This window comes from Lytechinus pictus, chromosome 14, assembly GCF_037042905.1.
Source record: "Lytechinus pictus isolate F3 Inbred chromosome 14, Lp3.0, whole genome shotgun sequence".
NCBI classification, from domain to species: domain Eukaryota; kingdom Metazoa; phylum Echinodermata; class Echinoidea; order Temnopleuroida; family Toxopneustidae; genus Lytechinus; species Lytechinus pictus.
Window position 1 is genome coordinate 27,870,617 of NC_087258.1, and position 72,089 is coordinate 27,942,705.

The 72,089-nt window shown below is 35.1% G+C and overlaps 1 protein-coding gene across 1 annotated transcript; it reads right to left on the minus strand.

Moving 5' to 3' along the window:
• Nucleotides 1–27,188: 27,188 nt before the first annotated feature.
• LOC129276820 (ephrin type-B receptor 2-like) lies at nt 27,189–28,967 on the minus strand. Its single transcript, XM_064109192.1, has 2 exons — nt 28,899–28,967; nt 27,189–27,900 (listed from the first exon to the last, which is right to left on the minus strand). The coding sequence occupies exons 1-2, from the start codon at nt 28,965–28,967 to the stop codon at nt 27,214–27,216; spliced, it is 756 nt and encodes a 251-aa protein (XP_063965262.1). The 3' UTR covers nt 27,189–27,213.
• Nucleotides 28,968–72,089: the final 43,122 nt, after the last annotated feature.

Sequence of the window (72,089 nt, forward strand, 5' to 3'; positions counted from 1 at the left end):
TTTCTTTAATGCTTTGCGCTTGACCGAAGATTGTGCTAACCTCCTCACAAACTCTCTTTCTCTCTCTATCTGTCTCTTATTATCTCTATCTCTTTCACTCCAAACCCTTCCTTTTTGCCCACTGCTCTCTGCTTTCACCCTCTCTATCATGTAGACTGCTATTCATCAATCTCTCTCTTTTCTTCCATCTATCCTATGCAACTTACTTCCCCTCCCACTCCACTGTTATTCATTCACTCATTCCTTCCCTATACTCTCCCTCCGGTCCCATTCTGCCCCCCCCCCCCATTGCTCCTTCCCTGTATCCTCCCTCCGATACCACTCCCCCTCCCCCTCCCCACCAGTCCGTCCCCCACCCTTGCGTCTTCTCTCTACTCACCGCTCTTCCCTTTTCTCTCCCATCTCTCCCTCCCACCCTCATTCCCCCAACCCAACCAGGTCTCACCTAGTCTGCAGGCACAGACCCTGAGGCTGATTGGAACTTTGATCAATAAGTGTGCCTCCACGCAAAGACTAGCACATACAAAACTTGCTGTTCCAATACAGAGCGAGAGAGCCTTCAGTACACAAGGCATGAGTAGGCTGCACATTCAGACCCTTAACTCGAGTGAAGGGTTTGCCCAGCAGACTAGGTCTCACCCACATTCAATTCATCCATTCATTCATTCATGTCACTGATCTCTTCATGATTTCTCCATCTATCCACATACCAACGCTCCCTAGCAACCAACACAGATCACAACCAACATCAAAGGTTACCAAGAGAAAGTCATACCGTCCATGCATCACTTTGGTAAACATAACATTTGAATGAACTTGAAACATAGAGCTTTACCACTACAAGTTACAATAAGAGCCTCTGGTAGTATTTCATTAAAAATTGAAAGTCACACATGTACATACATCTTGGGGAAGGATATATGCCAAAGGGAACAGTTCTTCCATTGCATTGGTGAACATAACATTTGTATGAACTTGAAACATCTTATTAAGATGTTGATTGAATAGAGTGCTATTGAGGAGTAAGAAATGAAGAAATATAGGTTCAAATCTGAAAAATATAATATACACAGACTTACACAGCTATAAGTAAGGCATTAAAGAAAGTAAATGATTATTTCTAATACTAAATACTTTTCAATTATAATTCCGATAAAATCCAACTGGGTAGATATGAACTTCACCTGGGTTGAGTGCAGCAAAATACAAGAAAATTTGAAAAATGATTTAGCACCATTTAGTATTAGCTAAATGAATAATACGTCCCGTCTAGTACGGGCATATAAAAAGCTCTTTTGCCGCAGAAAACAAGCTTTAAAGACTAAAATGTCGATAATTCCCATTACCAATTGAATGATACATATTTCTTGGGCTATTAACAGACCAACCTTCAGACCAAATCAGTGTTCCTTACAGATGAAAAAGAATATTTGGTGCCTGGTAAAATCATAATCTTAAATTGAAAGGGTCAGTTATCAACCCCCTCTATTGAAAAAGACTTAATTCAAAACGGATATCGTCTCTGAAGGGGACTTTTATATATCCCTATTGCGAGTGTATTGTGAGTGCGAAAAACAGACTTGGCTCTCATCATACACATGCATTCCTATGAAATATTTCCCTCCATGGAATATTTTCCTCATAAAGACCCTCACTTTTAACCTTGCCTTTGAAGAGGAGCTTCTTTCATGAGGATCTTCCTTATTCATAGCTATAACTCAAAAAAGCTCTTCATGTAAATTCCTCCATTAATTCCCCATCTCTGAAAGGAACAGTAATATGATTACGATAAAATGCCAGTCCCCGGCTCTCTTCTTGAGTTGGAAGAATTAATGAAAGGAGAGATTCAAGAAGAGTGTGTTTATTGTGTGATGATATGAATGATTTCTCATGTGTGTGTCACCTTGGATACTACAGGTTATTGAGATGCAATAAGTGCATTTTTATGCATGTATACTTGTGTTTGGTGTGTTGATATTCCATATTGGTAGAATGGTAGTGGCAGACCTATGTAGTTCTTACTCCATGATGTCAAGAAGATGCTTTTTTGTAGATCTCAATGACATAATATGCAGGGTAATATGATACACATACTATGCAGGGATATACTTAAAAGCTGGAAAAATTCTAGCAGATAGGCCTACAGTGTTGCGGCAAAGCTCAGACATTTCTGGTTTGGTTGTAGGCCCTAATCAGTTGGGTTTTTTTTCAGTGTTGTTTCCTCTGTTATTTTATTAATTTCTCGACATGAAAATAGGCCTAAATCTTTAAAATAACAATCAAATGTACTTTTAAAATCCTCAAATCGAAACTTGAAAGTTAAACACCATGACCATGCTCAACCAGAAAGTTGCATCACAACACTTAAAAAACAATCCTGTATGCAGGCATGTACATGAAAATAAATACATAGCAACTGATTCTAGTACATAGCTCACTGTAGATAAACCAACATGATATGCTCATGAGGGGGTCAGAATCATAATGTAACATATCCGGAATGTACATAGAACTAATTCTATTCCAACTCAATCCCTTCCAGGTCTTCATGTTGACTCAAAGAAATTGAGTCTACATGCGATATTATGATTGCTAGACTCAAAATCAGTCACCAAGATATCGCACCCACATAACCATACGGTATGGAAACATAGAGTTCAGAAAAGACTGGTCACAAAGGCTAGGAGTGTAGCATGAATGTTGCTATAGACAAAGAGAAGGTGTTCGGATGGTGACGATAGATGTATTTGGTTTCATTCGCGCTCTACAAACAAGGAAAATATTTTCGTACCCCTAGTCCTTACCAACACCTATTTGCTTCAGTGCAGACACAACAGGTCGACCATGTGCAAATATTAATGTTAACACAAGTTGACTACAGATCAAATTACACTCATGTGTATTGAATAAATGAAGAATAGAAGTCCCAATCAACTTTCAAATAACAAATTGTTAAATTAATTGAAAATAGGAAATTATATAAAAAAATACAATGACATTGCCCAAGTGCTAATGCATTTAACTAAAAATTGTGCATGGTTTTGTAAAACAGGCAACTCAGTTTTTATTTAGAATGGATTGCTATCTTTGTTATTATGCATATTTTCTAGAAAGCCATAGGGCCAAAGGCCTGTTGTCTGTTTGATCACAGACAAAAAATTATTTTTTAAATATCTGTAGTTTTATTGATAAAATGAAAGCAAATAAAGAAAATTCACAAATATATTCATGATCAACATTTGAAGCAAAAATACAACTGACCCAATATAACATCTTGTTAAATGTTGACATGGTTATTCACTCATAGTACCGACTATGCTCGTGCAACTGCTAAAATGATTGCCATTAAAATGAACAGAACAATATATCAATATACAGCACTATCCATTTCTCATTTTCTGAATATGTTTTTAATCTCATACTGCCTTCGCTCTGACGATGCCTTTGATGATCAATGAACATGGGAACTATTAATAGCGATTCCATTCAGATCGATCGTACCTCTGTAATAATTCACAGCAAGTCGGTTGACATCAAACCATGTAGGTGAGGTTGGTATGAAATATACCGACCAACACTCGATCAATACATCACTGAGGAAGAACACTGGTAACTGCCAGAGGTTTTACCTCGGTCACAACAGGGTAAGGGGAGGGAAGCATTTCAAACCAAGAAACAAATATGATTCTGATATTACTATGTCCATCAACAAGCAATGAAAGGAAGTCCATGAACTTGGTATTTTGGTCTGACATGTGTAAATTAAACCAGGGATAAATATTAATTTTGTTTTGGTCATGGATTTCTCTGAGGGGCTGGTGATAAACAAGTCAGGGGGAGTGAGAGCTGAAAAGAGAATATTGAGATTTCATCAGGAAGATATGAGAGTAATACGGCATAGAAAATAAATTTAAATTGCTATAATCACCCTTGTCCATTTTATGAATAGAACTTTGATAACTAGTATTCTCTGCAGAAACATTTTCGGACACGATTCATGACATGCCTACACACTTTTTAATAATAGACTTTAATTTTTAATAACAACTCATGCTTATCACATAAAGATAGACATACACAGACAAACTCAACTGTTTTGTTATTTAAAAGCAAATATGTTCCTCGTATTCAGAAAAGCATCTAGATCCAAACCATACAGACGTATTGATTTGTGGTAAAATTCATGCCCAATTTCCCGTCCAGTGAAAAATGCTAAAACAAATAAAATGATACCATGGTAAAGGGATTCAAATGATTAGAATGTAATATCATACTACTATACCCTGCTCCCACGTCAGTGGTTAGGTATCAACACACCAAATCATATGCAATTCATTACTGCATAAAACTATGGGGTGGGAGGATTGTACTACATCACAAGGAGGAAACAGAGAGTGTTGAGAGTGGGAGGAGGAACAAGATAGGAGAAGAAGAAAAGATGGGGAGGGAATGAACTACATAGGCTCACACTACATCTCAGGAGGAAAAAGAGAAAAGAGAAGAAAGAAGAAAAGAGATGGAATCTGAAAGAGCAAGAGTAAAAAACAGAAAAGTACAGAGAGAAGGAGAGCGATTTCTCTGGTTAATGTAGCTTGAAATATGTTGTATTCACTTAGGGAATGTCTCATGAGAAATACATGTAAGGACAGTCTTGGACAGGCAACAAGCCAAGATGACATTGTGTTCAGACTGAATTTGGGCTCCTCTATCTTGCTGCTTATAACAAGGCTCTTGTACATCTCATGAATGGGAGAGGTGCTTGACCCTCACAAACTGTTGAAAAGTTAAAAAGGGAAAATTAGTTTGGGGGACATAATTTAGTGAATTCCCCTTCCCATTTTGGAAATGGACAAGATAAAGAGAATAATCATTAAAAAGGGAAAACAACAAAATCTCAACATAATGGAGCTAGGCCTACTTTGATTTACAACTTAATTAATAAAACTTGGAGAGACTATTATTTGCTTTTTTAATAAAGGGGATTTCGGGGGTGTGTATTACCAGTCTCATCAGCACAATTATTTAAGAAATTTGATATAGGATTTGATTGAGTTAATAGCTCATAACATTATTTTGGCAATGAAAGAATGATTTTCAGGTTTGATAATCCATCTCCTTGAAAAATAAACACAGATATTGATACTAAAACATTGCAGCACACCCAAAAGCAATGAATTAACATTTTGAATCCCATTTTTTGCCTTTGCAGTTTAATCCACCTAAACATTCTCCAGTGATGCATTCTGAAGTAAATCTTGGGGGCATATTCCTGAAAAGGTCACCTCTATGTAAACAATGTGTGAAGAAAATTGCTTTTCTCCAAGGCAAAGGCTAGACTCTTTCACAGGTCCCTGATAGACAATCACGCCTAGACAATGCAAGCACCATGTACTAGTAATGGAATGATTCCTTCAAAACTCCTGGTCTTGCAGTCTACATCCTGAACACTTGAAGGAGAAAGTGACTTTATGAGAGAAGGAGATATCAACTTCAAGAAACCAGTTTGATTCAGAACATGAAACCAACAATAGTCTCAATATAAGACTTAGTTCCTTATATGGCAAATATACAACCTAGATTACATAAACGATCAATGATCCCCCTTTAATCAGGAAAATTATAATACAGAGGAACATATATGATTAAATTATGTTTATCATACATTTATCAGCTTTTTAATTAATATTATTTTACACTATTTCCTCTTAAAAGGAACAAAATACTCAGGCGAGCTGCTGAATCACTTATCAGATATGCTTTATATAGAAGAGAGAAATTTTACAACCAAAATCTTTCCATGCTATTCTCTAGTGATTTCTAGTTATAGAAACTAAATTTATGTTTCTGTGCCACAAATCTGATTAAGAATGCTATCTTACAAGAGTAATATAGAATCATAAATTAACCTGACCTATATACACGACTGACTACTATGTCCTAAAGGAATCATGAAATCTACAATCTTATTGTAATGAAAACAGGACATTCATCATCATATATCAATATCAATCTTCCAAAAGTAAAATCTTCTTTGGTGAATGAACCATTATGACAAAATTCCTTTAAATTATTTCTGGCTACTTAAAAAGTAACTGTGTCTCCGTGTCATCATGAATATTCTGATCTAATTCTGTGAAGTTGATAGTTTAGGTAACCCAATTGCATAATGAACTCAGTTCCTGAAAGATTTTCATGTAAGAGCTGGAACATCTTTTTTTTATTCAATACTCATCATTGATTATATCCTTTACAAAATTATTAGGTTTCAGTTTGATCAAATTTGGTAGATAGCCTACATATTCTAGTGCTTAAAAGGCAAATAAAAATGTCAATATTTGATAAAAACATGAATCTGAGGCCAAGAAATAAATAAATACATGAAAAAGGGATACATGACTAACTAATTAAAGAATTTATTCCTTGAATCACAAAAGTGCAACAGTTGCCCCGCTAAAGCCAAGGTAAAAAAGTTACAATTTGCACTTAGAGATGTCTGAGTAAGTAGGTGACAAGTATAATTATTATAACCATTAATAAGGAGTCAGTTACATAAGAAATCTGTTTATATTATAGAAAGTCTCTTGGTATCGACTACAGAAACATACTTTTTCATTATTTTTGATATTTCATTTTTAACCTGAATTGGAAGTGAGGGCTGAACCCAGACTACTTTATCAAATCTCTTTATGAATAAACATTCCCCGCTCTGATAATGTCTCAAATATAGATTGAAACAGGGTGAAAAAATACTACAAACTTGTTTTCTAAACCATAACCTTGGCATCACAGGTTCAATTAACCATTAGCCCAGACGGGCACCCATCCCCTACTGTTCTTAGATATTAAAACCCAATTGGCCATGTCTGTATTATCATAACCGTGGTCTAGAGCCAGTCTGGAGCGGAGTAAGGGGGTAGCACCCTGATGTGGACAACACCTTGTGATGATAAGCTCAGGTTTCTTAAGGTGTTAAGTTTAAGAAGAATACACTATAAAACCTATGGTGTTAATTACACCAGTGAGCTAGTGTTGGGGCTGTGCCTTCAGGTGTTAACATTACACTTTAGAGATATAATGCCAAATAGTGTCACTATAACAAAGGGTTCTAACACCACTGGATGCTGAACTAACACCATCAACGTAACACTGGTGTAAAATGCTTGGTGCAATCCTCTCAGAATACTGACTAGTGTAAATACACCGAGTTTACTATGTAAAGCCTTATCTTATCTTGCACTTATTTGAAAGACAGGATTCAATATGAACCATGCGCTTCATGTTGCCGACAGGGTCTACGTACTGCAGCATTTATTTTCACAAATAAGCATACTCACTACAGGCCTATGTAGGATATTAATAATAGTTTGTTGTTTGTGTTCTGCCTTCTGAGCTTGTCAATGAAGAGAGAATGCTTTCAAACAGAGTCCCATGAACAGTTGCGATTGATTCGATCAATCTCAACAATGGCAAACCAGCAGCTCCAATATCTAGAATGCATATTCAAAGAGTTTTCTGCAAATGATACATTCACAGACTCATCCTCTTTGTTTTCAAAAGGGTGTTATGTACATTTGGGCGATTCCATACGTGTCGTACGGGACATTTCGTCAACAATTTCTAGTCTCTTAGCTGATTGCTTGAGCAATGAAAAATTATTTTTAGTCAATAATAAAGTTATAGCGGGTAGTCATGTGAAAAACTGATTATCAACACAAAATATTTGATTATGGCTGAATTAAGGGCGAATATGTTGTGTGTTGTACGGGACTCAGAAATGTCCCGTACGACACGCAACATTTTCACCTCTTATTCACTCATGGACAGCATATTTTTGTTGGTTGTCATTTTTTTACATGTCTACCCAGTAGTACTCTATTATTACCACAAAACAAATTGAAGTTCTTCATTTGTTTGGACAATAGGTTGAAAAATGTTTCGAAAATAGCTGATTTTTCTAGCATGGAATCGCCCATTTCCTATTCTGAATACTCATGATATTGGTAGACTTCCAAAGATGGGATTGATCTGATGAATTGCATCTCTTTGTAAGATAGGGCCCCATGTCTTCATGATCTCTTTTCAACCAGACCAGGTAAGGCCAGCTCTATAACAGAGTTTATTTTCACAAATGTGCAACCAACATGTATGTTATTCATGTTGAAGCGTTATCAAAGGTCATGACCTCCCATGATGAGTGCCTTGCCATATGGCGGCGGACCATACAACACCCATTGTGATTGTTATCCCAACTTGGTGCTACCTCTGAAAATCATTTTTGCTGTTATCCCAATCAACTGATCAAACTGTGTAAAGATAGGACGCAGTCATGAGAAGTTTGGATTTCATTGAATATCTATTATCTATGTAAACATCAGTAAATTTATAAGTAGGCATATCATAAAAGTACACAAACAAACGCATTTATTCACCGTTAGAAAGTATGAAGGAAGAAATGAAATATATTATTTCTACCATCCCCTTTTCTATTCTCGCTCATAATCACAACTTTTCTTTATCTTCAACATCCCTACTCATCCTTCTTCCTCCTGTTTTCCTTCCTCTTTCCTTCCCTTCATCCCTTATAGATACCATTCTATCTTCTCCTTCTCCATCTTCTTCTTTTCTTCTTGTTTCCTCTTCTGTTTTAGTTTCTTTTCTCTTGTCTTTTTTTCTCAAGTTTTTCTTCCTCTTCCATCTCTTCTTTTCTCATCATTTTATTTTTCATCTCTCTCCTCTTCTCTTCTGCTCCAAGACATCCATATCGACCCTTTCCTTGCACTTTTATCCACCACATTGTTTAGAATTCACATGACATACTCAAGGAATACATTAGTGCAACCAACAGCTTAGAAGCGCAGAGCTGCTGTTTGACTCTCCCTTAACACAATTGAACATTTCACAAACCCATGAATTTTGATGGGATCGTGTTGGAATCGGCAAAAAAAGCAAACACCATTCCGCTGCATTTTTCCATCATCGAAGGATGAAAATGGATGTCGTAAAAAAGAATTGAATTGTACCGTTACGCGTGAAACACTGTGAAGGTGGTGTTATTTTGCTGTTGGAATATTCATGCTATACAATTTGATGACATGGATGCTCAGATCTCCTCAATCATCTCTATTGTATTGATACAGGTACAATAGGTGTGACAGCTATTTGAATTCAAATCATATTAGATGAAACACCTTACAAATGGAGATAGTTATGAATGAAATTGAAATAAATTCATATTTTTTAAGGATCAGTATACAGAGGTGCAATTCATTTCTCAAATGAAGCCAGTTATTTGATATTCAAGCAATCAATTTGCTGTTTACAATAATATGATCAAAGTGAATCTATTTATATTATCCGATTGAAGGTAAATGTATAAACCAATTGGTCATTGGTATATCATGTATAGTCTTGCAAATTATACTCTTTCTATTATAATCAACTGCGTTTCTTTAAATTGCAGGGGCTCAAATGCAGCTTGGCTGTTGATAATCAAGGGCTACCACATAGTTAATTTACTTGATGAAATTAATTTCAAATTAATTTTCTTTAAGAAAAAAAAAACATTCAAGATATTTCATGGCATTCCAGAAATGTAAAATTAATCAGAATATTTCAAAGCCATTGAGTAAAAATTTTGTCCATTTATTCTATAACATTGGGATTATGGATGGTCAGTGATTAAATATAACGATAAATATAATATACCCCTCCCATCTAACTCCTCAACATCTCTTAAGAAGAATATTCAATAAAAAGAGGGCATGCAGGGTAGAGGATATTATAGACTGCTGGAGCCATACAAATGACATTTTATTCTCTCAAATCGCTGACTCAACGCTCTCTCTAGAGTAAAGTATTGCTTTTCTCTACTCTAAACCTATTCAGGAGATATTATCCAAATATTACAGAAAGGACATCCAAGATAAAGGGGGCTATCGAGACAGACTTACGAGGGAATAGAACCCATGCATATTCAGAGACGCGTCGTCGTCGCCAGCATGGAACACCATGTCATCATCAGAGATGGGTAAAAGAACCTGACCGAGGCAAACCACCATAAATTGCCCGTGCATTCTATAAAGGAATACTAAAGGATGCACACAGAATTCATAATAGAGGTTGAAAACAGACCTCTCTATGTATGAAAAAGATGTCAACAAGTTATTTTGAAAATAAAATATGGGCAAAGGGAGATTACTTGGAAAGGAAAGCAAATTCTAATGATAAAAAATAATATACGTATTGTTACACTGATAGACCCATATTCTTTTAACAAACTTTATTTTTTTCCATCATGAATACTGGTCAATATTAAATCATTCCCCATGGAAGAATTAATCACCTCGTAAAGTATCATATCAAATCCACAAAATTTATTTCAAATTCAGTAAAATGAGGAAAGCAAAAAATTATTCCATGTGCATATAAATTTGCCTTGGGCAAGTCAGAGTAATCCTTATGAGACATAACCCGAATACCCATATACGGGACTGAAGAGATGACTCACTATGAATTATTACATTCCAATATGATTTATATCTTTCAAACAAAAGAGAGAAAGGGCTGAGAAAAGATACAATTAAACCTTGCAAATCAGGAATAATATACAGGCATGTGTGAGAAAAAATTAGAAGTAGAATTAATCAATATCCAGAATTCAATGACTAAATAATGAATTTAAAAGCAACATCTGTTTGAGCAGTATACAGTATATTTGTTTTACTATTGTTGCTATTAACAGTAGCTTTATATTATGAACATATATTATACCCCACTCCCCTCCCATAAACACACTCAAGTAAAACTGGACTCCAAGCAGTAAATAAAATAACACATTAATCTTAGTCTATAATGATAAAAAAAACAAATAAAGGGGAACTTAATTGAGATATTTATTCCTCTTGAAAGACCAACTAGAAAGACCAATTCTGTTTTATCATGGATACTGTCAGCAAGATAAACAAAGTGGGCAGTGCATATGTGATAGCGTGATGACCAACACACAACTAATGTAACAGGAGAGGACAGAAAGAATAGTTTGCACACGTATCGTCGTCTTCATACAATTATTTCATATAAAACAAACTCACTCTAAATTGTGAAAGTCATACTTGGTTGACTGAGCCTGCCTAAACAAAATTTGCTTCTCTTATTTCTACCTTACTTCTGTTAGATTTTCAACTCTCTTCATCGTGGCGAACAAAACAGAATTCATAATATCCTAATTGACGCAATACCATTTCAAATAATTTGTCTTGATATCTATTGGGGGAAAAGTGCAAAGTATCATTGAACAATATGGTACTAAATTACAAATGATGCCATCTCTTCTCTGGGCATTTATGTTATCTAGATTTTTGTTCAAGATTTCAAAAATTCATTAATTTCATTTCCAACACAATACAACAAATAACATGTTTTGAAAATGATGTCATGTACATTCAAAGATTGAATTTTCAAATGCAAAAATAATTCTGGCAGATGTTATCAGCAATGAAGTTTAGCACCAAATTTATCAAAAGGAAAAAGGGAGTTTTTCCGAGACGTTTGGACTTGACCATTGAAAGAAGTTTTGACCAAACAAAAGACATGTGACCAATTAGTCTGAGACCATGAAGAAAATGGCCATGACTGAAATATAACCCATTATATTTTCCCCCGGTCATTTTTCAGTCATATTTTGACCATTCTTCACACACCAGGTGCAACTTGTATTTTCTTAACGGTGTAAAAAGAAAGCAAACAAGAAAGCAAATGAAACACAAATTGGCAATGAATTTGTTAGTGTTCACACAAGGTCTTTGTCAGACCTGATGAGTGGAATTCTTTCATTTTTCTAGCTAACGCCTCCGCCCCAAGGTCGGCCATTTCGTTTTTCATGCAGGTCATGTAGTCAAATAAATATGCATTCGCACTTCTTGCAAATGAGGTCTAATATTTTTATTTTATGAGAAAATAGTTGTTAACAGCAATAGGCCACCTCCAGTTATTATCATTTTCAAACATGACTATGAAATGAAAAATGTGCCGGTTAAATATCATCATCAATATCAAAATTAAGGATGAGTGTTAAAAGTGAAATATGAGGAATACCAAGTTTTTTTTTCTTTCACATATTTTATTGTTTTAGGGGAGGGATACGGGTTGAATTTGTTAATGCAGAGATTTGCCAAGCTGATATGGACCTAAACCATTTATAAAAGTTTTTAAAAAAATCACCATAACTAAGTCTTGAAAATAAATTATTAAAATGTCTTGGTCTGCCTTACAAACTTCATACAAATAGAAAATCAAAGCATCATTCTTATATAGGTCACACACACACATGCTGCATGAATGCAGGTGAATTTAATAGAATAATCTTTGTGCATAAATATCTTATGTATTACTTGAGGCTCTGAGATTTAAGGCCTGGATATGGTGCAGGGGCTTTCCATAGTCAAATTAACATCACGCTTGAACCCAATTTCCACCGAATATCGCGCGGGAGTGTTTCAATGGAAAATTTGCTCTTAGCCAATCAGACACAAGAATTTCAGCAGCTTATAACAGTTACTCTCTATATTTCTTAACCACAAACCAAGAAAACAAGACAAGAAGTTTACACAGGGCGAGCTAGAAACCAAGGGGGAAAAATCAGTATCATGTACCCCTCTCTCCATCAGGAAAAAGGCTGAGACAAGCTGCTCCTGCTAATATACAACACAAGACACCAAACTTTGGATGAATAATTTATGAATATTGACAGAAGCCTAGAAAATATGTGCCTCACATCGGCATGGCAACACACATGGAGGCCCAAAATAATTCAAGCTTGATTTCTCTCTCTCTTTCTGATGTACCCTTTTTTCTCTTCTTCATCGGAAGTTCATCTCTTCTCTCTTTTCCTCCTGCAATGTCTCCTTTTCCCTTGAGGCAATCAAACCCTCTGATCAACTTGTCGACTTTCCACGCACTCTACTACTAATATGCATCCCATCTACGCTTCACGTCGTATATTTCCCATGGTTTTCATGTTCGCGCCGCCTCAGTGTCTCTACTCTACCATACAAGCTTGGATCTCTGTTAGTATTTCCCACTCAACAATTCAGTTTCATGATTTTTCCTCTATTATTTATAAAACCCCCTCTGTCGAACATTCCATCTCTGGAAATGAGATGGTCTTAATATGTGACATGAATGTATGTCAGTTAATTTCATGCACTTAATACCTAGCAGAAAATGAGCTAATATAGGGATCATTATAGGATCAATTCATCCGCCCTCATTACATATGTCTTCATTAATCCATGATAGCCAAGTGGTTACGTTATAAACTAAATTGCCATTTCTAGATGAAAATTCCATTATAATGAGAATTCAATTATGAAAGCCTCGCATCTGAAAACATTCTAAAAATGAGAAAAATCAACAAAATATCTCATATGCACATGCAGGATTTATCCTATCAGATTTTATAATTTATAACTGAGGAATACTCTAATAAAAAAAGAAACTGTATGTTCCCATGGAAATGTGTAACTAAATTACCCAATAGAGTTGAAAATTCATCTCAAAAGAAGAGCTTAGAATTGTCCAAATTCAAATTCTTCCCTCAAAATTGAGGATGGTTGGGAGGTCTAAACTAATACTTCTTTACCATGTTTAGCAACTAAGATATAAATGGCAAATCAATATTGTAGATCAAAATTCAAGTTAAAAAAACATACAGAGACACAAATATAGATTAGTTAAGATATTTTGATACTAAGACCTCTTAGAGGTAAAAGAAATACATCTCTGGATGTGAAGAGCCATGAGATATTGTTTATGGGTTTAGAAATGCAACCATGCAGGAGGAAACATCTAACAAATCAGTGAAATATACGACTGATATGACTCCATTGATACCATGGGAATGATTAATGGGAGTATGAACGTGCCCCCAATGTTACCATCATTATTCAAAATCCAATTAAACCAATCCCATAGTCAAATCTCAATAGCAAAGATTGAAGCATTTTTCTCTCTAAAAAATAATTCCTCATTTATGCTATGACTGAAATTGAGAAAGAAACGAATGTAAAAGATCGTCTATGCCACAAGTCACCGCTTTTATTATCCGTTTTTATCAGAAATCTCAAATGCCATATTTTTCCTTCTTTGTGTGTTTAGGCTTTTGTGATTTAGTCAATAGCACTTTTAAGGGCTCGCAATGCAATTGTTTCTTTTGACAATTTGGCGTTTCTTTCAGACTTCTCTCAAAAAGCTTTCATGATCTGTCAGAAAACAGAATTGTCCTCCTCCGTCGCTGTCAACAAATATTCACATTAATGATGAACAGGCAACATAGAAGGCAGATTTCCACTTCCAAGGAGTAAAGTAGTATCTTTAACTTCCTTTGATACAGGAGAAAGAATATTTGTTGAAACGGTCTGGACTCTTAAGAAACATACACGCGAGATTTATTTGAAAATGCAATTGCACTTTAAAGTATAGATAAAAGATTTGTGCTATCACCTAATAATAAACTAAGATATCGCTTATAATATCTCTGAGTACATTTGTTAGGCATGATATAGCCTATAGGTGGCCATCCTTTAAGATAATGTAGTTAATTCTCCATAGGTATCTCCAATGAGGCTATGGTATTATCTGTGTGAGGCTCATAGCATGACCTCTTTTATTTTGTTCAGGTATACTAAAATAAACGAAATATAAGGAAAGATGGGAAGGTTAATGGAGTACGGAGGTGTAGAGGCCTGATTTTGGGAAAGTGAAGCTTGCAATATAAATCAAACTGGAACACACATACCCCATGAGATATAGCTTACAAACAAATGAGAGAGCTAGTGAAAGATGAAAGTTAAAGAGAGAGAGAGAGAGCAGATGGAAATTGCTGTATCTTGTTTGATTTATTGTCTATCCCTTCTTTCTCCTCAATGTCTCTCTTACATGTATTTTTCTCTCATTTCTCTCCGTCTCTTTCAACTTTTCTTTCTTTCTATTTCTTTCACATCCCTGTCCTTTCCTTCTATACCTCCTTTGCCTTCATTGTTCTCTTCCTCTTCTACATCGTTCCTTTCTTCAATCCATCTCACTTTCTTTTCGCTCCCTTACATCAAATTTTAAATCATTTCAAAAGGTCTTTTTCACCTGTGAAGAATACACCCATGACTTGGCCGCCCTCTAACAAGTTGCTTAGGCATTGTCATGAACACAAGCATTTGATATGCAATGTGCTCTATTCAATGCCAGTCTGAAACTTGAGCTGTAGTAATTTTTCCCTCTTTCAAGCAGTGCTTTCTAATTTTGATGTGTGTTTTGGATCAATCTTTTTTCACAAATCATACCATAGTAGAAAGTCAGATAGAGCTGATAAAAGGGGGTTGCTGTGGATATGGTGGAGTGGAAAAAGCCCTGTTTGAATGAAATGTCTAGCTTCAACAGTAAGATTGTAACATGATCTTAAACAGCTTTGCATAGTTCTCTTCATTCCAAGGACAATACTTGCAAAACAAACTACTGCTTCATGAAAGTGAAATGAGATTGATTATAATCATCTAAATTCATGGGCTCAGTAATGCTTTACTAGTAATATATCATCAAGTATTATTAACCCTTTGAATACTTAATTTGTTTGTTCCCATTCATTTCCATAGAGGGACATCTCATTCCTCTTGACAGTGGGTTCAATTATTGGTTGTGCTATAATTCTGTCATAGAAAAGGAAAATGGTTTCCTGGAAAAGTAACTTTATTCAATTAATCATTTGTGAGAGACTCCACAACCATTAAATATCATTTTTTGGTTCATATGAAGCTTTTTATTATCTTTTAGTTATAATTCCTTGTAAATATAAGTCATTTTTCAAATGCACTTCTGGTCTTTCAAGTTGAATGTTACAATTTACATAAGAACATGAAATTGCAAACAATCCTTGCAATGAAATAAACTTGTTAATATAAAAACTTAAGAACAATGATACTGCAGTTCTTAAATGTCAAACACAAGATAAGCCTGAAGCACTGCTTTAGAATAAGCCTTCATCATCAAAATAGAAAATGAAGTTTAAGATCATTTTCTCCTGCATCCATCTGAAATATTAGCCAGGATTAAAATTTTCCCTTTTGTGCAATCTTGTCAGCAAGATTTGGCATATGGGGGTAAAAATGCAGTTGTATATATTACATGTCACATATTTTTACCCATCCTGGTGGTGGATTAGAACTCTAGCTGCTCGGTTTGCACGCTTCCTCGAGCAAAACAAAAATTATCTTCAAAGACGAAGAAGGAGAAGAAGGAATGCCATATTTCTGTGTGTTTGTCATCGGATGTAATGCAAAGACTGTCTCTGAAAATAAATACGACAAACCTTGCATGACAAGTAGGATGAGAAATGAAAAATATCTCTTGAAGAAAGATTCAAGGTTTTAAGACCATTTTTCTTCTTTGTTGGTTATGTTTGAAACATCACCTCCTCAAAAATGTATAAGGTATTATGTTCTATATCTGTATTTTTATGCAAAGACCAATAAAAAAAACCTTTTGCTGAATAGTGTTGAAATGAAATAAATTATAATATAAATACAAAATAATAAAATCTCATATAATTGAGAAGTAACAAATTTGCCATTATCAGATTCGCAAATATTTCCTAATAAGATAAAAGAGAAAACTATAATATCAACGATTCTCTTCTCATTTGTCTTACTTTTATATTAAATTTTTAATTTTAATGAATTATGGGCATCACTGCATAAAATATCAATATGTTCCTTATTAATTTCTTGCTAACATTCTATTCCATTCAGTAAAGATTACCAAATACCATCTTTCTAAAAATGACAAAGATGGGAGATAACGGAACCTTTTCCAACATGTGGTTTAAATTTTATCACTTTTTTCAATACTTCCATTCATGAAATTACAATAAAGGTAAACCTCATAAAAATCCATATACCACACTCCTATTACCTCCAATGTCTGCAGAGATTTCTATCATAAAGGGAAGATGGGCGATGATGTATGTCTCATGTAACAAGTTATTTTGTCTAATGTTTTGTTGTACATGTGTGTGTGGTATCTACGAATAGAAAGTGTGTCAGCATTCGCACTCCCTTGTCTGGTTACAGAACTTGAAACTTTTCACACCCGCACAAAAACGGCATAAATGCTGTTTCTCTTTCTGATGAAAAGGTCAAAGCATCCCACAAGTTCTACTTCATAACATTTGTACAGGACAGAATACAATAGCATTCCCAATAGCTGTGTATGTAAATGTGGCCTGGAAAACCATGCTTCACTGGCCAATTCTGGCCGAACTGGAGCAAATTTCTCTTCGCTTCGTTTGAGAAAAACTCCCTTCTCGTTGCCGCAACTTGCTCGTTTCGAAATCCTTTCTCGGGTTATGGTCGGATACATGACATTTAGACTAGTATGTAGGCCACTGAGCAATATTCTCAATTCACTACTACTGAAGAAGTCTTCAATTTCAAACACAGCTTGTGACACTGATTTTGACCTGAAAATAAGTATCAAAGAGAGGCTATTAGAGTAGTCTTGCATGAAGAACCGTTTATTACGTCACCTCTGTGCTTTGTTTCCCTTTTATCCTACTTTAAATCCATCTATCTATCCTAGGGTTTTTATTCATCCATCTCTAAAAAATAAGGTCCCTATATCTTCCCCATCTGCACTCACAATCTCTCTCTTCCTCTCCTATCTGTTATTTTCTTTCTCTCCATTTCTACATTTATCACTCTATTAATTCATCCTTTCTAAATTATATCAATCTGTCTATTTATCTGTGTCTTTATTTACTCTATTGCTTTTCCCTCTAATTTTCTCAAATATTTTCCTTCCTTCCCTTTTCTTTCTACTCTCTGCTCATTCCAATTTCTTCTGATCTCGGTACATTACAATCTATGTCATTGATTCATCTACCTAATAATGACAATTCATCTAGATATTTATTGTTAAATCTAAATAACTTTGTCTAACGTTTATCCACCGAATCTTCCAATCGCACATTTAAAACCATTTCAATTCCAAACCATCCATTGAGTCTGCAATTGTAGCCTATGCTTTCAATGGTCATTCACATTGGTCTTTATTACTTTCCTCCTCCTTGCATCCTCTTTCCATTCCCTGGTAACTCTCCCTATCCTATCCTAATCACGAATGGGTTCACATCCTAATCAAAGTCTATCACAAGAGGACACAGCCAGAGAAACATGCTTTTATTGCAATTTCACCAAAATTGGCAGTGCTCTGGATCGCTTCTGCTCATATACCCAAGCACTTACTCCCCATTTCAGGAAGAGGTGCATAGAAACCAGAATTACAGTGTATAGCCTATAGGCCTATTGGTATGGTATACCATTCAGATTCTTTAGAGCTGAAAGGTCATTAGCTTTTATGCTTTAAACTACAGTAAGTTTCCTTCTTAACAGATAATATTACAACTCAGGATTAGGCCTATAAATCATCTGTTTGTAGCAAGAATGATGTTCCTACAAGCTCTTCTGGTTCAAAAATGAAACTAGCATTACAAGTGGAAAAATTCAGTTATGCCCCTTTGGTTTTAAAATGCAATTTCATGTTTAACAATATTTACTAGGCCTTTAGCATTCACTTTATTTAATTTTAATTAAATGTAAAATGCAGAGAGGAGCTAAGCCATTCTGATTTCAAATCAATATTTTTTTAGTTGTTTTTAAATGACAATTTGGCACCATATAAGTCCAATTTATTATTATCATAAAAAATAAATATTTTCCACAGATTTATGGATGCCTATCAAACCTACTATGATTTAGAAAGTCTCTTTCAATGTTTATTTTTCAACAACCAGTTGGTATGTTGCTAATGCATCTTGTTGATATCAGTAAGGCAACCCGACTAGAACTAGCTCCATGATGATATATGACTAAAGTAGCACACGTTGTAAGTCGCTATTTGCCAGGCCTGGGAATATTAAAATAATTTCAAATGCAGTAGTCTCTGAAAGATAAGTTTTAACATGTTTATCAAAAATTTTGAATTTCCAAATTATTTCAGTTTCATTAGTCAAAAGCATGGTGTGAGAAGGAAGGGAATAGCACTAAGAAAAGCTATGAAATATCAATTGTATATAGGTTAATGTTAATAAAAATTAAAACAAATCCATTTAAGCAAAAAACATCTGCAATATCGAAGGTAAAATTTACATTAATAAAGTGTTCAATTAGAGTCAGAAAACATTTTTTCCACATGATGGCAGAAATCTCATAGTTTTATGCTTTCAGGCGAATATAGAATGATGTATGTTCATAGAGATTAACCACTGTTCATTGTGCCGCAAATGAATACAGCAAGAAATATTGATTGAACAAAGAATGTCTAATTTCATGAATCAAATACGAGCAAGTTGGTCTTGGTTCATTGCTTACACCTATGGAATGAAAATATATCATTGGAAAACATCTCAAGTGAGGTGGAGATATTCATTGCTTGAACTCGTAGAAAAGTACATGGAAATGTCTAAATGAGTAGTGCAATTATACATTTATACAATTATGATTGATACTGCACGCCATGGTATTGTTGAAGCATGTTGAGGGCGCTTTGATCTTGAGCAGTAGATGTGACAACCAATTCATCACATCTAAATGGAGGTATAAAAGCTCCAAATGGATAAACAAAGTTTTGGATGAATAATGGATCTCAGAAATGGATGAAATTCACCACAGGATCCCAGCAGTGGTTAAAAACATAACATCTCTGGCGAGACTGTATGCATACAAAATTCTCTCCGTCTCCTTTCGCACTTTTCTAAAATTAACTCTGCGCGGACATTCAGACAGACAACTCTCCTGCCACAAATTCTCTACCTATCATGTAAGCACTTGAAATTAAGGACTCAAAAGAAAGAATGTAAGAACGCAACTTACAAAGTACATACTTGAAATATAGCGTTTGAGTGACGCGTTAGAGAATGAAGTCACTTCAGCTCTATGTAGTGATCAATTTTCCCACTGCTTTCAAGAGTTTTAACGCTCTGTTTCTTAAAGCTCGGACCCATTTGCTTTCTCACTTGCTTGTTTCATTGCCTCAGAGATCATAGATTGCAACATGCAACACCCTAACAAATCAGAAGATGTTTCTTTAAATAAGGATATAAATCTAAAGTCCCGGGTTAGAACCGAAATCTACAGTAGATCTTGACACATTAAAAAAATATAGATTTCCCACAATGATTTTTTTTTAGGGGGGTATTATTTTTTTGTTACAGCTGACTCTCAGACTGCCTTAAAAACACACATTATTTCATTGAAGAACTGCAATAGGGCCTATTTCTTTTCTCTTGTGTATCTAATAAGGCACTAAATCACAATATTAACTTAAATATCAAGGTATACTTAATTTAAACTACAAAACAAATTAATATCTATTTTTAAAAAATACATCAACAAATAGGGAAAAGGAAAGAGAAAGAATTTACAAAATGAGAACATGAAGAGTTGTTTGATAACGCAATATGCAAAGCAGTACACATTGACAATCTATCTACACTGTGAATTTCAAACATAAATGCTCACAGGTAATGCAAAGATGGAGACAATAGTAATAAATGGTAAAGATAATCATTGTGTTTCAATAAAGCGTTAGATTTCATCAGAATTAGGACAATATTAAGAACAGTGTACAGTAAAAGGAGGTAATGAATGACTTTTTGGTGAAATTGATGATCTTGTAAATGTGATTTTCCCTTTAAAACGTCATCAAACAAAGCCTGGAGAGTGTTTTTAAGTAGCTATCCATCACTGGGGGATGCAAGCTTCAAACTCTCTTCCAATTCTCTTCCTTTTCTGATTGATTTCAGAGCTAATCTCTGTCCCGATACAAACCTCCATCTCAACATCGTCTTCCCTCAAGGCTCTTTATGTTCACCTTATTCTTTTTTTCCTCCTCCAGTACATACCCCATGAAAATGGTTCTGAGAACACATTTCAATGGATACAAGGTACAGTGGGGATGAAAAGGAAGTCCATCTGAATGAACTTTGCAATTTCAATACCCAATCTAAATACAAGTTCTTTAAATTTTTTCTAAGAATATATATTAAACTACCCTTTTTAGAATGATATTTTTTTATTATTCATATCTTCATTACATTCATTTTAACTGATTTTTTTTTAAACCTACATTATCTGTTATAAAAGTGTTTGAAAGGCATTTCTTTACATCAGCACTTTAAAAAAAATGAAACATAAATTAACATCAAATAAAAACCTTTCTTATACTGAATAGTGTGAATTCAATATATTCCAGTCTTCCACATTTCGAAATTAGAAAACTCTGGTATTTTGAAATTGAATCTGGATTCTTAAATTCAGGCTTGAAGCTTCCTTCCATATGGGGCTGTATATATTATCAGCATGAATGAGAATCGGTAAGCCAATGTACCTAGCTATCTTCCTTTGGCCAATAAATCAAGCTCCTAAATGCACCAGGCTTATCTGTTCAGGTCATTGAAGCGAAGCTCGTTTAAGAGTGAATTTGCCTCCTAATACCCCATTTGGGGATAAAGTTCTCTGACTTGGATGAATATTCGGTTAAATTAAAATAAGGAAGGGCATAAGCGATTCATCTTTTTAGGTTTTTTTTTCTTGTTTATTTTGTTTTCTGTATGCCATCATATGCAATGAAGCTATTTTTATAGAAAATTGTGATTGCAAAAATATTGCATTAAAGAAAAGAATGTTTCTTCTTAAGGTCATCACATATCATTGGTCTTTCACATTATCCTGCATGTATACAATTTATCTGGTGCATGAAAACAGCTACACGTATGACAATATCAAATTGAGTTTAAATCAAGGAATATTATTTATAGAACATCTCTTAAACATCATTCACTCATATATGCTCCTCAAAACTTAAACATGAATTATAAAAACATTTGAGGGAGTAAAGACAATTAATCCTACAATAATTTACAACCGAGATATTTCATGTTACATTAATTTTTCAAGGTATTGATTTTTTTTAATCTAAACACTTCCTTATATTGTGTACAGTTTTACCTCTCTCTTTCAATTCTTTGCAATTAAAATTTCAAAGTGACTATAACTGGAAATGTTAATTTAATAACAGCTATGTCATTGCTACAAGGCTACTATCTTGTTTGTTACATTGACTTTCGTTATGCATGCTCATACCTCTACATAAAAACAAGTAATGACCCTTCTTCGTCATACTGTCTCCCCCATTTTATTCCAGGCCATGTTGTTTCAAAATTCAGACCCACATCACCAGGTTCTTCCCTGACTTCACAACAAAGTTGGTGATTGCAAAATTTTCTAACGAATTCCACCTTAAAACATTATATAAATCCCAAATTAGAAGAAAACCCTATTTTAGTTGCAACGAGGGGTGTTACAACTGAGGTCTGGTGTTGCATTATGGGTAGTCTTTGGAAGACAGCATCTGAGAGGAGAGACTAACTTCAAGTAACTCATTGCATCTTGTTTGTTTGTCATGTTTGAAGACCAAGAAACCATCAGTCCCAGACGAGAGATCAATAACTTAGCATGTTTTCTTAGCTTCCTCCCCAATAATCAATATCCTAATTCTATTTCTCCCTTTGTGCATCCCTTGCCCATGGTATGCGGGCATTCCATGGGTACATGGACCCTCTTTGTTACTCCCTTTTGTCAGCAGGGACATGAACAATGGCGATTACATCCACCTTTGAACAGTCACAGGGGGCTTTCATTTAGCCCTCTCAAAAATTTTGTCGTAAACAACTTTTCCTCCTTTTAAAATGCCGCTCACCTCACCTTCTCTCCTGGTAGGTGTCCTAAACATGTTCAGTTTATGAGGAAAGTATCTCCTTGTTTGGGTTGTCCCATATTTTATAATTGAAGTACAAGTCACATTCATAAAGCATATACCAATTAAACAACATAACTTTCATGATATTGGGTTTAGTAGTTGTAATTACAACATGCTTGGTAAATGAGTCAGTACTATAAATAACTTCTTCAGTTAATAACTTGTGAAATTTAAATAGGCCAATCAATGATTTATACTCTAAGCCCTTCAGCATGCATGCAGTGACAAAAATAATACAGAAATACTGTTAAAATCTGTTTTAAATGATTCATTTTGTACACTGTATATAATGAATTCACATATTTGTTTAGAATATTTTATCCAAGATATGTTTCAATCTGTATTTAACGAGTTCAACTTTTAGACATGAACCGATGGATATCAAACAATAGCCAATAATGGGTTCAACACAGGCTTAACAATATGGGTAATAATGGCTGTACGATAGTTTAATCATTTTGTACAGTTGCCTCTTATTGATTTACAAAGTATTTTCTATACTCCATGACACTCATACTGATAAAAAGATATCATATTCCTAATTTTTTTATCCAATTACCAAAGGTGGAGATTTAACCTCTCTAAAGTAAATTTACACCAGAGCTAACAATTTGTTTAAAAAGGGAAGATCAAATCATATTGGAGCAAGAAGCCAGTCATTTGGGAAGCTGGTATTTTGTAGACAGGGATGAGTATGGGTATGCAAACACAGTATGGTACTAGTGAACAGTTCAGACAAAATGAGATTTAGTATGCATTTTTACAAAACCAATATGGTGGTGTGAATGGTCTAAACTAAGTATGAAAGTCCAATCACAGTCAACTACAGATATTATCGTAATTATGATATTGTTCAAAGAGATTTCTTCAAGGAACCCGTTTCTGAGAGATCAATAGAAGAATTACTGTCTAATCGCTGGGGGGCAATATGTGTCATTCATCCAAAAACATATTTTAATAACAGCAGAAAATGGGATCCTCAATTCTAAAGTTATTTTACTATCACAGCTTTTCAATTAATCTACCTTAATCAATCTTCTGGATAAAATTGTGAAATTCACACAGAAGGAAAAATATAATGGCCTATCAAATAGTGATTTTCGTGAGTCTAAACTGGGATAAAGCATATTTATTGAGCAATTGAATAGAGTGTGTACATAGTGGGTCTAGTTCAAGGGGACTTAGACTGGGGACTGCAGGGACAAGATTATAAACAGACATCTGAAATATGGGAGGAAAGAAAAAAAGTACTTTAAGGGATGGGTAGCAGTGGGAAAAAGATGAAAAGATATGGAGAAAATTATTAAAGATAGAACAGATGATTGAACATAGGGGGTGAGTAGCAAGATATACTACAGATGACAAATAAAATCCAATAATTTCACTTTTTAAAATGAAATATCAAATATGAAAAAATGAATAAAATAAAGAGGAAATATTAATACTTTGGTCCACATCACAAAAAAAAAATTAATATAATGACTACCTTTTAATACTGATGATGTAAGAAATACAATAATGTAGGATCAATTCATCTAAACTATTGAAATTGGCAGGAAAAATGTCAAATGGAAAATGTTTATGAATTATTAGAACATTAATTAATAAATTAGAAATATCAAATCACACAAAACTGGGAAAGAAGAATAACTTTTTATTTAATTTTTAAACAATAAAAACATAAGAGTGTCTCCACAAAGAAGCAGATGCTCATCAAAAATGACAAAGAATACAATTGCTCAGACAGGAGCAGATATTAAATAATAGTCATCTGTCGCCACTAGCAAGGAGGAGATCTAAATAAAGACAACATTAAGACACAATCATGGTTGAACTTGGGATTCACTAGGGCAGGGAAGAGAAGACTCATCCTATGTTTACAATCAAAACACAAACACCAAATACGCAAGCAATTCTATCACCTACAACAGTGACCATCGTTTGTTTCCTCTCCTCGCTCTCTCTATCCATCCCTCCATCGCTTGAATGCCACTATTTCAGGTCTGTTTCTTTTTTATTGTTCCATATCTTTTTGTCATGCACAAATGGTGCAAAAAATTGCCTAAAAAGGTTTTTCCATTGTGTATTCTTACTCGTGTGTGAAACAAGAACATAAAGTTTTGCACCCCGCTGCAAAGGGGTGTGCTCTCGTTCGATTGCCCTTTTTTTCTTCAAATGTTAGAGCGGGTATTACTCCCAAAATGCACCTGCTTATGTGAATGTATCAACCATTGGTTTACATAGCTACCCCCTCTACACATCTCTAGATTCCCTGTTGCTATCGCTCCTCTCTCCGGCTTTCACGTTCAAAATCATTTGTGATGTCACAATCAGTATTAGGAATGTAAATTCAATAGTGGATAGGACGTTGGGGGTTTTGCTGAATACATAATTGACCCTCTCTTGTTTTTATAAGCACCCCAACGAACAAAATGCAGAAGACATTTGCCGACACCGGAGTGGCAAGAGGAAGCGCAAGCATATGGTTTTCGATCAACAGCTTAACGCCAACATCAGGCCCTATCCATCATAATGAAAGGACCCCTATGTGTTCCTACATAATCTGAATGGTGAATTACAAACCAATATTAAAAAAATAGATATCATCAAATCACATTGCGCTGGCAGGGATACTCTTTCCTCTAATTTTAATAATTTTGTTGTCTTTTTTACAATATCAACATAAATAATTAAGCAATGATGGATGGAAGAAAGGAATGATGCTAACATGGATTTAATTCATCTCTCTAGAAGGAAACAGTATGATAAAGCATTGGTTTACTATATATGACCTATGCTGCAAGCCGATCTTTCCAAAGAATTAAAGCTTTGCATGCATTTTTCTTTAAAAATCTTCAATCTTCTTATCTTCTGGTTTTCAAAAGCTCCAAATTATAAACATATTTCTTTTTGATTACCTCTTCTCAATCATTTCCATTGATAACTTTGATATTATAAAAAAGAAAGAATATTTATAATAGTTGGTTTAATACAATAGCAACAATCTACATAATTTCAACCAAACCTTGCACTAGCCTGCTGGTCAATTAAAAAATGAAATGTATTTGTCAGTATCTATTCCTTGCTTAAAATAATCAAATTCAACAAACTGCTTGCTGCATTCATATATTTTTAGAAATTTCTGTAAATATAAAATTCTCAACTCACACGTTTTTGCATCTTCATACATCAGAACTCATTCTAACATGTACACCAGAGTAGAAAGCATCGATTTCAAAGCATCATCATACATTTATAGTTCTAACGTTGGTTTCCAAGGCCCTCTACAATAAGTAAGTCAATGCTTTGTTGGTCGCTAACGTGCGATTCGTGAATCGACGCAACGCAATTAGAGAGTCGACTGTATGAAAATGGACATCGCTATATTACTTCTCCTCAAATGCTTGCTATCCAAAGTGAGTGAAATCAGCAGGAGGGGTTTGGGAAAAATCACCAAGGTTAAAATCATAGAGGACAAATGAATTTTGATTTGCGACACCATCAAATGACAGGTAATTGCTGGGGAATGATGTGTGTAGCAAGGCATCTAATGACATCAGACAAGGCACATGTGCTCCCATTAATTTAGATAGTTTCCTGTCAATTTTATTTACACTAGGCTGGCCTTAAAGACAGAAATTCATAATTTGCCATGAAAATTTCTGGAAATGAAGCAGTGTTTGATGAACGTCTTTGTGTGAAATTATCAGAGCTCATAATCAATGATTGGGATTAACTGAGGTGGGAATAAAATTTAATGAATCTTTGCTATTTAATGGCATCGATGGTAGTAAACGGTCACCAAAAATCAATAAATTATTCTTCTGATTTGAGCATTTCCATGGTAACAGTGAAGTTCAGCTCGCATGCCCAGTCTCTGTCATCATAGGCAAGCATGCATCTCTCTATTGTGACAAGATTTCCATGCTTTACTATAAGCTATCAGAAACATAGAACATTGATTCTGGATCAATTATCAAAACCAAATGCGGGAGGCTCACCCAAACCATCTATCTCTGATAATGATTAATGTTAACCTCAAAGGGACAATGATAAATGTATACTAGATTAAAAACCAATAAAGATACATCCAAACATAACTCTGTCTTATATTCATAAAATCCTAACTAAGCTAGTGGTTCCTGTTCCATTGATCACAGTGCACAGGAGAGTGGGTTGATAACCGGAGGTGCAGGAACATTCTAATCAGACATAATAATAATTCAGTTCTTGTATATAGTGCATACCATGTACCGTTTTACATCTCTTAGATGTTCAACCCACCGAATCTTTGACTGATGAAAACATTCTGGTACCACTGGTAATAACTGGGCATTTATTATTAATGAGGGTTCAAAAAGGAAGGTACTGACCTTGACAACTGATATCATCTGCACCTGCTTCATACCCTGGTGAGCATCCGCATCCTCCTTGGTTGAGTGACCATATCCCTTCATTTTGACATATATACTGAGGCGTGCTACCCGGTGGTACCGGCTGAGCGTTCCTTATACACGTCCCTGGTACCGTAACAAGAGTGTGCGTCTCCGGACCCTCGTTGGTCTGATTAAAAATCGCAAAGTCCAAAATCACCTGAGGACAAACTTGGTAGAAGACACGCACCTGCAGCAGGGCCATGCACGCCCCTTGGTCCCGGAATGCTATGTAGAAACCATTGGCCGTCACGGGCCCGTAGTCCTCAATCCGCACGTTGACGACCTCCTCGTCCTGCGTGTCGGGGTCAGAGAACCGGCCCTCGGCCGCTATCCTCGCTACCTTCTGGTAAGGTGGAGAGCTCCAGTCTGGCGACGTTTCTGTTGCGTCGTCGGTGTCCGACTGATAAAAATACACATCAAATGTTTCTTTACATAGTTGGGCATCTACGATGCCAGTACATGAGTACATTGTGAATTTAACTTCTACATGAATCCTATTTGCTCCTCTTCTTTCAATATAAGGCATTCGAAGCCAGTTGTCTCTAGGATCACTTACATGACAAGTCTGGTAAATCCTTTCATAGCTTGCTCCAGACTCCGTCCACTGTAATAAAAGAAAACAAATGAATAGTTTATTAGTTTGAATGCACACTATTTAAGGTCGAACAAGCTCAATTGCAAATTTTATCAATTAAAAAAGCAACGATACAGAGTCAGAAAAGAATAAAAAGAAATAAGTAAACCAAAGTAAACCAAAGTAATAACAATAATAAATGCCAAACATATATATATACCAAAAACATCAAACACATTTTGGTTGAATTAGGAAAGTCTGTAACATATTAGATCATTATTTTTTTTAATCTGATTCCCACATTTTCAATACATCAAATTTGTTTATAATGAGTGGATAACATATAGAAAAATAAGTAAACTACATGAAAAACAAAACAAATATCTTTATTTGATGTTTTAAAATCCACATCAGAGGAAAGTGTGAAGTAACTTTTTGATGATTAGATGGTAACATTGCTGGAAGAATCTTCATAGACACGATCAATGCCAATTAAATATTCAAAGGGCACATTATTCTAATTGCTATTTCACAAGTTGGGAAAATAATCAGTTCTCCACATGGTCTTTTTTCGAGCAGCCAGTCGCATATTAAAGGTCCACCATGATCATTTTGGCCCAATTTATAGAAATTTGTTTTACATTAGTAAAGAAAAATTCCAGCATCACCACCATTATTATCATCATCAAAGTCATTATCACCATCAACATCATCATCATCATCACCATCATCATTATTGACATCATCATCACCATCATCATCATTGTCATCATCATCACCATCATCATCATCATCTTCATCACCATCATCATCAACATCATTATCACCATCATCATCAACATCATTATCACCATCATCATCTTCATCACCATCATCATCATCATCACCATCATCATCATCATCACCATCATCATCATCACCATCATTATTGTCATCATCATCATCACCATCATCATCATCATCATCATCAACATCATCGTCATCATCATCATCATCATCATCTTCATCATAATCATCATCTTCATCACCATCATCATCAAGAAATCAGCATCATCATCGTCTTCATCAACATCATTATCATACAATGTGGTCTTCATCCCAAGACTACAGATAGCTATGATCAAGGTGACTGTCTGTCATGAGAAACAACTTGATGACTGGAATCATAAATAAATGGTAACAATTCTAAAAAGAACAAGCAACCACCTCATTTATCATGGTCTTTTCAAATAATATTATGAGTCACTGCTGAACATGGAGAACGGCATACAGGTACTGTAAATGTATGCATCATATATGATGCAGTAAGAGATACGTAACAGTAGCTACGGCCTTTAAACCTTGATTCAAACTGTCTTTGATAGTCTCGTATGGCCACAGACACCAAATCGTAATCAGGACCCACTGACTCATCACGATAAAAAAGGTAATTATGTCTCATTAAGTCTACCGGGTTTAATGACATCTGCATATTCCTGTTTGGACTTCATTTGGTATAGCATTAGGTTGCATTTGAGTGCTCGCTCGCTCTCTTCCTTTCTTCTCGAATCACAGGATTAAAATAATCATTACAATACTACCAGTTTTAATGATGATGGTGTTATAGGCTAACAAGATCAGCCACAGGAGGTTGAGAGGAAAGATCATTAAAATAAAATGTTTAGTGGGCAAATTCGAGAAGAACTACTGTTACAAAAACCGTTTTGTTCTCAAACATTTTATTTTAATCATAATAAACTTGCCACAAGTGATTCTGTAATTTACCAATAAATGTATTAGGCATCCATTGATTTTTTTGTCTTACGGAGATGCAATTTTATGATTTCATCTTTTTAAAACACCTTGGATTACATAGTAAGGTCGTGTGATAATGCAACATAAGCTTTTATCGCTGGAAGGACAGGATATTAAATACATCAATTTTAAAACAGGAATGAAGCTTTTGGGAGAAAAATCCACTTTTTCATCAGCAATGATCTTCCGAGACAAGATCTTCATTGTATCTGCTGGGATTACTGTACAAAGAGCAACCCGCTTTTAAAAAGCCGCATGGAGACAAAAAGACCCTGAAAGCAAGATTGTGATGCTTTGCACGGAAATTTGGATGGCCTTTTCGGCTCCGGGGCAATGAGAATCTTGAAGCTGAAGGAGATAAGAAAGAAAGTATCAACAATAACAAGTTTATGTTGGATCGTCACGTGAGTCATCGTCGGCGGCAACGGAGTCCAGTAAGCATAAAGTATCAGCTCGGCTGTCTGCGTTCATATCCCCATTCCATGTATCTCTTATTATATCTAAGTGCTCACCCCATAACTTGAGGCTACCCCAGACGGCAGGCAAAATTTATAACCACTTTCCCCCCTCCTCTTTCACCCTCTTGCCACTATGGGTATGCTGAGGGCCTTCCTTCAAATGTAATGATACTTGATTAGCATAATATTTGCATGGGATGGAGAATTTAGGGCGACAATCGGCATATTGCGTTTTGCTGGCATTGGCGCCATCTTATATCCTTGTTCATCTCTTTTTACGCAGGATTTTCTTCTGGTGAAGCTTGCCCTCGAGGCTAAGCGTGATATTAACTCGATAATTGCGCGAGATAGGTTGATTTTGACAGCATGCTAGCATTTCGAGTCTAACTTTCCTCTCTTTTGCTTTCTCTCTGTGGATAAGCCATGACACGAGGACTAGATTGGATGGTACGAGGAGCGAAAACTTGAGGCACTTTTTACTCAATTTTGGAACAATTTACTGCTCTAATGGTGTTGAGATTGAACACTAATTAGACAGCTGTACTAACCCTCTACATAGAGGTATGTGGGAATTAACATACTACATTGAAAACATGAGAAAAAAAGATGTTGCTTTAAACGTACAAATTCAAAAACAAAAAAATCATTGTAGCGTTTATATTACATAATATACAAACATTAACACTAAAGTTGAACCTACATGTAGCAGTCCTAATATCATGAATACCCAATAATATTCAAACTCGCAACATCATAATTCTTATTTGTGACATAATAACTATACACCTGGAGGGCGTTTCATGAAAGGACTTGTCGGACGTTTTATCCGACAAGTCCCATTTTATCGACATTCACCATTCACCAGGAACAGTGCCTCTCAGCCAATAAAAATCATGGAAAGATGTCAGATCTGACAACTTGTCGGATGAAAATATTGATGAAACGCTCCCCAGATGTGCTTCACCAATACATGACAAAATAAAATGTACAGACCACAATGTGAAATATAAAAATGCTTCTCTTGGGGCAAAATCCATATCAAAGTTCATGAGGATAAAAGGAAACATTCATCCAAAGTTACATTCATACATGTATGATCTTGTACACTCCATTCAAGAGCTTGAATACCTGTAATATAAAATATTATATGCCTTATGTAATATGATCTATATTTAATAATGATTGTGTAGTGATAGTCAAAGTAGTCATAGTTGTGTCAAAGTGCAACACGTTATAATTCATTATGCTGGTATATCGACCCAAAAGTGCATTCTACTCAACTTTCTTACCAATGAATAAAACATTGGTTTTTCAGCTTAAGTCATTCTATTAATCTACCATACTATTTCTAGTTATTGATGGAAATGTTTCATTAAAAAAAAACTCCTGGTTGTTTTGTAGATTACAACCACCAAAAAATTCTTTTTACTCATTTATTATTTCCATCTTTCGTACCAATGGTAATGATGTTTTAAGAAGCTGAATTACTTACTGGTCATTCTGAAGATTAATAGAAACCACACATGCAAAACTGTAAATTGTGGTTGAAAGTCATGCGACAAAAAACATGACTACCCTTTTTTGTGAAATAATAATTACAAATTCAGACCTGAATTATACAATAAAGAATAAGTAAAGATAAACAAATAATAAATACATCACAGGTCATGGAATGATTATAAAAGGTGGCTGACCCTCTAGATAGATGGTCCTTTCCGTTTTTTGTATACCTTTACTGAAAATTTGCCCCCCCCCCCCCTTTCATAGCCCTTTATATACATGTATATTCATATTGAACACTTATTATATTACAAAGGATTTTAATGAAAAAAAACATAGAGAAAGATGATTTCCACCAATATACGCTGAAAAAGATAGGGATAGAAGAAAGGGATAGAGAGACAATAACGATAAAAAAGGTCTAGCAAACCAAATGAAAATAACAAGTAAAGATATGGAGAGTGGATGAAAATACAAGCTGAATAACCTGTGCTTTGCCTAGGAAAACCCTTGCTGGTATATCCTCCAAGGGATTGAGATGTTTCTCATATGACACAAAGCAGTAATCATCTTCATAGAATCAAAGCTAAACCATCGGAAGACATCCCACCTCCAACGGAAACAGATAAGGGGGCGGGAGGGGGTAACATGGAATAAACACAAGGACGAAAGCTGATGGAATGAAAACGAAGAAAACTAGACAAGGTGAGTGGACTGAGTGGAGGATTGTGGGTAAAGGAATGTATATTCTTCCTTCTCTCACACAAGGAACCATGCCGAAGGTGAGAACTAAAATAGCCAGATTTTAGTGGCATTTCGATTCCTCCAATCTCTCTAGCTCTCTGACTAATTCTCTCAAGTCCCATTCACCATACTCTAGCCATTACTGAGGGGCTACATTACAGGGAGAAAGATCTTTGCTTTATGCAATCTTTGAAAACTGCATCAATAGCATTTGGGGTCACTCAAAAATTAGCTAATACAGTTGAAAAACTCTAAAACTCTTTTCTTTATAGTTAAAACAAAGAAATCACAACAATCAATAATTTTAGTTGGAAGAAATTATTTTAACATCTTGCTATCTGAGGTAGAAAGCAGAATATCAGCTAATTGAAAGTTCTTACAATTATATTGACTTCATTCACATGATTTGAAAAATGATGACATTTAAAAAATATATATGAATTCTATTCAAACTATTTGTTCTCTACAATAAGACAATTGATGTTTTATAGGTTTTCAATAAATCTCTTTTTGTAGCAATCCGTTGTATGTTCTTACCCCATCTGAAATAGAATTGCATTCTATCCTTCCATCCATTCTACCTATTATAATCTGCTCTTACTTTTTATCCTTCATATCATCAAATTTTTAACGATCTTTTATCTGGTTACCCCTCTATCCCACATGCATCCAGCGACCCTACTATCCTTCTATCATGTCATCTTGTCTCTCTCTCACATTCCCTCCCTGAGATGTAATCCACCCTCTCCTCTTCTTCCTCCTCCACAAGTATTCTTTGCCGGCAGGTGACGTCTCTCGCGGTGAGCTAAGCCAATCAGAAGGCTTCGTCGGCAACAGAGGCAGGTGGTGTTTGTCTCTGCGCGCCTCTGGTTCCATCGACACCGAAAAAAAATGACAAATGTAGCGTGCGTCTACCTCTAATGGTGTGGGCAATGGACAAATCTATAAGGGATAGTAGATGATGGGACTGGGATGTTCGTAACTTGAGATAGGAGATATTTTTGTTGAGCTTTAAGTCTTTTTTCTTCGTCTGCATTGCTCCAGCAGTTACAATATATCTCTATGGTCTATGCTGATACATAGATAGGACCTAGAGCCATGGATAGCAGGTTTACAACACATTTATTTCTTTTTCAAAATTAGCACTCCAATCTTCTTTTGACTGGAATTAGGGAATAGCGATTGTCCCAAACTTGAATTAAAAACTAAATCTCTTAGACACAAATATTCTATGTTGGTTGTTCATAGTATGTGTTAAAAATAAACTGCTATTATTGTGCAGTGGTGATTGTGGTTAGGTTTGTTTTGTGGTAGTGATGGTATAGTGGTCTTACTTAAATTTTGTGAAATAAGGGTAATAATATCATTGCTTAGCAGTGACGGGTATGGACAGGTGATCTGTCCGAATTCTATGCACTACCAACCTTGTCCATCAGTATCACTTCACTGCCTTTGTCTCTCAGCTTGTTACTTTCATATTAAACACAAAGATGACCATTCAACTCTCACCTATTCATCACAAGTCCATTCTAAGGCTTCTTACAAGGTTGTTATCTACCTTCTCTTTTCTTCTTGCTAAATCATCGCCTACTGGTCCATACAGACTGATCCTTCTCCTCAAAAACTTCACCCCCTTTGATCTCCAAGTGGTCATTATGCACCCCACCATAGCCCCTTATACCAGGCCATGTGCACCCTTCTGAGTACCCTGACAACACCCCCTGGACAATACCACCACCTTCCCTGACAACAAAGGAAACAAACCATCTTTACCTGTCACTAATCCATGGATGGAGATAAGTCCTTTTTAAATAACAGTGGAAAGTAGCCTTTTCTTTAGAGATTTAACCCATTTTTAAATAACAATTGAGTAAAGCTCTTCATAAATAACTGTGATGTAATAGGGAGTATTTGACAGAGAATAGACAAAAATCACTTACAATGTGTGAGTAACTCTTCAGATTTGGAATTGAATTGGCCATTGTACAGATAGGTTTTATGCACCCCTCTCCCTCTTCATTATTACCCCTCTTGGATTTAGAATCTTCTTCTGGTATCAAAAGACCAATTAGCTTCCTACTTCAGAGACCAATGGGGTCCACATTACACCTGGCACTTTCTTCCAAGGATGCAAAGATTAATCTCAGGAGGCCTTTTTTTACTAAATCTGGGGGGGGGGGGTTATAATTACAGTTTTAAAGCAGCAATCATGGGGCTCCTTCAAAGCTTAATTGTTCTGCATTTGACCTAATGTTGTCAGGCCTGAGGGGACTTATGTGTGCAGACAGTGTTATTTGATTCCATTATCTAAATATTAGAAATGAATCTGACTAGGATAATTAAGATTCAAGAATCTTTTATGGGTCAATGTATGCATACAAAGGAATTTGGTTTCCAATTATTCCATAATCATATTATTAATCATATAAGCTGTATCAATGTAGATCTAACATGACAGAAACTCATCCCAATAACGTTATTCTTTCATATCTTTGTTATCACAGTGACAGTCTCAATAATGCCTGTAAATCTCATAGGTTATTTCACAAAGAATGCTGTCAATTAAATTTTCTATCATCATGATTTTTCCTGATTTTTTCTGTATCCAAACAAATAAAAAGACAAAGCAAAATGTCTATTTGTATAAAGATAACACAACTCTGTATCAATCAAAACACGCAACCCAACTTCATGTGCCAACTACATAATTAACCTGCACTCTGGCTGTTGCTGATATCATGGAATAAGAATTCTTGTCCAAAAAAATAGATCATTCAAATAAAGGGAGCACTTCAGATGACAAACTTTTATAGCATCAATTTACTCTGCAATGACTAGGGTCATCCTATACTATACACTCAAACAAGGTCCAGCAAATAGAACGAAGGGGAGAACAGTTTGCCAGATTAAAGGGCGTAATTTTTGGTGATCTAAGTTGGTCATTGGGACTAATATGGCGGTAATCCAAGTCTTATATCTCCAAAGACATTAGAAAATATAAAATAGAATAGATTTATTAAGTCTATGATTGCCTCTGTCTACGTCTGAAGGTTGAGAAGAATAACCGAGCAAAGAAAAACACACACTAATACGTGTAAATGGTACTGCTTTTATTCATCCTTTGCTCAATCGATATAAATGCTGTATTTATCTCGACAAATGATCACTTAACATACCAATAGGAATGGGGTAACTGCCCCACTCATAATAACCAGTACAGAAGTGAGATAACAAGAATATGTAACACACACAAAGGATTTTCAACCTAAAAGGTATTTTTGTCAACCTCTACCTGAATTTATAGATCTTATGATGTGAATGTTGAAATGTTCATAAGCCATATGTTGAAATGACCTACAAAAACAACTAATCAGCACTCATATTCTATTCAAATTACCTTATTTTTCATCAATCATGAACTTCACAACAGAAATCAAAAGATTTATACCTTGCCACGGAAGAGCTAAGCTTTTACCTTTAACTCATTTGTGCATCACTTTTCACTGCATTATACCACAGTGAACAGTGAATATGAGCAATGTAAGCAGACTCAGTTTGCATAGAGTATGGACTATTTATCTTGAGATAGAGCTCAGGCCAAAGGACAGGAGGTACTATCCAGCAAAGAACCTCAATATAAATCATATCACTCTTTGTTTGCAGACAGAATAGATCCACAAATATTTCTTTGGAGAAAGAAAGGAACTGCAGACAGATTTTGAGGAGAAAGTCATGATTTCTATGTCCCGTTTCTCTGGGGAGAAATGGGATAAATTTGTTTTATTACCATTTCTGGAATGGAATCCGGATTTGTTTGGAGAACGTTTGTTCCCACCATACAATAACCATATGACTAAACATAATCCTACCCCTCAAATATATCCCCCCTCCCCATCTCCAAACCAATCTTTTTTTTTATCAAGACCTATCAGCTCTACATATGTCTTTTTGCAGTCATAACAGTTTTATAATTTTTCACTTCTTTAAATTGCTTTCAGAGCAGTCTATTTCCTTTCTATGTTAACTTATTTATTGGCCTATAAATTTCACTTGGATTCAAATATTTCATCTTCAATAGACATAATGTGAACCATTAAAAAGTTGGCATTACTGCAGCCCCCCCCCCCCTTTACATTTTCTATTCTTTGAAAATTATGCATTTCATACAATTTACTAAACTGAAAACACATGTTGTAGAAAGGCAGCTAAGTCAATAACTCATATTACCATGTTTATTGAATTACATACTCATCTCTAAAATACATTATAATAATAAAAACATATTACATACCTATCAAGCACCCAGGGAGGTATTCTCTAGATGCAATAAAACATCAATTCAAACACAGTTTGAGACTATTCTTCCTTCCCCCTCTTTCAGACAAAAACATTTTTTGAAATCATATTTTAAACAAATTTCAAGTTTTGAGACCAAAGATATTTCAACTATCAGAGTTCAGACAACAATATTTTGTTTTACTAGATTTGCAAACCAGATAGAGTTTTTTTGTATATATGTTAATGGTCTTCCCAATAAGATCCTTTTACACCACATTCTGTGATACCAAACAACTTAAATTCCAAGTGTGAATAGCTTCAGATCAAGTTCTACCAGGCATTAGCCACATCCATTTAGAGCGGCAGTAAATCACGCTTAATCGTGACACATCCACACAAACAAGTCTAGCCCTATTAGCCCTAACATAGTCATAAAGTGGTAGAGAGTGGATGGTACAAGCATGGACCCAACCAGTATAGGGGTATGGTAGTGGGTTATGGTATAAGCATTATGGACCCAACCAGTATAGGGGTACGGTAATGAGGTATGGTATAAAGCATGGACCCTACCAGTACAGGGGTACGGCAATGGGGTATGGTATAAGCATGGACCCAACCAGCACAGGAGTACCGTAATGGGGTATGGTATAAGCATTATGGACCCAACCAGTACAGGGGTATGGTAATGGGTTATGGTATAAGCATTATAGACCCAACCAGTATAGGGGTACAGTAATGGGGTATGTTATAAGCATTATAGACCCAACCAGTATAGGGGTACAGTAATGGGGTATGGTATAAGCATTATAGACCCAACCAGTATAGGGGTACAGTAATGGGGTATGGTATAAGCATTATTGACCCAACCAGTATAGGGGTACAGTAATGGGGTATGGTATAAGCATTACAGACCCAACCAGAATATGGGTACAGTAATGGGGTATGGTATAAGCATTATTGACCCAACCAGTATAGGGGTACAGTAATGGGGTATGGTATAAGCATGGACCCAACCAGCACAGGGGTACCGTAATGGGGAATGGTTTAGAGCATACCATGGTAAGAAGGAGATTCTCTGTACACCAACCCACCAATAAAGAATCAACATTACTTGGCAGTAAGCTTGAGCAGAAAGCTCAACTCTTTCATAAACAGCCATTTGAGTTGAAATAGAGTAAGATGGACATAAGCTGCCTATTGGCTATGTGGGACTTGTTATTTTTAAACCCTTTTCTTCTGCTTTTATCAAAATCCACTCGCCAGCTACAGCACCCAAACCAGAATCAAAGTACAACCAACAATAGTGGACTCTACAGTCATTCTCCTAACCAAGCTATAGTGTTGGCACCCTAAACCGTTATTTTTCCTCCTTTGGTAGAACAGCCTAGAAGGCAGGGCATTAATTCCTTCATCAATCGGTCGTCGGCAGGACAAATCTCGTTCGCTTGATGGATGCGTTGGGCTGAGGGTGTGAACGTGTCAAAGAATGGATTAGCTCAGGGAGACAGCCAACATCACTGTGAAGCAGGTCGCACCAAAGACGAGGGGCAAGAGATGAAGAAAAGAATAGCAGATATACCTCCCCTTGATCCCAGCCATAAAGATTCCTGTCGGCAACTCAAGCCAAACAGCTGAAAATGTGGGTTTCTGCCAAAATGCAATTACAACTCCTGACATTTCTTTTCCCATTTTCCGTCTCAATGTATTTTCTGCCCTCCTCTCCTCAACGCCCATGAAAAAAATATGAATTGAAGATCACGCTTGAGTTAAGGATGGATTAGGATTTAAATAACACTGTCAACTAAAGGAATTGTTCCTTCAAATAAAGATAAAAAACATTATCAGATGTTTGGTTTCAAATGCCAATAAATATGAAGAACAATGGAAAAATACTAACAAAAATCACATTTTTTGTGACAAACTTATTTCATGAAATCCTTTTTTTTTATTTATTAAAAAAATATATATATAACGTTTGGCAAAAGTACAATGTATAATTCAAGATCATGCATTGCTACCCCAAGATGCAAAGTGCTATAAATATAAGTTAACAAAATACTTCATCATGCTATTTGTATAATCGTGCAGATATACATGTCTATAAACAAAAAATATATTGGTAAATCAATCTTCCTTCACATTCTGGTAAATATTAATTAACAAATACCATTACAGTGAAAATGTTTTTTTTTTAACTTAGAAACTTTTCTGATGATCTGAACTTGAATGTTACACTATAAGACGTTGAGGTGTATTGAAATATTGAGATGAAAACTGCTGGAAATAAAACTAGAGAATATCTTTCAAACTTGAAGAGGTTGAATATCAAACACATCATAAATCAAACCATAGGCACTTGGGTTGTGACAATACATTATACCAACCAAACAATCATACTCAAAGAGAATTTATAATATCAAATATGTAACACAACCAAAACATACACAAATCTCTTTAGTATTCATTGGCTAATGACAAGAAGATCACTTGTGCAGTTGGCTTGCAATTCAGATAACTTGCATTAACAACCCTTTGCCATTAATATCACATTTAATCCACCAGTCATCAACTTTCATACCCTGGAACTAACAAGCATGCAGATATGTTGAGAGATGAATGCAAGACAATCCAATGTGGACTGTTATTACTAAGGTCATTCAAGTTCATGAAGGGAACCTGGGGGTAAACTGAGGTCAAGGGTCAATGGAGAGGAATAACTTCATGGGTGATCTTTGGTAATCACATTGTTTGTCTTGTAACTAAAAATCCACTCCAATTTAACTTTGCCTAATATTATTGGAGAGATGTATCATCACACACAGAAGACCATCCTAGTCATAAATGAGAATCCTAGTACATCAATATTTAGTATTATTGCAAAAACAATCAAATAATACAATCATTATTGACACAAGTCATGGACTACAATAACAAGAATATTCATACACATAATCATCACAATCCATTTAAGTTTCAGTAATATCTGTGAATTACCACTCATAATAAAAAAAAATCATTACAGATCGACATCAATTAACCATTTAAATATCAAACTTGGAGGTTACATGTATATGGTTACTACGAATGGGAAAATATATAAATCAATATTTGTTATCGGACTGGGAAACATATATACATTTGAATACTGATTACCATCTCTGCTACTTACCACATAGTCCAGATAATTAGACTTCAGATTTTAATAGATAAAAAGGAAAGTTGGAGAAACTTATTGATTTTAACGCTCACTATCTCATGGTTTCATCAATATTCGGCAGTGTTTGTGAGAGCAGGGGGTCGGGAGCATTATGAATCATAACAGACCACTCATTCTAAATTAAACAATAGATGTAATCCTACTTTAACATAGGCTTGCCCAGTGCAGAGTACAAGTTTACATTAGAGCTGCTACCACAGATTACACACAAACCTGAATGTTGGCATGACGCTTTCAAGCAACAATGTCAGTTCAGTCTTGTACTCCAATTTGTTTAAACTAAAACGAATGCAAAAATTACTTCTTAATTTCCATTATTTCTCTTTGTAAAACAATGTATTTTGGGCCCTTTGAAAAGTTCATATAAATGCCAGGTATGACTGAACATAATGGGTTCAATATCGAGCTATCCATTAGTGATATTGCACATTTTTATAGTCACAAAGGCATTAGCTAACATATGAACATAAATTAATCCAGGCTTTTCAAACGCTCAACGGATACGTTCCAAATGAGGAATGTACATTTAGAAAATTTAATATTCTCATTTTATTCTGCATGATATTAAGTGCATGTACTCTGTGACCAGGTGTACGAGATAAAAAAAAACACCGCCTCATGTACCATTGACAGGGAATTACAGCGAAAATATGACTGTCTTGAAGCGCGGTCCATTACAACGCTTCATAATCAATACAAAGTATCGCATGCGACAAGTCTCATAAGCATACAAGGTAGTGAGCCGTAACAAATTAATTGAATTAGATGTCCCATCATTGGTACGCTCTAACAAGCTCTCAAACGACAAAAGCCTCTAATTTGATCAAATATCTCATCCGCTTTCCCTTTTTGGCACATGAGGGAATCAACATACATTGTAAAATCATAAATCCATGACGTTGGTTACATTGTAATGGGTGTCCCCCTTTTTCCAATTTATTGAACAGGAATTTGAGATGGAATAACTGGTGCCCAAACTGCATTAATGCATTATTTTGTAAACTGATCAATTAATTCCAGCCACTTAAAAATATAGGCCTTTTTTAATTTCATACAAGTTTTCTTTTATCTGAAAAGTGAATCAATTTTTTTTATTATGAATAATCTTTCTACGTAAGGTGCAATTATGTTAATACATGAAAGTATGAAAATATAACTTTGCCATTCCCATTTTGACACATTTTTAGGTGATTCTGGCAAACTAATCACATACCCCCCCCCCTCCCCGGTCTCTCTCCATATACTCTCATCCCGCCATCTCCCTTACCTGTAAGCCTACTCCATTAGCTACCTTTCACTACTTGTAATATGTAAATGGCCACAGGAGACAAATTGAACAGATTTGCTCTGACAGTATATGAAATTGGAAATTCAATTTTAGATTGGGACAGAAGACATGATCTTATCATGTGTCTTGGAACCATTTTGCATGATCTACTTAAAAAAGATCATAAATATATACCATTACTTGCTTGTGAAGAGCCAGAAGGGAATATTTAAGCTTACATGGCTTTGACGAACATCCATTTTTTTCTTCTTTTCTTTTCTTTTCAAAATGACAAATTACTAAAAATGAAAATCATAAGTCCTTAAAGTAAAAAATATGGCTCTTAATTTTCTGCTAACTAATCAATTTCTTTCTAAGCTCTTTCAAATTTAACCCTCATCCTAATAGATTAGTGCCTGGTTTAAAAGAGGTAAAAATCATTTAAATCAAATAATAATAAAGATAATCTATTCCTATAACATGCTTATAGTATTCAAGAACTTTTATAGGACCACTTTACTTTATGATATCGATCTCAAAATCATATAAAACCGTCACATGCTAGTCATATAACAGGCCCTTTTCATAGAAATTGCATTTGCGCATCTCTCTTTTATGGTGACTTTATGACGTACATCGAGAGTTCTCTACAACTGTTGAACTTGGAAATGGAGTGAGCAAACATTCTGTGCCTCATATCACAGAGATTTGTAATCAATTGCAAAATGACAATTCCTAATCACAGTCATTTCCCATCATACCCCAACCACCAACCAATCTGTAGAAATTTGCAATTAATCGCAAATCTGAAACACTGAATTTGAGTGGTGCACTTTACAAACTATGGCGTTATAAATACCTGTTGTTATTCTTAGAGCACCAAATCCTAAGGTGTTAATAAACCACCATGGATTTGGAGCATAGTGTTAAAGTAGCAAACAGAATATATGATAAATAACACAAATAGGTGTTGAACCCAAAAATATGATTTTAACACCAGTGTAAAATGCTTTGTGCAATCGACAGGTTTAGTTTTAATGTCATTGTTTTTATACTATATTGTAAGTAAATATTACAAGGTGCAAAGAGTTTGGTGAAAATTCCCAAATACAGAGGAGTTCCTATCGAATATGAGTCATAGTCATGGATCAATAAAACTTTATCTTTTCTTAGGTAAATAATAAAGATCACAAAGAATAACTAAGTGTGATAAAGTGCATGTGACTATTATTCAGAAATGATTTATTTATTAAGAGCAAATAAGTATTAAAAAAATAGTATATATAGAGTAAAAAAAAATGATGTTTGATATTATGAATGTCACTTTATCAATCCAAAGCAAAAAAAATGTAAACTGCTATAATTCTAACAAAGTTAAACCCATTCTTGCTCTATCAACAAAGTTACAAACAATATCAATTTCATTAGCTAACAACTTTCCAGATAAAATGAAGTAGATTAAAATGCATGATGTTTTAAACAATGACTTAGCAATTTGTGATATATCATCAAATGAACCCTTGATAGAAGAGCATACAAGTTCTGAAACATTGTCCAGGGGATTTGAAAATCAACAAAGCAATTGTGCTGAAATTTTAAACTCCTCTTGCACTTATGAATTATAAGATAATTAAAATAAAATGCACCCATTCTCATTTTGAAATCCTGGAACTCCTAGAGTACCCAAAAGGGGATTTTTTTTTAACCACAGTAAATTGTATTTGGTATGCTGAAAAAAATCCTAAGTCCTTAGCCATGAAAACACCAGGTTTACTTTTGGTTCTATCCAACCGAACTGACCCATTTGAAATCCTTAGTGTGAGGGACAAATCTAGCTTCTGGCAAAATGTTGCTTGAAAACATATCTTAGAATTCTTAAACAGCCAATTAGGTAAAGTTCATGATATGTTTCTCTGATGCATCAAAATGATATCAAAACAAGAAAATGACCTCTTATCTCAAGTTACATTTTCTCTCCTTTAGTAAGCTTATTTTTGCTTATCAAAGATATTTCTTTTTGCCTTGCCCAATGATGCTCTCCAGTCTCCTCTCCTGTCCCCCCCCCCCATAATAAATAGCACCACTCTGACCACCATCCCAGAAATATATTTCTTGTCATCTTTTGTCCTATTTCATCTCCATCTTCTGTACAACATTGACCATTCCCATCATTATCTTTTCAATATAGAAGTAGAACAATCTTTTTTATTTTAAGCTAGGAACAAAAGGCAGAGCTCAGTTCAAGGAGTTATCACTTAGGTGTGAGACTCCAGTCTTGTTTACAGTCTGACCTCTTAACTTGGACTACTGAACCATTGTGGGACCTAGACCAACTTAATGGACCTATAATGGTCCACTCTGTGTACAGTTCATTGTTGGTGTGAATGTTTATACATATGATCATGGCCCCATGATTTCAAAGGCTCTTTAAGGTAATTGTCATCATTAACCAACATTATACACAACTCAGTTAATGAACTATCCTTCCATACTGAATCAAAAAACATTTTAGTCCCCCCCCCCCCTCTTTCCCATTAATACATTTATACATCAGAGAGGAAGGTGATCGCTGGTATTCAAGCTTCTACAAGTACTGCTTTCATTTCATTTCAACATGTAGCTAAAAACCTGAAATAAATATCTTGCAACTTATAAAAAATAATGAGATCTGGCATAAACATATTAATTTAGCGCCAGAAAGACGAATAAAGATACATTCTGATATGTCTTTCTTGCTCAAAAATGACAAAAAAGACAAAAATGGACACTCAAAAAGTGTACCATAAACCATTTAACATGGTAGAGATATTTTCAAATTAATTATTCAGATTGTGGTTTACTTACCCCCACATATGTTTGTGAATCTGGATCTTGTGGTGGATATACTGTCCAATATAAACCAGGAAAATCATTACTATCATATAATTTAACTGTAAATGAGAAAGATTGGGAGATAAAAAAATACACAAGTGTTAATCATTGTCAATTCAATCAGTACCCATTCATAAATTTACAATTCAGTCTTACACTAATATTTCTTACATGTCAGTCATAGCACTGTTTTTTACAAAATATAAAGATATAGTTTTCCAATTTTACTTCAATAAAACATAACTCATTTTATTTAATACAATCTTATTTAACTACATTATTTAAAAAATACACTTCAAATACATCACTAGAAAACTTGTTCATGAATATATTTTAATGTTGTGTTTTCCTATAAATAAAGCACATTTTCTTTTTTCTTCCTCTTTTTTTGTGTATTTTCCACAGTTTTCACTAAAGATTCTTTATTTCATACCTAAGTTAGAGAGGGAGGGAGGTGGCAATGACCTTGAATGTATGTGGCATTTTATTTAGCCGGAGATTAAAATCTCTACAAAAGCTTTATTTCCCAATTCTCCTTCTTCTATTCCCGCTATGTAACCATCATCTTCTTGGCAGTCCATCCTCTATTTTCGTTCTCCTCCGCCAAAATCTACCCGACAGGGCTGTGCGGAATCACGTTTCCATCCCTCGCATCGAAGCAAAGACTCTCTCATCGCAAGCATTACGACAGCCAATGCTCACCGACCTCGGGCGAGAAATCCAAGTCCGCTTCTTTTACCTACCCTTCTCTCCTTTTTTATTGCGAAAAATACTTTGAAAAGGCTTTGAAAAAGCGGGACGGCTACTGTTGCGCTCTGAGGGCCCGGGGCGACTGTGAGAAGAGTCTATCCTAGGCTTTGCTACTAAGCTGGTTGCATGGTACAACATGTTTCAACAATTTTCTTAGCCAAGCAATAGCATCTCTTCCATGTCCTCATCTGTGGTGACCAAATCACTATTATGACTATTTATTGTACAAAACTTACAAATATCAAGAAGGAAATACCTCTTTGCTTATGTATAACATAAAGCCTACTAGTAAGTTAATAATGGAAGATGATTAAGGTAGCAATATGTGTCAACCATTAAATATTACTTTATAAATAAATGCAATTTTTCATCATGCCATATCAAATGTACTTGTTAAATACATGCACTGGGATGGTTGCACAACTGCAACTAACAACCATTACCTAAAACATTTCTTTTTTTTTTATACATTGCTATTGACGAAATATAATAGAATTTATGTCATGGAGAGCAAGTTCACTCATTTCATTTCTATCAATTAACAATTCATATATTGCCTGTTACTCCCTATATTCTCATAATATTCTATTTTATTTTCATGGAATTTGGAAACATTCATCCATGTATAGCTTAGCAGTGAACATGAATGTTATTTCATCCTGTCACACCTCAGCACAGTAAATTCAATTACTCTCCCATAGTTTTCACCTAACTTAGGATTATAGCACCGATAAACAGATTGAAATAGGAACTGTGAGTACTGAATTTCTTTCCGTGGGGGCCCCATCGAATGGCGAAAGGGGGGATGGAGACGATGGCAACGAAATCAGAGTTCCGCTATGCGTCGTCTGCAGTCGACTTCGTACACGAGTGGCGGGAGGAGGGCGACCACCGGTCATGAATTATGCATGCCGTCTCTAAACGGAAGCATTTGAACACATAGAGGGCTGGGGGGCATTGTGCATTTTAAATGCAGTGAAAATACTTGTTTCTAAAGCTGGGTATAGCCACATAAAGGAGAGTGAGACACACAGAGATAGATATATCATGATGATACAAATAAACTACAGGAGAGAACAGCTGCTATACATGTTATAAATACATTGTATATTGATGAGTTTTAATCTGCTTCAATGATACATCTTCCCTAATATCTTTTCTTCTTTCTTTTCACTTTACCTTGAGTACTTGACACGAGTGGATTTGGGGGCACAATGAATCCTTTTTCTTACCATTATTATTTACAATTTACCGTAATTTTTACTTGTATATTAATTTTCTTTCAATCAACTTAATTCTTTAATTCAGATTTCTAAAAAATACAATTCTTTATCATAGATCCATGGAACATATTTGTTAGTTCCAAGGAAGAAGTCCATACACATAAACTCACATGAGCAGCTAATTGTATTTTACTAGATGAAGCAGAAGTAGATATCAAAGAGACATGATTGGTGCATGATTCTTATTCCATTGCATTTAAGATTGTTGCAAGATAATTCTTTAAATCAATTTCTATCAAAGATTGTAATTTAACCTCAAAATAAGTCATCACTTGCCTCGAGAATTAATTCATGAGAGGCATCAACCCCCATATAGCTAACAGCAAAATTCCTCAAATTGTTAGTATTTCAATTTAGCCAAAGATGACAAAGACAGCATTAGATACATATTGTAGTTCCATTGATAAGCTTTGACTGGTCTAAATTACTTCTACTCCATCGCTTTCTTTCATAACTTATTTTCAGAGGGGGAGCCACTTGTTTACAACCGCAAACGGACAAAGGAAATTCCTCCGAAGAGCCATGTACCATTGTTGTTTTCATTGTTAGTGTGCGTTGGAATCTAGAATGAAGGAAACCTTTGTCGGATTGGGAGCATCCATACTGCCATCTTCCACTCCCAATGGGTATTAGGTCAAGAGAGAATAAGGGGTGAAAAATCAATTCGGTGCGCTCAACACTGCTGGTTAATTCCCGGCTGGACCTATTTTCTAAATCAATGCCAATTTTGTCACCGAACATGCATAAAGACGAATACATACATACATACACCGTGGAGGTAATCGTCGGAAGGTTTTTGGCGACGGGTCGTGTCGGGACATGAGAGATTTGCATTGAGTACAAGAAAGATATTGGTCACCAGCACAGGACAAGCAGCTGTGCTGAAGACACGTTAGACATTCTGATAAAGATATATCATGGAAATGAGGTCACACTTTAAGATGGAATCGCAGCGGGGGAGGGGGGAACAAGAGACAGGGAGACAACTGTTATAGATGCACTTTCTTCCTGAGTTTGTTTGTACATCTGTCTGTCCGGTGTGTGTCACTATTATCCCATGAGAATGTAGGATTGCATCTATTCCATTAACTGGTATCAGGACATGATATCCAGGTTTACTTTCAAACACGCCACTTTGTTTTTATTACTTTCATTTTTATCCCTATTTTCTTTGAATATAATAATTGAATATAATAATACAATAATTCCATATTTCTAACAGCCAAATGTAAATAATGTTTTTAAATACTGTCAATATAACCAATCATAACTAGGACTTGACCAAGGCTACGTTAATTGCAGCTTTTATGCAACTTGTAAAATAAATATAAAACAAAATATGATGTGAAAAGTTAAATTAATGTGAATTCAGGATTTAAATACTACAAAATTAATTTACAAAGAAGGTAAAGTTATTATTCTTGTAAACATTCTTGATATATACCCCTCACTACAGAAAAAATGATGGTTGTTTTGCTCAATTGGACTGTATCCATGTAAATACATAGAAGGGTGATCGATCACCTCTGTTTATATTTGATACAACGGATGAGTTTAAATCATAAATAAAAGAATAAATGAGATAAATATTATTTCACACACAAAATTGGGCGGGAGATTCCTACATGCATCTGACAAACAACTTGTAGCATTTTGCCTTTCGAACCCAATTTTCATCGTTCACCATTAGTTTACTAAGCAGAGAAGCCATTAATCTCAGAACCATCATCATAACCAAAACTTTAAATGTGAAAGCCACTACAGTACATACACCCAATGGCAGACAAAAGAGAATTCCAAGCTTTAATTGCAGTAAAGGTATCAAATATTCATGAGAATTCTCATAAAATATTTGTGAAATTGATACAGAGCTACTCAAGCGGTAGGTTTCCACAAAGACTGTGTGCATGCTAATGGGTATATTTATTAGGTGGGCATTGTAAAGCACAATGGAAAGTGTATTCATTGGGTCTGTTTCTTGTTGACATTTTAAATGAACTCTATTTGCTACTGAGATTTTATTTTTTATTCTTAGTATTAATGGTCAATGGTTTTAATTAATATACGATGATTTATTCAAATTATTTCAAAACCCTAAACAATCATTCTAAATATCTTTTAATAAAAAAGTAAACAAAAAGGATGGACAAATTGATTGACTACAGTACGAACGAAGCATACCATACATCAACTATCCATCCCAACTGACATGTTTTAAACAGAGGTCAATATATAGAATATAAAGGGTATGCCCCACAGTCTGTGCCTTGTCTATCAGACCTCTAACCTCCACCCCCCCCCCCCAAAAAAAAAAGAAGAGCTGGTCTATTTTAGTGAAGCCCCCTTCCATCTGAAATCCAACAAATCATATGTCCTTTTCACCTACATATAGGCTGCTGATCATTGATAGGACCTGTGTTGGATCTACAAGGAAGTTTGCAAAATATCCCCAAAATATACAAATCTGATCAAAACACATGGTGACAAATATTTTGTTTTACACAAACTCATTTACAGTAGGCCACAAATATGTTTAATTAGTCATGCAAATAATAATGAGTTTCATTTCCTAAATATAACCAGACATGCCAAATGAACTGCACTAATGATTGCAATGCTCTGGGGATATTTGCTTGATATGTTTCCGCTCCAGTTCATAGACCACCACAGTATGCTAATGAATGGTGGCAAAATCAATAAAAACAACAACTACAACCACCAAAATTGATTCTCATTAGCATATCTTTAGAAATGAGAATATGAAGTCAGCATAGGACAAGTTTGTGACACTGTGCAAGACAAAAGACCACAGCATTTGACAACACATTTACTGTGTAATCATTGGGCCCTAACCTTGTACTATGATTATGCTATTTGGAATGTACATTTCATACCCAAAGACAACATTGAATTCATCCATATTTCCTATAAATATAATACTTGTGAAATCAACTTCCTATACCAAGCACTATCACACAAAAAAGATTTTTTTTTTTTTTGAAATACTAAACCTACTCAAGTTTAGTTTTATAGTTTAGTTTTTTTATTTTTAAGTTTAAGTTGTTTTTTTTTTGTGTGTGTGTGTTAGATTTATATTGTGACCTGCTGGCCTAAAAGGAACCAACTTCTGACAAAACAGTAGAAGACTGCATGTAACCTGTGGGGGGGGGGCTTACTAAGAAGAACAAATGTACCTATGTAATGATCCAGTAATGATGCTATATCAGTGCATAAATTGTCATTTGTCAGGCATATACTAAAGCCCCCCCCCCCCTGTTCAAAATAACAAAAAAAACATAATCCAAACCAAATAGGACCAAAGATTCTATTTTAAGGAAGCAAGGTCCACTTATTATTCGGACATCTCAATGTAGGCCTACGTGCAAGTTGCAGGACACAGTCCAAAGGCTTCAGAAGTACACTGAGAATGCCAATGTGAGTGAGAATGAAATGAGATGGTAATTTACTATGTCTGAAAAGTGAAAACTATCCATCACATATATCTCATTCCACTCATCAACTGTCATTTAGAAATATTGGACATCACTACTAAGATGGAGCCCACACTGCTAGCGTGTACTCAAGGGACATACAAAGTTCATGTTTTGTGGGCTCAACCACAAATTACATGGCCACTGGTTCTAAACCTATACCATGGACAAACCAGATGAACACCATCGTTCTCAATGTAAGAACAGAACTGAGAGAGTGGGGGGAGAGATTGAGGTGTGAAAAACGGTAAGCACCCCCCTGAGTTACGACAATGGAATCCTCACCATCTCGTCTCCCCTCACCCTCCATACCGGTCCCATGGTCTATAACATTCAGGAGGTAATGGCTCTGGTCTTTTGCTTGGTATACTCCTAAACAGATGACGAGAGGCTGAATTGATCCCTCATGGCCATTAAATGGTGGCTGTACAGGTATGCGGTCGATATGCCAAAAATATGATAGCAGCAAAATTGCTTGCAAGACATTACGCGTAAAATGCAAGAATCCATCGCTGGATCGAACACGGAGGCTCTAAAAATGGAGCAATAGCTTGCCACGTATTCTATGAAACATGAATTCTTTGGACAGAAATATAAATTTGCTCCAAAAGTTTTCATAAATTTTTATATAGTACAGTGTTTTGATAAATGAATATGAAGGGTAACAAAATGAATAGAGAAAATCTTGTACGAGTGTATAATACCCCTTTCATAAACTCAATAAAACACAATTATGCGGCTAATAGCAGCATAATTTGGTCGTAAAATCAGAGGAGGACAAGAGTTATCCGCATTATTCTGATGCTGCTATTATCCGCATAATAGCGGCATCGGGACAAGATTTTGAGTTTATGAACGTATTTCCAAATAATGCGGATAATTGCCATGGTGCGGTCACAAGGTCACCCTTTTCCAACACAACCGCATTGGAGGGGGCGTGTCCAGTTGTCATGACGATTATCCGCCTTTTTCAGGACGGGCGCTCGTAAAAATAATTTATGGAGTTTGTGAACGCAATTTTTATTGAATTATCCGCATTACTCTTAGGCGGCTAATTGGAGGATATGTTTTATTGGGTTTATGAAAGGGGTATAAGTGTCAAAAGCTGTATAAGGAAACACCTACAAATAATATTTTTGAAAATCATAATTCACTTATTGCTTTATTCATGGCTTTTCATTATTATGATAGACGTAAAGAGGTTAATTGTGGTTGATGTTGCCAATTTGCAACCCATAAAGATCTCTAATTTTCCAGTGATGCTCTGATGCCTGTAGGCAAAGACTAACTCTTTTAATATGAGCTGTTATAATTGCACCTCTCTTTCTCTCTCTTAGCTGATACAGCACAAGATGAATCTTCTACACATCTTATTCTTTCGTGCAAGTAATAAGAGCAGCTTGTTGTTTTCGCTGCTCTCTGATGACGGAGTAATGACATTAAATAATTCATGTCCACATCGCCATCTTGTGAGGTTTGCAAAATTGATCACCCTTTTCTCTTTACACCTTGGTCCATCGATTTACTACTTGTAAGAATGCTCTTTCTTGACTGTCTCTTTCTCTCATCGCTTTGAGTTACTTATAAAATATGAAAATGAAATGTCATACCCTGAGTTTAACTTGAAACTTGAAGAAAATTTCACAGTGCTCTCATGTAAAATCAGGGGAATAACAATTCAAAACTACTGTTAAAAAACAATTTGGGGATGATATTTATTCAGAAGATTCCTTAGACTAGAGGCCAAAATGTTACTCTTTTTGCACTAGAGAAACACAGCTTTTAAATCAATGAACTAAAAGACAATTGAATACATGTATATTAAACAAAGTTAAATGTACTTTTTATTTACTGGTGTTAGTGGTCAGGGTCTAAAAGCTCATGTATTGTACAGCCCAGGAATACTCAATCAAGCACTCTTGCAAATCTGTGCAATTTAAAATAGTCACATATGTTAATAATCAACCAAAGAAACAAGTGTGGTCTATTTGTTCATTTATCTAGTGGTATGTTATCAAAGTGTGTCAAACTACATGTAGATGTTAAAGGGGGTCCCTTAATATACAAAATATGGTTCAAATCTCAAATTTAAAGAATCATATGTCTATGTGACCTGTTTATGAATATTTCAAAGGACAATTCATGAACATAAAATTCTTTGTTCCACAATGAAGACACTCTTAAAAAAATAGAGGCATAGGCCTACATCTTCCCAAATGATTATTAATTCTCTTCATTATCATTAGGTTTTCTTTAATTCTGGATTTCAAGAATTAGAAGTCTTTACACCAACTGTATATAATAGCTGAATGGTCTTCTCAGTCATTTTGAAAACAGGTTTAAAATATTTAGATTATCTTATAGAAGGAAAAATTAAAAGGCCTGAATATTTTCAAAATGTTAATGGTTTTACCAGTTAACATTGCTTCCAAGAAGAATAGATATTCAATTTATTTTGAAATAATTTGACCAGATCTATAGGCCTATAGGGCCCACTCATACGGTCAAAAGTGTGTCAAGAATGCAGAATTAACAGCTTCTATGGCATATAAAACAATTACCCAGATGATATAATAGCAGACACAAGCAAGAAACACTCTTACACAAAGAAGAAGAATTCACCTATGACCCCCCCCCCCCTTCCATGGTAATGTCAGATTCACTGAGGATCTGATCAGCGACAAACTGACTTTCAATGTGGAGCCAAAAGTGAATGCTTTCAACCCTCCATCCTGCATTCATTTTGCATTATTTTTAGGCATAACATAAACGAAGGAGACACAGCCAGTCTCGTCTACTCCGCCACCTCATCAGAATATTCGCAAGAGTCATTTTCCCCTGCTACTCTGAGATACTTCATATTTTGAAGAGCATTATCATGTGAGAACCTCCCTTTTCTTTATCAGTCAGGGGGAAAAGAAATCGCAGAGATTCATAACGGTCATAAATATGGCGTCTCGGATTTCTCTTCCCCTGCTGCCCAGGGGTCACCCAGTTTTGGGATTGTACTAAAATATGCCAAGAAAGTAGAAGATGGTGTTCCATACTGATTTACAATTTTTTCATCATCTCCAAAAAGTGGAGTTAAAAATTATTCTCCCCATCCAAATAAACATATGAAATTAATTACAAATCTTCCCCTTTTTCTTTCTCTTATTTTTTAAACCTATGTTTTACTTCTTCCTCTCACTCCCCCCACCTTCTCTTTTCTATTAGAGAATTTTCTTTTTTTTCAATCCTAAAATTTATTCATTCGTAAATACATGTATGTATGGTGATAATAATAATAATTTGCATTTATATAGCGCTTTATCAATCTACGACTGTTCAAAGCGCTTCACAATTATTATATATTTCCAGTAATATTCAATGCATTCAGTAAAACATGTGATATGGGCATATGTACCATTATATCATATTTATCAATCTACGACTGTTCAAAGCGCTTCACAATTATTATATATTTCCAGTAATATTCAATGCATTCAGTAAAACATGTGATATGGGCATATGTACCATTATATCATATATTACCAATATTTGTTTTTTTTTCAATTATATATCATTTAGCCATATCCAGATGGAATTCAGCATTTGTCACTGATGATGCATGCTTTAATAAGTATACCATAATGTTTTATACAATTACGGTACATGTACATTTTTTTTCCTGGGAAATAGAATACGATAATCAGGGTAGCAAACCATTTCCTTTTATAGATCCTTGTCTTTTCTGCAGACTGTTTTAAAACAATTAACCAAAAAGCTGCCATCCGCAGTGCAGATCAATGTATGAAGTCCTCGTAAATTAGAGAGTGCAAAGCCAATTAACAAATCAATTAATAACTACGTACTCTCCCCATGTGGTTCTATAAGCATGCAGAATCTATTGCCAAAATGTTGTGTCAGAATATACAGTCACGGACATAGATATCAAACATTGAAAAATAATTAATTGTAAGAAATTAATCAGATCATTAATAAAAAAAATCATTTATTAATAAATCACATTTTACAGAATTTTTAAATGAAATCATTTGGAATGACTCTGTTTCCTCAGAAGGGTTGTTTCTGGTCAACTGGAGATTCCAATTGAAGCTTGAATTATTTGCAAATTGGACAAACATTGAATGATGAATGATGTACAGCCGTGGAACCTATATCCGGTCAAATCAGAACAGAATCTCAAACACAATACAAAATAGACAAGATAAGTTATTCAGATTGACCCATCTTTTTATTTTTCATACCTTTAAGCTGCAAAATAGCCATATAATGAAATGAGTTCCTTTGAAGAAGACGTGAATGGAAAACAGCACTCAAATGTGTTCTGAAGCTCTCATAAAATGAGAGAGGAACACAAATAAATAAATGAAATAAAAATGGTGAAATACGTCTGTGGTTTGGGTGAATTCATTCTTTATTGGTTAAGCCTTTAAAAGCTTTGCCCTTTAGCCCTTTTACTGCTAACAATACTGGTTGAGATAAAGGAAAGTATCAACCTTTTTCAATATGATATTGCGGCATATAGCTCATTTTTAGTTCAAAGGGGTGATTGACTTGCTTTTTATACTGGATGGAGGGAGGGGGCTATCAAGGACTAGCCCTGATGCCCTGGGGCAATGAAAGCTATCAGTAATCACAATCACATTCCTTTAAACAAGCTATGGAAAATAAAACAAACTATCAAATTAAGTACGAATATATGAAACAATCCATATTCATATTTCTTTAAATTAGCAATCACCAATTTTACGAACAATTTTTTTGAAAACTGTTTTATTATGGTTTTAGTAACATAAATCATAAATTGGAAACCAGATTGGGTAGACTCACTATATTATGAATCAAATCAAACTGTGATTTTCTGAGTGGGAGGAGGGACTGAGGCATAGATGCATAACAGCATTTATAAATGAAATTTCAAATGTCTTTTTTTAATCAGATCTAGTAGGGCTATTAAGGAGATTAATTAAGGTAATTTATCCAAGATTCTAGAAACAAACCCCAATCAATTATCTTTTATTATTTCACCTACTGCACAAGCTGGTCTAAATATATAATATAATAATATAATATAAATTTTCAATATTGTTTCATTAAGAATGGAATGCCTGATTTTTTAAGACAAATTACTTATTACTATTAGACTAATTCAATCACTGCTGTTTAGAAGAAAATCAATTTCTTTATGGAATAAATTTTCATGTGAAATTCACTATGCCATTCTAATCATCTTATTTCATATTTACAACTTTGTTTGCTTGTAAATCTTGTTGAAGTTGAAATCATGAAAATCATAAAAAGAATTTAAAGAAAACATATTTATCTGGCATATTTCGTATTTTGACCACGAAGAAAATTACTTTTGACAGCCGCGGGGCGGAAGATCTAGAATATAACGGAACCCCCGCTACACTATGTCCGCCTTCACGCCCGGCACAACACGGACCAGCTCGGCGGGCAGTCCACCACCATCCCCGTCGGTCTATGAGACAGCACTGACTAAACAGAACCCCTTTCTTTGATAAAAAATCCCTTTGGCAATCGTTTGATTGAATAATATTTAGGACGAAATAATTTTCATTAAACAAATAATACTGATAATGTCTCCGAAGAATCCATAAATATTACACTTGCGCAAAGGAAAATACTATTTTCTAGACAACAAAAATATGAAAGAATATCACTGCTGCCTGAATTTGTGTCGGAAATGGGATTTGGGCTACCTCAATACCAAGCCAGGCCAGGTGCATCGGGGATGAGACTCGGGACATTGTTCAACTTCAATTCAAGTCAAGAAAACGGAACGAAAAGGACCGACACTATGATCCCAATCATGACAGATTACTTTGCTAAATCAACCATAATAAATCCAATTAAAATGAGAGTCTATACGATATTACATTCGCTTAGATTAACATAATTAAGATAAGATTAATGCGATAAGGGCGAAAGTTTGATACCGGAGGGTAAAACTAAAACTAAAGAAAAGTTCCAAACTTTTTTGTCACGCTGATCCCGACCAAAACTTTCACAAAATCCCAACAAGTACAGGCATGAAAACTCACCTTCTTTTGCGTATGAAGTCCATACACACAAAACAATAAATATAATACAATTCCGTAAGTTATCCATATTGGAAAGAGTAATTCCGAGATGTTTTCAAAATATAAAGTAAGTCATTTCTCCCCACTCCGGTAGCGAAGCACACACACCAGCCGCTATACCAACAATAAATTCACCTGTGTTCGAGCCCATCTCACGACTCGGCCAGCACCATGTGCATACAACACACAGAACTAGTTATTGGACGAATTCATTTGTGTACGGGGGTGTGAGTGAATGGCTTCAATCGAAGCTCGTAATCACATTGGCAAATGAATGCAACGGTTTTCTAACGGTCCTTTTGGAGTGAGCCCTCAACGATTAAGTTCTTGGATAACAAACACTGACACAATACAGATCAGTGGTAACAAAAAAGGCTTACCCTCACCCTTTAAAAAAGTTCCACACAATGTCTTTTTTCATTAAAAAAAATATAAAAAAACATAAAAGTGACAAACCCCAAGATTTTAACAAATCAAAAGTCTGATCACTTCATTGACTGATACTTCATTTTATCGATTAAAAAAAACACATTTTGTTGATGAACCAAAAATATGGATGAAAAATATTCACTCCGGATGATCTTCATGAAAATTGATTAAAAATAAAAATAAGGAAAAGAACATAACATTTTATTAAACGGAACATGTTTCGAGGTTTACACCTCATCATCGGCCTAAAATCAGATAAACTGGTATTTACCAAGCTTAACATTCAACAATTATTTATTTCTATTTTCAAAGCATTTTGGATGCATTTGTCCACCTGTCCAAGGATAATGATGGAAATAAATATTGTTGAATTCATTAATAATTGCTGGCGGAATGTGGAACAGGGTGAATTTAAAAAAGGATTGAAAATAACAATCATGTCAGTGACTTATTTTACTTTCACTCCTTTCTTAATTCACCCTGTTCTACATACCGTTGTATTTTGTAACTACATTCTTGAAATTACCTTGATATCCCAAATGTATAAATATCAGTTACTCTGTTCTATGATTTTAGGCTGATACACTAATCAAATGTTATATGTTCTTTTCCTTATTTTCGTCTTTAAGTTGATATCGTGTCGTTCTTTTGGTAATATTGATTAAAGATACTTTATAAATTGTTCTTTTATAAATCCTACATCTATTCACATAGATATTGTAAGCACGATTTTTTTTCAAGCCTACAAGCTTAGTTGACTAAGGGCCTTTTCACACGTGAATCTTGAATCATGATGATTGCAATTCGTCTTTAGAATCATCGGACCTTTCACACGGAAAATTCGCACCGTAATTTGTGTGAAACTTAACTAGAATTCACCTCCGGAGTAGAATTTTAATTTGTGATTGTGATTATCGTTCTTTATTCTAGTTTGGTTTCATATGTGCTAAAAATCGTCATTAGCCTATTTTCTATTTTTCACTAGAATCATCGTTCAAATTACGATTTTTTTTTTACCGAGTGAAAGGACGGTAACATGATCTCCTAAGTTCGATATTATTATCACTGTTTTTTTTTTTTTTTTTTTTTTAATCATACCTAGACCGTGAACATTCCCGCTACTTGTGTTGAAATCAACGAAGTATGTTCATTGCGGCGCATAACTTCTTGATTATTTAAGGATTGTGATTTTGTTGAAATTCGAAAAGTCTGCATTCCGCCAGCAATTATTAATGAATTCAACAATTAATTTATTTCCATCACATTATCCTTGGACAGGTGGACAAATACATCCAAAATGCTTAGAAAATGAAAATAAATAATTGTTGAATGTTAAGCTTTGTAAATCGATAGACGACCCCCCCCCCCCCTCCCTCCCCCGTCATACGGAATCGCCGCCTATAAAGAATTATGTATCTCATAATAGGCACACACGTGACATCAGAGAAAACCAAGCGGTTAATAAAATCATAATTATCTGAATTCAATTGTATAATTCCTTTAGTTTACCAGTAAGAATTCAATTATTATTTCAATATGGACTTTTGCGTTTTCATTCGTACGGTTAATGTCTTTATTTTTGCAGGATGTTTACACACGAAAACAGTTGTAGCAGGCCTATACAATCATGTACTATACCAAAATTTTCGCATAGAGATTATGGAGTTGCAAAAGAAAATATGTTTAGTTGATTTGTCGATAAATTTGGAATCGCAAGTCATTTTTATCCTTCGATTTTCTTTTAACGTTAATTCAATTTCTAAGCAATTATCGCTAATAAATAGGCCATCTTGTGTTGATCATACTTCTTTTGTAGTTCAATCATTGAAAAGTGTGTAAATATCGCATTTCTCGATTGAACGAAACAATGTAGTGCAGTGTTCATTGCGGTCAAGAGAGGACGCTATTCAAAACTTTAACGATTCGCAGAAAATTATACCAGCATCAGTTTAATCTGGCGAAAGCCATAGCCAGTACAGTACAATTTTACAGACTTTCACCAAAGAGATAGACTGTTGTTATTATGGTAAAGTTATTATCATTGCTTTTTATTAAAGCTTGGAACGTGTATGGAACCTCTCATGTTTGTGGCAGCGACAGATCCAGTATAAGTAGCGAGGGCGGGGAGGGGGGGGGGGGGCAAAATATACTAAAAGAAACCCACAATTTCTTTATAAATAAAAATAAACAAGGGCAAGGTTAAAGTTGCCACATTTTAGACTTTCTCGTCAAATTTTTGGATGGTAAGCAAAATAGATAGATAAATAAATGAAAAGAATATTCCTCCAATCACATCAACCCATTTAGACGCCATGTTGGCCTATTTGTTTAGACACCTTTTTTTTAACATTTTTTTTTCGGGGGAGGCGGGGGGGCGGCTGGGATATATTCACCCCCGCCCAGACACGTCAGACTGGGGGTTGTGGCGTGTGCCTGTAATCCAAGCTATGTGGGGAAGTTACAAATTGATGCAGAGGTTCGAGCCCTGTCATGTCTTTCGGATGGTAACGTTAAAGGTCGGTCCCAGACGTAAATAATCATATCTGATTGATACACGTCTGACAAAACTCAAATACACACACACACACGTCACTAATGGCTGGCCCGTATTCAACCCTTTCTAGTTTCAATTTTGAATTTGAATTTGAATTTATTAACAAACTTCATTCACTTTTCATGAACATTTTGTTATAAATATTTACAATGATAACATAAATCAAAATATTTATAGAAGTATATCATATAAATTAGTAATACATTTTCCATGGATTTCCAATTAATTGAAATAAAAATATATATGGATTATATACATATATACAAAGATAAATAACATATTGAAATTTAATATAGAGGAAATATAACATAGTGCAATATTATGAAACATATAATTTTTATATACTTATCGAACACAGATCAGAAATTAACTTAAATTTATATATACACAACAAAAAAAGTAAGTCCCCCCTAAATCAAATTGCTGTAACTTTTGAACGGAATTATTTTGAGATATGATATTTCGTAGGTGGTTTTTTACACTCATTAAGCAACCTCTGGGGAAAAATGAGATTGATCAGTTAAGTCATGCATGAGTAATTAAAGATTGAATTAAAAATGACCATTTTTGAAAGTCACAAGAGTCGTTTTTCAGATTGTGCAAATACAAAGCTGGGCAAAAGTTGTTTTTAGGTGAATTTTATGGTGTTAATGCTGTTTTACTATCCATCATTTAGCCACTCCACACACAATTTTGATATCGTATGTTCATGGTTGAGTGAGCACAATAATGCAGGGGCCGCGGGGGGGGGGGGGGGCTCAGCCCTCCACTTTTTTCCAAAAGCATGTACAAAAATGTAAAAATGACCATACGATTGTGAGTTTTAGCATGGTCAGCCCCCCCCCCCCCCACTTTGAAAACCGTTCCGCGGCCCCTGTATAGTGACGTATCATCAAAGGGGTTTATGGTAGTATCCTCTACAACTTGTTAGATCATTTAAAAATTTGAAAATGTTGGTGGCTCCCCCGATTATAGGCCCCTCCCCCATTTTAATATTCTGGATCCACCACTGATTTGTCCATAAATTAAACTGATCATGAGAATTTGTAAGAAAAAATACATTTATGCAGTATAAAGAGTATTCATTCCTAAGTTTTCGAATGTGCTCGCTCAACCATGAACATTTTAAAACTTCGGAAAGTGTGTGGTGATAGAAATGATGGATGATAAAAACAACAGCAATTAAAGTCACATTTGAAACCGAATTTGCCCCCAATATTCACTTTATTACCATTTAAAATGAGTCTGTGACATTGAAAATACCCAATTTCCCACTTTGATGTGTGCTCACTCATCCATAAATAAACAAATCGATTTCATTTTTGCACAGAATTCTGCCCATAGGTTGATAAACATTACTCCCAAATGACATTGCTAAAGACAGCCTTGACAAAAAGTTCCACCACATTGAATAGGGGGTTACTTATTCTTAAACATATACACCCATAATGTACACAAGTCTATGAGAGAGGAAGTCAACATTTTAACAAATATGAAATGAGGGTTTGTTTCATGGACGGTTTTTGTTACTTCTGCGCCAACAGTTATATCATGAAACTTCGCACATGGCTTCAGTGTAACACTATCCAAAATGTGCACACACCAAAATACTAGTAACCATTTGATACGGCACAGAGTGGGGCCAGGGCCTTGAACTTTCTTCTCATTTGCATAATTTTCGAATATTGTGTGCTCACTGATGCATTAAACATCGGGATTTTCATAAAAATCAAATCATATGAACCATGCAAGGAGGTTTGTGATAGATATCCATAGTTACAAATTGCATTTTTTCCAATAACGTAAAAAAGAGCTAATCACATTCCACATGTTCATTCAAGCGTGAATATTTAATTAAACGCCTTTGAATCATTGAAGCATGTTAATTGGTCATGAACATAACGAAAAAGTTGAGAAAATATCATTTTCAGTTACCAAAATGAAACAATACTTACCTATGATATTTGAAAATCGTATCTTTTGTTTTCAATAAATGTTCATTGAACCATGAAACAATGAATATTGTTGAAGATACTCTTCCCAAAAATAACTGTCATCATATTCTATCATTTTTATTAATAGAAATGTGTAAAAAATCCAATTATAGCAAATTTGGACTTGTGTTCATTCAACCGTGGAATTTAGCCAGAAAAATTGTATCGTCTTTTAGAAAGTACCTTTTACAAGCCTTCTGACTATTTTTCATGATGAGAATGTGGAATTAGTTCCAATAAAAATGGAATCAAAGTCATGATATTTGGCTTGTGACTTTTGAAAAGTGACATTTTTGCCTTCTGACGGTGCTCACTGAAGCATGACGTAAAATACGTCCATAACATTTACTCAGAAGGTAGCCTATAAAATTACCTACACGCTCATGTAAAAATATATTAAAACCTCGCATTGGTTCGGAAATTATTGATGTTTGTTTAAGGGGGGACTTACTTTTTTTGTTGTGTATAGATATATTTTTGTTATACATTGGATTTTAAATAGCCTGAATGAAAGAAAGAACGAGAAACAAATGTGGTTGATGTTAGAACTCCCCTCTCATATTATTAGTGCTTTGATGAACTTGCAGAAATTATCAATTATGTTTTCATTATGTATATAAATCTGTCTTCATCGCTATAAGATCTTTAAATTGCTCATACATTTCAGCTATTATGTCCAAAAAAATATTCATCCCAACCCTTCCTGAATTGCAGTTATTGCATGAGAGTGTATTTTATCTGGACATCCAGTTTCAATGGGTAAATTATGAGAATTATTTATTCTAAATCGACAGATGTTTTTTTTCTCGTATTTTCTGATTTTTAACAATTAATTGATACTTCTCTGTTTGCATATTTTGCTTATATACTATATGTTCTCAACTTATTATGTTCAACATCGTTTGCTCGATCGTTACGTATGTCCAATAAGAACTGGCGATGGAAAATATCTTCTATTTTTTTTCTTCTTCTACTATACTCTATCACTATCGACTATATATCACTTAATTCTAAACAATTCCTATTTACATCCAAATGTATGTTAAATCCTTTAAGAAGCTGTTGTAGATTTCTTAGCCAGCATTCGCAATTATTTTCAGTCATCTTTTTGTTTTCTTGAAAGGTGTGCATGGTGTTATCAAGAATCATCATGTATACACTTCTCATTCGTGCATAATATTTTCCCAAGTTTCCGCAAATTTGTGTTATCAATACATTTTAACTCCTGCAAGTATTATTAAGTTTGTGGTGTATTATTTGTATGTTTTAATTAATTTCTTAGGAGGAAGGGGGCACAATATATGTCGCAAATCAAATAATATAATATCCACAATGAAAATGGAATTTAGCATACAAGAAGACCATGAATAAACAAAAACTAGAGGATGTTTCTGCATGTAAAATTATGTATAGGTAATAATATCCCCTGTTAAACTTCATTGGTCAACAGGTGGACTTTGGTCGTTCTTAGATTCATATATTCAATTGTAGTTTACGAAGAAAAAACTCTTATCCAGTTCCGATATTAAAATGAACTTTTTCAAATATAGTTCATACTCTATTATCTTGGAATGAATTGTTATCTCTTGTCGTGCTTCCACTGTGATTTTGATGACATCGTATTATTTTTGGCGCGCGTGCATCCCAGCACGAACACCATACCAACCAAAATCAAATCAAACTCAAACTATCAAAGAAATAAATAAAATGAAACCTGGCCTGTGGGTCTAGAAAACTCTACACACGGGGACAAAAATTGACAATTTCCACTCAACACTGGATCTTCATCCTTTTTAGGGTATTCTCACCGCTTGTGATAATTTGGTGAGCTGCGGGATGTAGGTTGGACGCGTGATGGAGATCAAATTGGTATCATCAGAACTGGTCTAAGAATTTCTTTTGTACTTCGTCAATTTCTTTCCTTTTCTGCCCCCCCCCCTCTCTCTCTTGACTTTTCCTTCATTTGTTGAAATGTTTTCATTATTACACAATTTAAGTTTATCCCTCTTAATCAAAACGTATTTCCTTTATCTTATACTAGGATCTAAAATAACATATTTCTGATTCTTGAATAATTGTATTTATCAAGCGGTGGTTAATGGCATGATGTTGGGTTTATGGAGGCGGTTAAATAGTAGCGAGCGACACAAATATCAACCTTATCATTTCGAAATCAATGACGTGTATTTTGTTTAGTTCTGAACATCTCTACATTAGGCCTATATGCACGAAGTCTACGTATAAAATCTTAAATAAATAAAAATTAAATAACAAAAAGTCTACGAATAAAATATTCCGTAATTCCATTGAAGGTACGAAGACGTGTGTGCAAATTTAATGGGAACTATCTTTACTACAGCAGTCATCATAGACCAAACAAAATGATATCATTCTCAGAACGAAAGAAATACCCAGTCATGTCCTTCACAAGATAAAAAGAAACATTTTGCAACACTGAATAAATGGAATATCATAAAACGAATATCATGTCTCAGTCTGACCTGCAATCATCTGTAATTCAATACAATCTTTCCTAGCGAGTATGTATTTATAATGAATATTTATGAAGGGTTGCTAACAGGACTGAGGAGGGGGGGGGGGGGAGAGGGGGTGCACAAAATCCGACTTCTTTCTGTGCTATTTTTACTTCAACCATCGTCTAAGAGGCTTGTCGAGCTTGCTATCCGTAAAATTTACTCATTAGTACGATCGTATTCTGGATGTTGGACGTGTTCACAAGTTTAATTCGGGCGTCATGCATGGTATTTCAGTTTGGGTGGGGAAGGAGGTAAGTACAAGGGTAATTTAATGGGCCGATGGGGGGGGGGGGGGGGGGGTCGCCAGTGTATTTAGATAGAATGGGCACCATGTCAATTTACGATTGAGAGGGGGGGGGGGGGGGGTTGGCCCTAGGAAGCAGGGGTGCCGGGGTGCTGAGGCTGAAGCACCCCAAAGATAGTGGGTGATGCGTATGTGCATATGTTAAACACCATAGGTAGGCACCCTCCTGGAAATCAAGTCAGTATGCTAAAAAGTAGGGATTTGACCAAAATCATCTTCATTTTGGGACGATTTTTTTTTAAAACCAGCACAACTTCTTCAAAAAGCGTTCCCATAGTCCGGGCCGGGGGGGGGGGGGGGGTGGGCTATAACACTAGTTGGCCGCTCGTCGATTGAGGGTGGGGGGGGGGGGCTAATAACGAGCTTGGCCGCAGGTATTTGGCTGATATGTGTTATTCGTCGAACAAAACAATAGGCCTACATGCGTACATTGATTTATCTATTTCCATTTCTAAGTTTACTCAAACATGTATCGCAGCCAAGGCGTATATCCACAGTAGCATGAACGTTGACCTTTTCTCAAATAATTACCCCGGATGATTACAGTCAACAATTCAGATAAGTCTATTGTCCCAACTAGTTTTTGAAGGGACTGAAGGATCAAAAGAAAAGGGCCCGGAAAAAATCTTTAAAAATCATGTGCGAGACATGCAAGGTCTCAGGTGCGCTTTCATTATTCGATCATGATCATAGTTCTTCATATCGATATCAGGACGGCCCAAAACTTTGAATGTTGAATGTCGAAACATGATGAGGGATAACACCCTTATTCGTCTTATTTGCATAACAAAAGAGGTTCACAGTCATGACTCATTGAAGGCGAGTCACATGATCACCCATATCAGTTTTCCTCCTCAGTGAAGGTCTTTCCCAAATAATTTTTGTGTTTGTTCCTTTCCCTACCATTTTCCACCTTGACGCGCAGACAGCATTCGACGCGCCTGCCGTGAGGGTCAATTCGAACCTAATACCTATCACAATACTTCCTTTTCGTTAGCTGTTCAATCATTCAACTTCTTGCTTTCTTTGTGTCTGGAGGAAATCTAAAGAAAATTAGAATATTCGCTGACGATTGATCGTTCTAAATTCCCTATATATACCCCTTTTCGTTTAATAAAAATGTTTTGATGAAATTTGGTACACTCCTTTCCAGTAGGCCCATTGACATATTGTCACTAGATATGTAATGGGATCCCTGATTATGATTTCTCGTTGAAGTTGTATATGAATTAATACATGAAAAAATACTAAGTTAATTAATTTATTAGTGCATATTGAAAAGGATAACGAAATATGCCTCAACAAAACAGACAAGGAAACAAAGAACAAACTTTAAGGTACAAAAAGAAAGAAGATATGATAAAAGAAAGTCAGAAAAAAGGGACAGACTATCATAGAGAGAAAATAATAATATAGAACGAAAGGAAATAAACAAAATCGCTACAGATATTCCCCCTCTACACTTGAAAGAAAAAAAAAAAAAAAAAAAAATGTTTTTTGACACAAAGTACAAGAAGGAAAACAAGGCTCTCTCATTCTATCCAAACTTCTCCAGATACACACATGTATGAAAATATGAAATAATTATGAATTCAATAAGAAAAAAGAAAATGGGATGTGACATCATCAGCCTACCTAACCATTCAAGACGACGCGCATATAACTGTTTTTGCTTTGTACCATTAAAAAAAAATAAACGTTACAATTCAATAACTTCGTGATTTTATCAGATTTCGATAAAAATTTCAGCATTTTGCTCGGTGAATAATTTTATTTATTTAGATATATAATTTTTGAGCCTGGAGTACATCTTTAAAACATCTTCTCAATTTAAATCGAGGAGAGGAACAAAGCCAAGATCTTTTGTTTTCATCTATGTCCATTTGGGTTGATGATAATGTGAGAGCTTGTTTGTGTATAGGGGTTTTTGTGCCCCATTTTTCTCATTAATAATCCACACACTGACTTATTACCGCATTCATGTCAGTGATGCTGTGTCCGAGTCCAGTCAGTCCGAGTCCGAGACCAGTCTCTAGTCACAAATCACCGATTCATGTTAATGTATATCCGATGACATCAAAGCAAAATAATAACAAAATAATAATTGAATATGAATGTGACTGACAAAGAAAGGATGGCGCTCTTTACTGTTGGAACGTTACAACCAATGGCAGTTCTTTTTGTTGTATTCGTAGATTTACGGTGTATTAAACATACACCATGCTGGCGTCCCGAGAGAAACACATTAAGTATTACTTCCACCATTTACACCAGTTTTTAATTCAGGTATTATTTCAAGGTCAAGTCCACCCCAGAAAGTTTTTGATTTGAATAAATAGAGAAAAATCAAACTAGGAAAACGCTGAAAAATTCATCAAAATCTGATGTAAAATAAGAAAGTTATGACATTTTCAAGTTTTGCTTATTTTTCACAAAACAGTGATATGCACAACTCAAATGAGACATTCGATGATGTGCCTCACTCACTATTTTTTTTATTATTTGAATTATACAATATTTCATTTTTTTTTTTATAGATTTGACAATAAGGACCAACTTAACTTAATCATATCGTATTAAACAATGCTCATTCCACAGGTTCAGGGAGGAATTAATCGTTGTTTCATTTGACAATGAGGAGAAAAATAGAATATTACATACATCATATAATAAAATACAAAAGAAATAGTGAGTGGATGACGTCATCAGTCTCCTCATTTGCATACCCACCAGGATGTGCATATAACTACTTTGTGAAATTAAGCAAAATTTTAAAATGTCATAATTTTCTTTTCTTACATCCGATTTTGATGAAATTTTCAGTGTTATGCTTGTTGGATTTTTCTCTTTTTATTCAAATTAACTTTTTGTTGGGGTGTCCTTAGTGTGTTTTCCTCTCAGAACACCCTCTGATGGTACTGTTCTTAACATTTAATGCACAATATTAACACGATCATAGATTTTACATTGTAGGAGTAATTATCTATCCAATGGATGTTTAGTGAAATCCACATACTGCATGATTATGCTTGAAATGCAGATTAGATGTGCTCACTGGAGAAATATTGTGCTAAACTGAGGATGCGGTTGAAGGTGTGAATACTGGTGTTAAAATGATGGAATGCTTGTTTTCCTTACCCATTTTGGAATGATTAATGATGGAATGAGTGCGTATATCATTACATATGACTCATCCAATCAATGAATGCTCTCAATGACTACAAAGTAACATGGTTTCAAATAATGCCATTCTACTAACGTGATTCTTTTTGTTTGTTATTGTTATTTGATTGGCGTCACCTGTGCCTGGGAGGCGAAAAGCGAACTGAATCACTATGACCCGCAGGTCTCTCCTCCCAATATAACTGATTGGGGGAGTGCAGGTGGACCACTATACACCGGGGTTTAGTGCAGTGGGTTCTTAACGTGCAAAGGTGGTGACTCTCCTCTACACGGGGCCTCCATTTAACGTCCTTTCCGAGGGACGGAGTGTTTTCCATTGTAACATAGCCTGCATCTGTGAAACATGGGAGAGACGTTTACACACAACGCACTGACTTCAGTCATCCGCGCGGGATAGACTCGAACCCATGATCTTCGGTTCGACGGGCAGACGCGTAACCGACTGAGCCAACAACGCTCTCTTACCGAATGAGATGAAAAAGAGATAAGAAAAAAGAAAGAAAAGCATTTAAAACAAACTGATATTCATTCTGATACAAGTGGTTCTTAGCGTCACTTTAAAAAAAGGTTCTCTCTTGACACAATGATGTTGTTTCAAGAACTGGGGACTCGAAACAATTAAGGCAATGCGGTGTGAGTCGTGTGACCCCTTGTTAATTACATTATATCCCGTATCAAGTCCCTCGAAGAAAACCTAAAATCGTCGGTCCTCTGGTTTTACCAATATACACTTATGCTTTCTTATAGCGGTCAAGCAAACGAAAATACCTCAATCAACACGTAAGAGTGAATATTATTCAGCACTAAAACATAACCAAAAATTAAATATACAACAAACCAAGTAGCACCAAGTAGGTGTTTGCGCTAATCTGTAATAAGTTAGTTTAGAGATATAATAAAGAACAATACTTCTCAATCTTTTTGACCTCGAGGCCCACACTTAACTTATTGCGAAATGAAACAAAAAAAATCACTTTATTGGGTCGAAATTTCTTAAGATGCTTGCTCCCTTCATGTTCATACGGGGATATAGATTTAACGGGAGCGCCTTACAACATCTTAAGCATTTAAAATGTCATAGAAAATAAAAGTCAAACGAATAATTTCCCCCCATTTACTGTTTTAACGTTTTTGACTTTTGTTACTAGGTAAAAAAAAAGTGCATGAAGACCGCATCGGTGATTATACAAATATTGTTGAATCTAAATCGATCCTTTTGAATAATATAAAAGGAATATGAAAAGGAATATGAATTCAAGCTAGTGCGTTATCTCAAAATTATGATAACACACATTAAAAACCTTAATTCTTTGTATATTTTTGTGTTTTTACATTGTTATCATACCAATATAATGTAAATAATGTAATCCTTGATGATTTTTAATAAAAACATAATAAAAACCCCCTTTATCTTAAAAACATTGTCTGCCCCTTTTCGACGGCCCACATGGAAAAGGTTCTGGGCCCACCACTCGGCTGTGAGAAGCGCTGAAAACCCAAATGGCGAAACACACTATTTTAATAACTACTACCTCTGCATCTTCTTCGGTGTATTTTAAAGAGTTCTACATTTTTCTACATCTACATTTTATTTATTTCCTCAAATCAATAGCTATCGAATTCCGAGGACCATCTCTCTTAATTAGACACATAATTTATGAAATCGTTGGTCATGTGATGCGATCATTAGTACCAAACAGCGGCGAGAGTATCCTCTGACATTAACGAAGTCAGGAGTTACGTCCATCACAAAAATCAGCAATCGATTTATAGCGGGAAAATGAGGTGTCGAAATAACCTCCTAGTCGATAAAGGATGGAATTGAGCGTGAAATTAATTCCATCGTCTCTGATCCTTGTTCTTGCGGACCATGCATGCTCATTTCATCTTCATTGATATGAAAACGAAGAGAAAGAGAAAAAAAAGGCGCATTTGCTCTAAGTATGCTTCCATAATATATATTGGATACCAACGCATTTATCTTTACACCCGATTTTAGACAATAAAATTTAAGAGGTTATCATAATTATCTGCTTAAAGGTCAAGTCCACCCCAGGAAAATGCTGACTTGAATAAATAGAGAAAAATCAAACTAGCATAGTGCTAAAAATTTCATCAAAATCGGATGCAAAATAAGATATGATACACCAGTATGATGGGTGACCCTTCCTTGTACTGAATCATATATCCCTATATGCAGTTGTCTAGCACATAAGAACACGGTCGAGTTGTGCATAAAGTTGTGCGTAAACTTACGAACAACTTTATGAAAGACTACCCCACTAGTGAAGCTAGCAATGAAGATAATGATAGCAATAGTAAAAAAAAACAATTCTTGAAATCATGATCGTGATCCCACGATTATCATTATTCTCATCCTCATCATCATGACCATCATCTCAATAACCACCACCATCATTATCATCATCATCATTATCATTATCATCATCATCATCATCATCATCATCATCATCATCATTATCATTATCATCATCATTATCATCATGACCATCATCATCATCATCATCATGACCATCATCTTAATAACCACCACCATCATTATCATCATCATCATCATCATCACCACCATCATCATCATCATGACCATCATCTTAATAACCACCACCATCATTATCATTATCACCACCATCATTATCATCATCACCATCATCATCATCATCACCGCCATCATCATTACCATCATCATCATCATCTTCATTGCCATCATCATCATCATCATCACCGCCATCTTCATCATCATCATCACCATCGTCATCATCGTCATCATCATCGTCATCACCATCATGCATCATCATCATCATCAAGGGGTCACCTCTATACCATCATCCCTACTTAGAAAGCATTGTCTTTTTTTTCACCCAAACCCTCACCTTTACCCCGTCAAATGCAGAAAAGACGAGAGAAATGGAAAAATAAAATCAGTCTACATATGGTTGTCCATCATACAATATCTTTATTGCAATCTTTTAACATAATTAAATATTAAGTAATTAAATACACCTTCCACAATAGAGCAGTAATTCAACATTCAGTGGTCTATACATTTATGTACAAATACATAAAATAAGAATCTATACAAAAATATGTACAATCCTCAAAGACATTTTAAGCCAATACATCATTTGTAAGATGATGGGTAATATGTAAAAACAAATTTGATCACAACAGTATACATATACAAAACAATATTAGTTTCAAAACTTATTAAAATGCATAGCATGCTCGGTCCATTTTACTTTCTTTTTGACAATTATCAATAATAAACGATGAACATAAAAAAGTTCCTGAACAAAGTTTTACATCTAAAAAGTATGGTACATGTTTATTTCAGTTATTTCTTTATGAATACATTTCTAAAAACAATTTTTTTTAAGCCTATCTGTGTAGTATTTTTTTTCTAAATCATATTTGCAACAAAATAACTATTTTCCCTTATCACAGACATTAATTTAATTAAAGAAAACTGTAAACTATAAATAAATCTGAAAAAGAAAAACTCAAACAGAATACTTTCCATGTTTCAAGCATAAATCTATAAGAATTAATAGAGTGAATAAATGTCACATCGAGAATCAGTATTTTTTAAACTGAAAAATGGCAAAAAACACCAAACTTTGTCAATGTAATTTTATATCTAACGATTTGCAGAGGTAAATCTTGAGATTTGCTCTATCTTTTTCTTTTATTTAAACAATGGGTCAGATGCACAGAAAGTAGCAATTGCTTGATTCTGTATGCATAAAAATAAGAAAGCAAAAGCTTTTGCTACTAAGTTCAAGCAATCGCTAACTGACTGCTGGCATTTCCTTGACGATTAAGCTATTGCTAAAAAGCGTATGCATAAAGCAAACATTTTGCTTGTACGTTTAAGCACTTGCTTGGCCCTTTTTTCAAGCTCTGTCAGCGCTGCTTGAGTGTTTGCTTGATCGGGCGTTCACGTTTTTTTAAATCATGTCTATGCACCTGAGAGAGAACCCCAGGGTGTACAGTAGCCTACATGTTCATGTTTTCTTCCTAGTAAGTGCAAACCAAAAGCCAAATATATAAATTTATTAAAAAGAAACAAGTTAGTTTGACACCACATCCAAGGATTTGCACTGCGACACCATTGCCTTTGAGTCTTGCCTTTTCTGTGAGTCGTGTTCACACCAGCATGACGTCGCTATTGTTCAAGCTGCTACCAATTGCTACTTTTTATGCATCTGACCCAATAGCTAGCCTAGAAAAAGACCATTCTTCAGCAATTGCTTTATTTCATATGCACAATCCCTTGCTAGTTCTTGAACCATTTTCTTGTCTTCAGAAAGCAATTGCTAGCAGTTTGAACGATAGCGACGTCACGCTGGTGCGAACACGACTCACAGAAAAGGCAGTACTCAAACGCAATGGTGTGGCAGTGCAAATTACCGCTTCTTTTACATAACATCTTTTCCTTAGACGTGGTGTGAAACTGTTTCTTTTTGATAAATTTATATACATGTATTTGGCAATTGATTTGCATTTATTAGGAACAAAACATGTAGGCTAAGGTACACCTTGGGGTTCTCTCTCAGGTGCATAAACATGATTAAATACATGAACGCCCTGATCAAGCAAACGCTCAAGCTGCTCTGACGGAGCTTGAAAAAAACCGAATGCAAGTGCTTAAACACACAAGCAAAATGTTCGCTTTATGCATACACTTTTAGCAATAGCTTAATCGTAAAGGTAATTCCATCAGTCAAGTAGAGATTGCTTGAACTTACTAGCATGAGCACTTGTTCGCTCATTTTTATGCATATGGAATCAAGCAATAGCCAAGCAAAAAGCCTAGAAAAAGCGATTGCTACTTTCTATGCATCTGACCCATTGCTTTAAAATGTGGAGCGTTGTGGCCCAGCAGGTTAGCATCCAGACTTTGATACAGAGGGTCGTGGGCGCATGGCGTACTTTCCTTCAGCAAGAAATTTATCCATGTGCAGTATCCAACCCAGGTGAGGTAAATGGGTTCAGGCTGGAAGCACTTCCTCAAAAAGCTGTGAGCACCGGAATTGGAAGCGTAGCTTAGCCCGGGTAATATAGGAGCGCCTTTTCCATCTAACGAGGTAGATATGTGCGCTATACAAATACCCTATGTTATTATCAAATAAGAATTGCTTGATTACATGAAAGAATTTTACATTAGCTGAGTTGGATTTAAAATGTGAACTGACACAAAAGTTGCCTTTGAATGGCTTTGTATTGGGTTATGAACAACCATCTGAGTAAAATGCTTTTCACTAAATGAATTGGGCTTCAGCAATACATAATACAAGTTAACCATGGGGGTTAAAACTGATTAAAATCAGTCAAAATGGTAAAAGATGAGTTGAATACATACCAAAGTTGAGTTGAATGGGTTTCTGAGGTAGGCCAACCAATAAATGAGTCGAGTTTGTGATATCTACAATATTAT

Excerpts from the sequence above, each read along its gene's own strand:
- LOC129276820 (XM_064109192.1), bottom strand. The coding sequence starts at position 28,967 with ATGAAGACCACATTGTATGATAATGATGTTGATGAAGACGATGATGAT. Across the intron at positions 27,901-28,898 it reads CTGATTTCTTGATGATGATG|TGGACGGAGTCTGGAGCAAG; the intron begins GTGATGAAGATG and ends CTTTTATTACAG.